This window comes from Tamandua tetradactyla, chromosome 5, assembly GCF_023851605.1.
Source record: "Tamandua tetradactyla isolate mTamTet1 chromosome 5, mTamTet1.pri, whole genome shotgun sequence".
NCBI classification, from domain to species: Eukaryota; Metazoa; Chordata; class Mammalia; order Pilosa; family Myrmecophagidae; genus Tamandua; species Tamandua tetradactyla.
In genome coordinates, this window is record NC_135331.1 from 136282317 (window position 1) to 136354405 (window position 72089).

The 72089-nt window shown below is 38.1% G+C and overlaps 1 non-coding gene and 1 pseudogene across 1 annotated transcript; both read left to right on the forward strand.

The window, feature by feature from the left end:
• The first annotated feature begins 30519 nt into the window (after positions 1-30519).
• LOC143685329 (U6 spliceosomal RNA) lies at positions 30520-30626 on the forward strand. Its single transcript, XR_013176575.1, has one exon. It is a non-coding gene; the product is annotated as a U6 spliceosomal RNA (small nuclear RNA).
• Positions 30627-65860: 35234 nt separating this feature from the next.
• LOC143682767 (parafibromin-like) lies at positions 65861-67817 on the forward strand (annotated as a pseudogene).
• The last annotated feature ends 4272 nt before the right edge of the window (positions 67818-72089 follow it).

Sequence of the window (72089 nt, forward strand, 5' to 3'; positions counted from 1 at the left end):
CCCAAGGGGTTACTGAGAGGGCTGAGCAGACCCACAGCCTGCATTTTCTTATGCTCACATTTTGATCAATGCCTTTTGTATCATCTTGAGTACACAGAGTTGATGATCATAAAATAAGTATGCAGAGTTGCTTTACAAATAGCTCAACTGTCTTTGCACTATGCTATCTACCTTCTATTCTTTTTGTGGATCATGGCATATTTCTGAGTGTGTAGGACCGAGTTGTGAGGGTGTCCATGCTCATGGAACAATCATTTATGCTGTGAGATTCACCACTCATTTGGGGCCTGTAGTAGTTAAGTTCAGGTGTCAACTTGTCCAGGTGATGGTGCCCAATTGTTCTGTTGCTGTGGACCTAAATCATCAGCATGTAAATTCTGTCTATGGCTGATTCTATCTGAAGTTGGCTAAGGGAAGTGCCTTCCTCAATGAGTGAGGCTTAAAAGGAGAGGTCAGAAGAGAAAGAAATGGCTCAGTACAGCTCAGCACAGCACAGCAGAACTTAGTTTAGAGCTCAGAGCCAACAGAGACCCAGACCCAGACATTTGGCGATGGAGAAAGAATATATATACCAGGGAAAGCCATTTGAACCCAGAAGCCAGGAGGTAAGGCCAGCAGACGTGCTATCCCATGTGACAGAGGAACCCAGCTGAAAGCCAGCTGCCTTCCCTCCTAGGAACTATAAATCTGTAACTAAATAAATCCCCTTTATAAAAGCCAATCCATCTCTGGTGTATTGCATTCCAGCAGCCTTACCAAACTAAAGCAGGGACTTAATTAATAATCTTGGCCTTATTAGCACTGTGGTACACCTAATAGATACCAATTGCCAGAAGATTTTTAAAATAGAAAACAAATTATAATGATGCAAAAGCTACATATTTATGACCATTTTCCTAGCAGTATTTTAAAAAGCAAAGCCAATAATGACTATAAAAAGCATTGATAATCATTATAAAAATATTTGATTTGAACACTATAACATTTATTGCATTCCAATTTTTCTGCTCAAAAGCAAATGTCTTTTGGGGTGGCCATGGTGGTTCAGCAGGCAGAATTCTCGTCTGCCATGCTGGAGACCCGGGTTCGATTTCTGGTGCCTGCCCATGCAAAAAAAAAAAAGGAAATCTCTCTTTTTAGCAAATCTCTTAATTCCTCTCAAATGAAAATGTTGTTTGGTAAACTGAGAGCCAAGACTATTATTTGGATAATAAAAAGTACTATATATTTTTTATATTATTAAATATTAATTATATATAATATGTTATACATATTATAGACAAAATATTTTCAGATATTATATAAAATGCAGCATAGTTCTATAATAGAAAGCTTAGCAATAGAAGCCCAAGCAGTTTCAAAGAGTGACACATATGATTTAGCATCCCTTAAAATTCTGAATATATTGTGCACTCATGCTTGTGATTGTACTCGTTTTCCCTTAGCTAACTCAGACTCTTCCCCCTTAACCACTGAAGTATGTGCTTTCATGTACTCTTGCTTCTTTCTACTTGAAAGCCAGAATACAATCTCATCAACAGGAAGCACTTAACTCAAAAACCTAAAGAACTCATTTTAATCTGTATCACCATGCAATGTGAGCACCAACACGCTCATCTAAACAAAGGGCTTTGGGAACAATGGGGACAATTCACTGTGTGGACTGTGTTCCGCTCCACTGAGCCAGATACAAGTATCACGGGTGTTACTGAATGCCTGAGTCCCTTTGTGTGAGCTAAATTAGGAGAATAGTACCTCCCAGGGAGCACAGGTGCCAGGCAGGTCCAAACCTCAACACAGGAAGTTGCCCGCCCCAACTCCTGGGAAATTGACAGCAGAAGACTCACACTGGTGGCAGCAATACAGCACTGGGGTACAATAAAAATGGTACTTTCTGAGCACAAGCCTTGCTCAAAGCTGCATTGAGGCAAGTGCTGCAAACGCCAGCCCCAGGCCTGAGCCTGGAGGCTCTCTGGTTACCAATCAAATTTGTGGCTTCATTTACTAATCAGAACACTGTTTGCCGCCTTTATGAATTATAGGTCACATATGCACGTCATGGATAGCCCTTTTTAAATTATGTATGCTAATGTGTGAGGGGGACTGGGAAAATAATTGACCCCAAACTTCAAATTCCATTACTTTCATATTCTCCCTGTCCTTCTCACTCCCAATTACTTCACCAGAGCTTTCAGCAAATTAGTGACCTTCCAAACTGCAGTTAATGTTCATATTTTGACCTCGTCCCATGAATCACAAATATTCTTAATTGCATCTAGAATGGTGAATCCTTTCCAAGAAGGTTTTCAATTGACTTTGCCTAGATGCATCAGAGGAATCACTAGCTATGGCAGCTATAGCCTTGTGAAATATGTTCCTTTTTTTCTGTAATGGATCCATTTATTTGTGCTTCCATTTTTTCAAACTTTTTTATTGTATAATATAACATATACACAAAACAAAGGAATAAAAAAGCAATAGTTTTCAAAGCGCTCTTCAAAAAGTGGTTACAGGGCAGATCCCAGAGTTTGTCATGGGCTACCATATGATCCTTTCATAGATTTCCTTCTAGCTGCTCCAGAATATAGGAGGCTAAAGAGCTTAAGTACTTATCATCACAGTCGACTTTTTTCCTTCTTTTTTTGTGAACAATAACATATATACAAAAAAGCTATGCATTTCCAAGCACAGCACCACTTAGTTGTGGAACATATTTCAGATTTTAGCATGGGTTACAATTTCACAATTTTAGGTTTTTACTTCTACCTGCTCTAGAATACTGGAGACTGAAAGAGATATCAATTTAATGATTCAGCGTTCATATTCATTTAAGTAGTACCTTCTATGTATAATTCCACCATCACCTTTGATCTTTCCATACCTCTCTTTGGGCTACATCAATGCCAAATTTTTCATATTGGAAGTGTCTGCCACTAATATGGGGTAGGGAGATGGAACTATTTGATGTTCTGGAGAGGCTAGGCTAGGTTTCAGGACTTATCTGGACCAGGGATTCATCTGGAGATTGCAGGTTTCTGGAAAGTTACTCTAGTGCCTGGAACCCTTACAGAATCTTATATATTGACCTAGGTGTTCTTTAGTATTGGTTGAAATGATCCTGGTTGGGGGTTGGCAGATTATGATAGGTAGCAAGGTCTACCTGAAGCTTGCATAAGAACAACTTCCAAAGTAGCCTCTCGACTCTATTTGAACTCTCTCTGCCACTGCTACTTTATTAATTACACTTCTTTTCCCCAATTTGGTCAGGATGTAATTGTTGATCCTATGTTGCCAGGTCTGGATTAATCCCTGTGAGTCCTATCCCATGTCACCAGGGAGACTTTCACCCCTAGATGTCATGTCCCACATAGGGGGGAGGGCAATGATTTCACTTGCAGAGTTGGGCTCAGAGAGATTGAGGCCACATCTGAGCAACAACAGAGGTCCTCCAGAAGTAACTTTTAGGCATGTCTATAGGTAGTCTAAGCTTCTATACTACCTACATAAGCTTCGCAAGAGTAAGTCTCATGATCGAGGGCATGTCCTATTGGATCAAGTGCATGGCCTATTAGAAATGTATTTCTTAACTCATAAAACTTAAGGTGGAAATTATTCCTTGCTCTATGGGCTGCAACAGGGACGTTGGGTTAGCAGGCATAAAAGCAACATAAATATCATTGTACATCTCCATCAGAGCTCTCCAGTGACTGTCTGCTTTGTCAACGAGCAGAAATATTTTGAAGGGAACCTTTTTTCTGAGCAGTACCTTTCAACAATGAACTTAAAATATTCAGTAAACCATGTTGAAACAGATGTGCTGTCATCCAGGCTTTGTTGTTCCATTTATAGAGCACAGACAGGGTAGATTTAGCATTATGCTGAAGGACCGTTTACCAGAATGGTAAATGAGCACTGACTTCAACTTAAAATCACAAGTTACATTAGCTCCTAACAAAAGAGTCAGCCTGTCATTTGAAGATTTGAAGCCAGGAATTGACTTCTTGTCTCTAGCTATGAGAGTCCTACATGGCATCTTCTTCCAACAGAAGGCAGTTTCACCTACATTGAAAATCTGTTGTTTAGTGTAGCCACTGTCATCAATTATCTTAGCTAGATCTTCTGCATAATTTGCTGACATGTCTACACCAGCACGTGCTGAGACCAGCTCAGCACGAGGGGCCAAGGAAGGCACCACGAATCTGAGAAATAGAGACACTCACATAGAAGAGTCTTTTAAGATGAGAATAGGGGATTCATGTCTCAAAGGACAAGAGCCCTGAATGCTTGCTCAGCACTGTATTTATTTTCTCAGTACAGCAAGAAGTGCACAGAAATAACTTTCTGTTTGTATTTATTTTTTAACAGTACATGCAGACAGAGAGAGTGCCTGTTCCTTCGTTATCAGGGTAATGATTAAGTAACAAAGAGCATGTGCTGGCTTTATCTTTACTGGAATGATAGACAAGCGGATGTTTCTCAGATTTGGCTAACTTTAGTGTTCTAAAATTAACACCCCATCATAACCCACAGGTCTCAGTGTTCTGAGTCTGCAAATGTTTTGAAAAACTGCTGCTTTGGCTTCTCTTATTTTTCCCTTCAAGCACTTGCTGCTTCTTCTTGCACTTTTATGTTATGGAAATGGTGTCTTTCCTTATACCTTTTGAACCAACCTCTGCTAGCTTCATACACTTCTTCTGCAGCATCCTTACCTCTCTAAGCCTTTATAGAATTGAATAGAGTTAGGGCTTTACTCTGGATTAAGCCTTGGTTTAAGGGAATATTGTGCTGGTTTGATCTATCCAGACCACTTAAACTTTATTCATATCAGCAATAAAGCTGTTTTGCTTTCTTCTCATTCATGTGTTCACAGGAGCAGCACTTTTAATTTCCTTCAAGACCTTTTACTTTGCACTCACCACCTGGCTAACCGTTTGGCGCAAGAAGCATAGATTTTGCGCTATCTCAGCTTTCATCTTGTTTCCCTCACTAACTTAATCATTTATAGCTTTTAATTTAAAGTCAGAGATGTGTGACTCTTCCTTACAATGGAATGCTTAAAGACCATTATAGGGTTATTAACTGGCCTAGGTTCAATATTATTGTGTCTCAGGGACTAGGGAGGCCTGCAGAGAGGGATAAAGAGGGGAACAGCTAGTCATTGGAGCAGTCAGAACACACACATTTATCAGTCAAGTCCACTGACATATGAATATGGTTCACCCCCAAATCATTACAATAGTAACATAAAACATCACTGATCACATAACCACAATAGATATAATAATAATGACAAAAGTTTGCAATATTGTGAGAATTACCAAATGTGACACAGAGACATGAAGCAAGCACATGCTGTTGGAAAAATGGCGCCAATAATCTTGCTTGATGCAAGGTTGCCACAAAACTTCAATTTATAAAATATGCAATATCTTCAAAACAAAATAAAATAAGGTAGGTCTGTAGTTCAGAAGAAAACCAGGGTTCTCATTTCTCAAAATATATTTCCCCATGTGCCTCTAGGTTAGATTTGACCAGTGAGAGCACCACCATGAGATGTAGTAGACAGTAAAGGAGAAGTCATTTTTCTTTAATGACAGGGCAAATGGCCAGCTAAGATCTTGGCTTCTAGGTGAACCTGTTCCCTCCCCTCCCCCTCTCTCCCCTACTATAGGTGTAGCAGATCAGCAGTAACAATTTCTCTTAAAATCACTGTGCATATAGATTCCCTAAAAGCGTCCTTCTGACCTTTAATTACCTAGCCCTTACAATGATTGTGTAAGCCTCAAATCCTCTATCAACTCACTGAAAACATACTAGAATGGCCTCTGTTTTTTTGAATAAACACTGACTGCTGCAGGGGCATCACTTCATCATGCCCCTGTTTCCTTCCAATTGAAACTGATAGAGGAATTAGCCAGTGAGAAAGTATTTATTGAATGCACATAACATTTATTGAAGTGCATTGGGTACAAGTAGACATAAATATAAAAATTAAAAAGAGATGCAATAAATGGCCTTACAAACATGAAAATATCTATGCAAACGCAATAATTCAGGGTGTGTCAGAGGAAGGCTGTATCAGATAATCTGTTGAATGCAAGAAAATTGCATGGGTATGGTTCCTTTCTTTCCAAAACTGTCCTCCAAGGCAAATGCTCAGCCCATGGAAGGGGGCCTGCCTGATAGAACTGCAATGTGGCAAGGAAGAGGCAGATGCAAATATGACCTCAGTTGTGTATTATTTTTGCTCTTGTCCTGTCATTTCTCACTGGCATCTCCCACAGGCAGACCTAGCTGGAAGTCAGAGGCAGGGAACTGAGGATACAACCTGGAAAGGGCAGACACCCCAACCCCTCCCAACACAGAGCTGAGCAGAGAAGGATCCTTAATGTATCTGTGAGGCAAAGGGGATTAACTAGCACAATGATGCAGCTAATGTTTGCTTTATTCATGTTCAAAAATATTTACCTAAAATAATTCACAAACTTGTTTGAGCTGTCAATAAAATCTAATACAATGCTGTTTTAGTTTGTTCAATCTGCCAGAATGCAATATACCAGAAATGGAATGGCTTTTAAAAAGAGAATTTGTTAAATTGCAAGTTTACAGATCTAAGGCTATAAAAATGTCCAAACAAAGGCATCTAGAGAAAGATAGCCTTGGTTTAAGAAAGGCCACTGGGCCCAGAACACTGCTGTCAGCTGGGAAGGCATGTGGCTGGCATCTGCTGGGGTCTCTGGCTCCTCCTTTCAAACATCTTCCCCAGGGGCATTGTTTTCTCTTCATCTTCAAAGGTCTCTGGCTGTTGGTTCTGTATGGACTGAAGCTTTTCCCAAAATGGTTCCCTCTTAAAGGGCTCCAATAAACAATCCCACCTTGAATAAGCAGAGACACATTTCCATGAAAACCACCTAATCAAAAGGTACCACACACAACTGGGTGGGTGACATCTCCATGGAAACAATAAAAAGGATCCCACCTAGCAGTATTGAATGAGGATTAAAGAACATGGCTTTTCTGGGGATACACAACAGTTTCAACTAGTACAAATGAGAAACAGAGCAAAAATAAGAACTGAATATATAAAGCAGTGGTTCTCAAAGTGTAGTCTGGGACCTCTGGGACCCTAACACCTTTTAAGTCCTGTGAGCTTAACTTATAATAATACTTAGATGTTATTTGCCCTTTTACTCATATTTTCTCACGAGCAAACAGTGGAGTTTTCCAGAGGCTTCATGATGAGTGATGATGTTATTTTTCTTTGTGCATTACTGTGTTTAAAAAATTCTTCAATTTTCATTTCTAACATAGTAAATGATATGTATTACACACAAGTCTGTAACTCAGGGATGATAAAAAAAAATTTCCCTCTATAAAGATTAAATGATGCTCCACTATATGCCCATGATGCAGAAGTAATACCTGTGGAATTAATTAGAAGGTCTGACCCACCAACAAGTGGAAGGTCACTACCTGGGAAGATTATTTACAATGCCTCTCAAGACATAAAGTCTTGAGGACTTTATGGTCTATTCAGTCTGCTCTCAAAAATACTGACTGAAGAGGATGTTGAAGACAATAAAAATGATGAAGATGAAACCCCCCCTGAAAAGATCAAAATCCTAAATCTGAATAGCTGTCTTCATTAATACTTTGAAACCAGCAAGGGATGGGACACAGGATGGTCCTTCAGATGGGTGAGGGGAGGGGACAGTGTAGAAGGAGGAGCTGCCAGGTTAGGGCTGGCTTGGAAGGAAGGCTGAGGGCCTCAGAATCAGAGGTCACCCATTTTAAATGTTTCCAGGGGAGCAGCTAATTTTTGTTAGAAATAATTTGCTGATTGCAAAAGTGGGCATTTTCCCAGTTGGAAACATAAAATTCTCTTTTTGACTTTCTTAATATCTTGCAATTTAAACCAGTCTGTGTGCATTTTTTAAATGCTTCAATGCAATAAAGAAAAATCAATACACAGATACTTATCAAATATTAATAGAGCTAATAAGGAAACAGAGAACTTGAATAACATGGTAAATGAACTAGACCTAATAGACATTTACAGTACCCAAAATAGCAGGATATTACATTCTACTCAAGTGCACATGGGTCATTCTCCAACAGATCACATGTTGGGCCACAAAACAAGTCTCAATAAATTTAAAAGATTGAAATTATACAAATTGCTTTCTCTGATCATAATGGAATGAAGCTGGAAATTAATAACAAGTGGAGAATTGTAAAATTCACAAATATATGGAAGTTAAGCAATAAATGAGTCAAAGAAGAAATTGCAAAAGAGATCAGTAAATATATCTTGAGACAAAGGAAAATGAAAACACAACATATCAAAACGTATGGAATGCAGCAAAGGTAATGCTGAGAAGGAAATATATAGCATTAAAGTCTTACATTAAAAAAGAAGAACGAACTGTATTCAAAGACTTAACTGCATTCCTGGAGGAACTAGAAAAAAAAAGAGCAAACTAATCCTAAAGCAAGCAGAAGGAAAGAAATAACAAAGATTAGAAGAGAAATAAATGAAACTGAGCATAAAAAGACAATAGAGAGAATTAACAAAACCAAAAGTTGGTTCTCTGAGAGGATCAATAAATTTCACAAACCCTTTTTAGACTGACAAAGAAAAAACAGAGAAGATGCAAATAAATAAAATCAGAAATGAGAGGGGAGACACTATTACTTACCCCACAGAAATAAAAAGGATCACAAGAGTACACTATGAACAATTGTATACTAACAAATTACACAACTTAGATGACATGGACAAATTCTTAGAAACACATGAATAACGTACACTGACTCTAGAAAAAATAGAAGAGTGCAGCAGATTAATTACAAATAAAGAGATAGAATCATTCATCAAAAGCCTTCCAACAAAGAAAAACCTAAAACGAGGTTTCACAGGTGAATTCTACCAATTATTCCAGAAGAATTAATACCAATCCTGCTCAAACTCTTCCACAAAATTGAAGAATACTACAATAATTCATTCTATGAAACCAGCATTGCCCTAATAGCAAAGCCAGATAAAGATACAACAAGAAAATAAAATTGTTTATCAGTCTTTCTAATAACTCTAGATGCAAAAATCCTCAACAAAATACTAGCAAATTGAGTGCAATAGTACATTAAAATAATTATACACCATAATCAAGCAGGTTTTATCCCAAGAATGCAAGGGTGGTTCAACACAAGAAAATCAATTAATGTAATATACCACATTAACAAATTGGAGGAGAAAAACCACATGATCATCTCAATTGATGCAGAAAAGCCATTTGACAAAACTCAGCATCCTTTCTTGATAAAAACACTTAGAATACAAGGAATAGAAGGAAACATCCTCAACAAAATAAAGAGCACATATGAAAAACCTACAGCTAATATCATACTCAATGGTGAAAGATGAAAACTTTCCCTCTAAGATTGGGGACAAGACAAGGATGCCCATGTTTTCACTGTTATTCACCATTGTGCTAGAAGTTCTTGCTAGAGAAGTTAGGCAAGAAAAAGAGATAAATTGGAAAGGAAGAAGCAAAACTTTCACTATTTGCAGATGACATGGTCCTATATATAGAATGTCCTGAAAAATCTACAATAAAGCTACTAGAGCTAATAAATGATGTCAGCAAAATGGCAAGATACCATATACCAGAGCAACACACAAGAATCAGTAGTGTTTCTATACTCAGTGAGCAATCTGAGAAGGAAATTAAGAAAAAAATTCCGTTTACAATAACAACTAAAAGAATCAAGTATCTAGGAATAAATTAAACCAAGGATGTAAAGGCTTGATATATGGAAGACTATAAAATATTGCTAAAATAAATCAAAGACCTAAGTAAATGGAAGATCAGTGTGTATTTATCATTGTTAAGATGTCAGTTTCCACCCAAATTGATTTACAGATTCAATGCAATCTCAATCAAAATTCCAACAGTCTACTTTGCAGAAATGGAAAAGCCAATTATCAAATTTATTTGGAAGGGTAAGGAATCTCAAATAGCCAAAAACATCTTGAAAAAGAAGAACACAGTTGGAGGACTCACACTTTCTGACTTTAAAGCATATTACAAAGTTACAGTGGGCAAAACAGTATGATACTGGCATAAAAATAGGCATATTGACCAATGATATTAAATTGAGAGTTCATATATAGATCCTCACATCTATGTCCAATTGATATTTGACAAGGCTGCCAAGTCAACTCAACTGGGACAGAATAGTATGTTTAACAAATACTGCTGTGTGAACTGAACATCCATATTCACAAAGAATTAAAGGGGACCCCTATCTCACATCTTATACAAAAATGAACTCAAAATGGATCAAAGACTGAAATATAAGAACCCAGACCATATAAATTCTAGAAAAAAATGTAGGGAAGAATTTTCAAGATGTTGTGGTAGCTAAAGTTTTCTTAGACTTTACACCCAAAGCACAAGCAACAAAAGAAAAAAATAGATAAATGGGACCTCCTCAAAATTAAAAACTTTTTACTACAAGGACATTGTCAAGAAAAGTGAAAAGGCAGCCTAGCAATGGGGAAAAATATTTAGAAGCCATATATCTGATAAGGACTTAATATCCAGAATATATACAGAAATCCTATAGCTTAACAATCAGCAAACAACCTAATTTAAAAATGAACAAAAGACTTGATTAGATACTTCCAAAGAGGAAATATAAATGGCCAAAAATCATATGAAAAGATGCTCAACTATGCTAGCTATTAGGGAAAGGCAAATGAAAACCTCAATGAGATATCATTTCATACCTACTAGAATGGCCACTATTAAAAACACAAAAACGCTTGGACAGGATGTGGAGAAATAGGAACACTCATTCACTGCTATCTTGCATTCACTGAATGTAAAATGGTGCAGCCACTCTCAAAGACAGTTTGGTAGCTCCTCAGGAAGCTAAGTATACAGTTGCCATATGATCTGGCAATCCTGCTATTAGGTATATACTCAGAAGAACTGAAAGCAGGGATGCAAGTGGACATTTGCATACCAATGTTCATGTGGCATTATAATTTCCAAAATATGTAAGTAACCCAAGCAACCCAAGTGCCTATCAACTGATCAACAGATAAACAAAATGTGGTATATATGCACAGTTGGAATGTTATTCAGCTATATGGAGGAATGAAGTACTGATGATTGAAGTAACATGGATGCAGCTGGAGGACATGTTGAATGAAATAAGCCAGATACAAAAGGACAAATATTGTATGATCTCACTGATATAAACTAATTATAACACTCAAACTCAAAGAATTAGAATCTAGAATATACGTTACCAGGAGATAGAATGGGGAAGAGAATGGGGAGCTCATTCTTAAATTGTGAAAAATTTCTAATTAGGTTGATCATAAATGTTTGGAAATGGATAGTAAGGACAGTAGCACATTATTGTGAGTGTAATTAACAGCACTGAATTATGTGAATGAACGTGGCTGAAATGGGAAGTTTTGGTTGTGTGTGTCACTGAAGGAAAGCTAGAGGATGAAACATGGGACTGTATGACACAGTGAGCCCTGTTGTAGATCATCTCTGGTTAATAGTACAAATATAAGAATGCTTTTTCAGGAATTAGAAAAAATATACATCACTATTTCAGGTGTAAATAATAAGGTTATATATAGGAAAATATATACCTAATGCAAATATGAACTATAATTAACAATAATACTTTCATATTCTTTCATCAGTTCTAACAAAGCCACCACACCATTGCAAAGTGTTTACGATAGAGAAGTATATGGTCATGCTGCATTTTTACATGACTTTTATGTAAATCTACAACTTTTCTAATTAAAAAAATAATTTAAAAAATATATTATGCCAAGTAAAAGAAATCAAATACTATATATGGTATGATTCTATTTGTATATAATGTATATATAATAAATCTATGGAGACAGAATTACATTAATTGTTATATAGAGATGAGAAAGGATAGAGGGCTTGAGAGATGATAAAGGGTATGGGATTTTTCTTTTCGGAGTAATGAAAATGTTATAAAATTGATTGTGGTGATGAATGCACAACTCTGTGATTATATTAAAAGCCATTGATTGTTCACTTCAGATGGATTGCATGCTATGTGAAAATATCTTAATAAAACTGCTTTAAAAGTATATTAACTTTCTGGTGCCTGCCCATGCAAAAAAAAAAATATATATATATATATATATAAAAAATAGGGTTATTTATTATTTATTAACAAATTCAGTTACAAGGTGAAACCAAACCTTGATAAAGATTTTTAAATTTTTAATAAATTCAATTAATAACAACAGTTATTCTTTAAAATCTGAATTCATAGATATATTGCCATGATATCTTTAAAGATATTGATATTAATTGATTGTCTATTTTATTATTAATATAATATATACAATGCAATAATAATAATGGGGATATAGTACAATTTTTAAAAGAAATAAATCAAAACTTGTTTTCCTAATTCTTTCATGAAAGTTGAAGATTAATCTGTTTTCCTCTGAGCCCCACATGACATGTTCATTTCCCTCCATATATATAAAAAATTTCTAAAAGCAACCCTGAAATATGCCAGCAGCCATGAGGCTAAAGACAGGTGAGCCAGTTATAATAAGGTAGCTACAATAATTAAATTACTGTTCTGCTGTCCCTGGAGCTGTAATCTGAATGGATGAAAGCTTAATTTTTCCATCAACAAAGTCAATTTCATCCAATCTGTTCTTCAGAATGCCACATGCATTTTTAAAAACCTTCATCACAATAATTTTGGATAGTAAATTTATGGACAACTACGTCCATTCAAAATATATTTGAAGTCATCAGGCACAGTGAGCAGAAGAGGCATAAAGTTCTCTAGCAACTTAGAGTAAATACCAGCTGAACTGTCCTCATCATGGCTTACCTGTTCAACCTACCAAGGAAAGAAAGTTAGTATTAATTGGTATGCTCAACTGCTTTCTCAAAGGAAAGGCACTTACAGCAATTAAGACAGTTGCAGGAAACAGCTCTGTATTGAAAAGCTGACAGCAGGTCTTGGGCACAGTACATAAAATGAGTGGCTGAGGATTTTAATGGATAGAGGCTTGGAGATTAAATGGACAATTAATGTAAAACAGATGATTTCCCTTGGATATGACAGTTTTTTGAAAGGTGATTTACCTGCTGCTCAAACAAATGCCGGCAAGTGAAGGGAAAAGAGGAACACGGCTGTTTTCTTCTTGATTATGTTAAAAAACCAAGTCAGGGATTTAACAGTTCATTGCAGCTGATGGTGAAATCTCCCCCTCTGTTGCCTACTGACATCCAGGATGATCACAGGCTGTCCTTCCTTATGCCATTTTCAGCAGAGGTGCCCTGGGGGCTCTACACGATTTACAGGGGAAAAGGAGAAAGGGGATTTTATGGTGTTTCAGTCTAGCTTTTAATATAATACAAGCCAGCCCCCAAATAAGACTTATAGTAAATACATATTGAAGCGTTTTTTAGAAATTTTAGAACGTGATTTGATTTCCATTTTAATTGTGCTCCCTGATGCGAGATGGCCGGTGTCCTTCAAGTTTGAGCTTTAAAAGCAGACAGGCTCCTCTTGATGTTTTGGAGACCAAAGAATATACTTAAATCAATTGTTTGGAAAGATAAATCCATTTCCTACTGAAACAATGCTAAACATGACATTGAAGTTTCCACACGATCCCCCAAAGCCCATTTAACCTAGAATGAGACGGATCAGGCATCAGCTGGGCTCTGGGTTCCAGGGCAGGGACTGGATGGCAATGCAGGAAAGAGTAAGAGGGAGAAGGAATTGCTTGGTTTTTTCCTCTTTCTTAGTGGGATTGGATGAGCTATAATTTTGAAATACAACAAGTTAATTCTTGACAATTTTCTATCTCCTAGTACCCCCAGAAATGAGTGCTTTTATGTAGTTTTAGTGGTTGGGAATTGTACCCCAACCCCCATCCCCTCGTCTCTCCAAATGTATCCTCCCTCATTCTTTGCTCATTCTTCTCTAATTTTTGTTCCATTTGCCCAGAACAGTGCATCTCTACTACAAGTCACAGAAAAGCAACCTGCTTGGATGATGGCCTGAATACTGCCGAAGGACTTAACATGTTTTTTAAAAGCTACTTCTAAACTCACATGCATCTCCAAAAGGTAAAATTTCAGTGAGAAAAAGCCAAGTGAAAAATTCAGGTAGTTGAGCAATTCCACTTCTAAGTATCTAACTCATATGCAGAAATGTACAATGGTATTAGTTACAATGGTGAAAAGAAGCCATCATGTGAAAGTCAACAGGAAAATGCCCAAATAAAATGTAGTACTGTACATTCATACTGGGTTCTATTATGCATGAGCTGTATGTGTTCATTAGAAAATGAGAGAAGACACCGCTTTCTCAAAGCCAGCCTGGGTTTCAGTGCCCATCTGCCCCCAGGCAGGGCACGCATGGGTGGGCGTGATCCTCAGAGCTGTGTGCAGAAGCCCTGCTCCTCCCTCCCCTGTGAACGCAGCGCTGTGGACTGGGCAGAACTTGGTTTCCTGGGTGTCTGTGCCAGATATGATCAGGACAGAGGAGGGAAGTGCGGTGGCAGCCACAAATGCTCATATATTTGGATAGTGTGCTATAAGCCAAAAATTTGGGTAGTGGGTGTGGAGTTTACTCAGTGTTGAGTACAAGTTTATTTTCTTGAAATAAAATTAAATTTGTCGGGTGGGCCACGGTGGTTCAGCAGGCAGAGTTCTTGCCTGCCATGCCGGAGACTGGGGTTCAATTCCTGGTGCCTGCCCATGCAAAGAAAAAAAAAAAGATTAAATCTGACTGCCACCCCCTATACTATAACTAAAAAGTTAGGACTTAATAAATGATTACGATTACTGAATCATTATATAGATGTTTCTTTTCACTTTCTAGTATCTTGCAATAGATAGAGGGAAATAGCTGAAATTTCTGATCTGTAATCCAGCTGCCTTGATCTCTGATAATGTCTGTATAACTATATAGCCTTTATCTTGTGATTGTAAAAACCTTGTGACTGACCCCACTTGTACCCCCTTATCCTGTTTTTCAACATCATAATACTAAAAAAATCACACTCATCCCAATATTAAGGAAGCATGTAATCAATCTGTACATGCCCTGCAATTAGATCATCTCTGATCTCACCATCTTGAACCATTGTGCTCATTATCCTAAAACCTGCCTATCTTTTGATACTATAAAACTAACTATCAGAGTTATTACAGTTCAGGGAGACAGACTTTTAGGTTGCTAGGCTGTCTCTTCACACTTTGAAACTCCACTGTCTCTGGAATTGGTCATTAAGTGCTTCAGACAGAGAGACCCACTGCTTTTGATCAGTATTAGTACATATTGTATTGGCAAAAAGTTCAGTTTCATTTATTTGTCGCCTTTCATCCTGGCTGGGCTTACATAAAAATCTGCAAGTTTTACCTGGTGCCCCCCGAATTAACATGTCTTAGTAGCATGGGTGCTGTGGACCAGTTCGCTGCAAGGATTCACCCAGGGAACATTGGCTCAACTTGTGCTGGGCAGCGTCCTCCATCTGACACCCAGGCCTCTCCCTGGGGACTGCAAAGGAATGGAACACTGACTCTTAATAAATTCAGGATCTACAGACCTTCGTGTTTTTCCTGGACTCACAATATGCACAGTCCCCAGAATAACTCTCTCAGTGAGTTCAGGCATCAGGCTCCAGGCTCTGAAAGAGAGGAGTGGCTTTCAGGTTATAGGAAGAGAAGTTACTTTAATGCAGTAGTTCTCAGAATCAGCAGCATTAGTATTAACTAAGGACTTAGGGTTAGCAATACCAATTCTCTGGCTGCACCCCAGACTTGCTGGATCAGAAATTCAGCAAGCCGTGTTCTAACAAGCCCTCCAGGCCCTTAAAATAACTTGGGCTTTCTGTTCTGACCTCACAACAAATCACCAAGAGTAGAGGAGCTCCTAGTCCTGGCCATTTCCTTTAAATGGGGGAGGGAAAATAGGGAAATGAAAACAAAACATCTCTAATTCGTTCAAATCTTTCCACAGCAGCAAAATAATGAATAAACATGTTAGTTAATTATCCCTCCACTTTTACAAGGCACTTGGTAAAGTAGAGTCAGGATTAATAAAGGATGAAGAAAGCCTGATCCATTTGATCCACACATCACGAACAAACTCTCCCACACCTTCCAGGTTTAAGCATTCAAGAGGCTTTATCCTGAAAACTGAGCATGCTGAGAAGAAAAGGTCATGTATTCCACAAGGCTATTCCACATCGCCAGGGAATGAAGAAATGTGTGAACAGCTTTAGAATTTCAATTGGACCTCCTTTTGCAAGAATTTTTACACTGACTAAGTTAGAACTAGCATATAACTACTTCCTTATAGTAAAGAATTCCCTAATAACACATACAGTGTACCCCTCAAATATATTTTACTAGATAAATACTAATTTTTATCACATCATCTTATTTCAACTTTGTTATAAAGTTTGATTCATGCAACAGGGGAGAGTTATGATTTTAGTTCTTAAACCCAATTAAATGTCACCATTTCCCCATTCATCCTCCTGCTGCTCCAGATAATCCTATCACATTTCAGACCTGAAAATTTTCTGAGCTGCTTCTTCTTTTCCAAGCCATTTTAAGAACCTGACATTAAAACATAATTACAGGACTGAAAAATACTTTTGAAGCCAGTTCAGTGTGACTTTTTTAATGGTGAGCTTTTGGAATTGCATGCCTCAGGACAATTTTCTGAGCTGTGTATAACATCTCTGCGGGTCCATTAGTCACCTTGTGGAATTACATGAACTCTTTCAGGCCCCCTAGGGGTAGCTATAACTTAGCAATAAATGAATGGATTATACTTTATTCAGTCATATTTTAAACAGTGTATATTAATGAGTAAGGCTTGTGAGCAGTTTTTTGCTTCTGAGATTATGGCTATTACTATAAAATACAATATTCACTTTTATAGAATAAAAAAAGATTTTTTTGACCAAATGGAGAATTGGCCTACAAGTTTTACTTGCGGAAATCCAGGCCACGGAGGTGCCTTGATCAACATCACACAACCTTGTTTCAATGCAACAGGAATTAGGTTTATAGTTCTTCTCACCCCTTCCACATTTTCCTTCAACTACCAAATTGCCAATTCTTAATTTCCTACTGGCTAAAAGATAGCCCATGGTTGGCTTCCAGCACATTACTGTCACCTAGTGGTGACAGTGGTCATTGTGGCTTAAACAATGACTGGACTCAAGGGTCAGAAAGGAAATGGAATGAGAATTAATTCACCTTTAAAATTTATTGAGAGTCTGCTACTTACCTGCTTTATCTATATTTTATTTAATTCTCACAACACTATGAACTATTCTTCCAGTTGCTGTGACTGGTTTAGGGAGAGCCAAAAAGACCCACCACACTTTTGCTAGGACAGTTGAGGGAAAGGCACATGCTATTCACACAGATATTGGTAAAAATGATACAAGCCTGGAAGCTGTTCAAGCTCTGAAAAGTGGAACAGAGAATCAAGTCAACACAGTGACAGGGAAAGCTAAGGGATGAGAGAAACTGAACCCGGTGACATCCCTCATTCCTCAATTCTAGCTTTGTTGGAAACCAGTTCTACCCCTAGGCATTCAGTTATGGCAACCAATGGGTTGTCTGTATCTAAATATTAAGCCTAAAATGGGTTGTCTGTATCTAAAAATTCCTGACTAATACCAAGGGCTTGTTCTTTCCAAGGGTCTTTTCCATTTCTCGTTTTTTCCTTCTTTGAACTGTCAACCAATTAATATTGTGTTGTGCCTATGATTAAAGGCATGGGTCTATTTTCTAATGTGTATTAAGTAAAAATATCACTAGGAGATATTTAAATATAAGTTTTAAAAGATGATTCTATTGAAGTCAGGAGTATGTGTAGTCAGGTTGGGGCCTATTGGAAAGGCTCCTAAATTGTAAGCTCTTACAGCAATCACACATATTCAGTAGTTGTTATTTCTAAATCCTGAGATACTGAGCTATTTGAGCATAACCCATTCATTCCCTGAAACTTTGGGAATGTATATGACACCTAAGACTCAAGTAAGAGCACTGAAGCTATGAAAATTAACATTATCCCATACAACAACTGCTTAAAAAGTTGAGAAAGTGATCAGACTTGGAGTATAGATGTGAATGAAGTTGATTTGGACAGGACTATGGTAAATCAGAATACAGAGTAAAGGATGATTTGGTTCATATTTAAAAATTCAACTTCTGTGTGAGGCCAAAGGTAGGGATGTTTATTTGGTGCAAAATTTATATTTGGGTGGTGCATTATTTAATTTAACTTGTGTTCTAGTTTGCTACCTGCTGGAATGCACTATAACAGAAATAGAATGGCTTTTAAAAGGAGGAATTTATTAAGTTGCAAATTTACAGTTCTAAGGCCGTGAAAATGACACAATTAAAGCAAGTTTATAAAAATGTCCAAATTAAGGCACTAACAAAAGGTTACCTTCATTCAAGAAAGGCTGATGAAGTTCAGGGTTTCCCTCTCAACTGGAAGGACACATGGCGAATGTGGCGACATCTGCTAGCCCTCTCTCCAGGCTTCTTGTTTCATGAAGCTCCACTGGAGGTGTTTTCCTTCATCTCCAAAGGTCTCTGGCTGCCTGGGTTCTTGTGGCTCTGTTGCTCCTTCATGCTCTTGTTTCTCTGTCTCTCTCCAAAAATGCTTCCTCCTTTGAAGGATTCCAGTAAACTAATCAAGACTCCTCAGAATGGATGGAGTCACGTCTCCATCTAATCAAAACGTTAATACCTACAGTTGGGTGTGTTATGTCTCCATGGAGATAATCTAATCAAAGGATTACAATCCACATTATTGAATAGGGATTAAAAGAAACTGTTGCCCCCACAAGATTGGATCACAGTTAAAACATAGCTTTTCTAGGGTACATAATCCTTTCAAACTAACACATTCCACACTCTTGGACCCTAAAAAAGGCATGTTTTTCCCATATGCAAAATACATTCATTCCATCACAATATCAGAAATCCTTGAACCATTTCAGTAACAATACATATATAATACAAGGTTAAAACCAGTACAAAGTCTCATCAAAGTCACCTTCAGCTTTGGGCATGGACAATCCTAAGGTAAAATCTCCTCTGGCTCTGGGACCATGAATCCTGGCTGTGGGAGAAACAGCATCATACAGTGGATGCTGATCCAGAGCAAACACAGCTTCCTGGGGAAGATCGCCCCAGCCCTGCAAGGTAGTGCCACCTAGTTGTCATTGCAATTGAGTTTTCAAGAGACCATTCCACTATTCTATCAACCAGCTGCCTCTGGATTATGGGGAGCATGGTAAGACCTATTATCATAAACTAACAGGTTGACTCCAATTGCAGCTGTTGTTCTGGATGTGATGTCACTGCTTGAGCAAATCAACACATCCCCTGGCACCTGGTATGTAGCTATTGATCTGGCAAATGCTTTTTTTCTCAATGGCTATTAGTAAGGACCGCCAGAAACAGTTTGCTTTCACAGACAAAGTCAACAATATGTTTTCACTGTCCTACCTCATGGGTATATCAATTCTCCAGCCTTATGTCATAATTTTGTCCATGGGGAACTGGACCGTTTCTCTCTCCCACAAGACATCACATTGGTCCATTATATTTATGATATCATGTTGATTGGATCTAGTGAGCAAGAAGCAGCAACTACTCTAGACTTATTGGTAAGGCATTTGCATGTCAGGGGATGGGAAATAAATCCAACAAAAATACAGGGGCCTTCTACCTTAGTGAAATTTCTAGGTGTCCGGTGGTGTGGGGCATGTTGAGATATCCCTTCTAAGGTGAAGGATAAGTTGCTGCATCTGGCCCTTCTATGACCGAAAAAGAGATACAATGCCTAGTTAGTCTCTTTGGATTTGGGCAACAACATATTCCTCATTTGCATGTGTTACTCCAGTCCATTTATCAAGTGACCAGAAAAGCAGCTAATTTTGTATGGGGACTTGAACAAGAGGAGACTCTGCAAAAGATCCAGGCTGCTGTGCAAATTTCTCTGCCACTTGCAGAAGTGGCACCACTTCCAGCACCACTTGGGATCCAGCAGATCCAACAGTGCTGGAAGTGTCAGTGGCAAATAGAGATGCTGTCTGGGGCCTTTGGCAGGCCCCTATAGGAGAATCACAATGCAGACCCTTAGGATTTTGAAGCAAAGTCTTACCATCTGCTGCAGATAACTACTCTCCTTTTGAGAAACAGCTTTTGACCTGCTACTGGGCCTTAATAGAGACTGACCACTTAACCATAGGCCACCAAGTTACCATGATACCTGAGTTGCCTATCATGAGCTGGGTGTTGTCTGACCCACCAAGTCATAAAGTTGGGCATGCACGGTAGCACTGCATCATAAAATGGAAATGGTGCACATGAAATAGGGTCAGAGCAGGTCCTGAAGTCGCAAGTAAGTTACATGAGGAAGTGGCCCAAATGCCCATGGTCTTCCCTCCTGCCACATTACCTTCTCATTCCCAGACCAGAGCTATGGCCTCTTAGGGATTCCTTTCAGTGAGTTGATTGAGGAAGAAAAAAGTTGAGCCTGGTTTACAGATGGTTCTGCATGATATGCAGGTACCATCCACAAGTGGAGAGCTGCAGCACCATAACCCCTTTCTGGGATGTCCCTGAAGGACACGGTGAAGTGAAATCCTCCCAGTGGGCAGAACGTTGAGCAGTGCACCTGGTTGTTCATTTTGCTTGGAAGGAGAACTGGCCAGAGGTGTGTTTGTATACTGACTCATAGGCTATTGCTAATGGTTTGGCTGGATGGTCAGGACTTAGAAAGAGCGTGATTGGAAGATTGGTGACAAAGAGGTCGGGGAACAGGTATTGTGGACAGACCTTTCTGAGTGGGCTAAAAATATGAAGATATTTGTGTCCTATATGAATGTGCACCAGAAGGTGACTTCAGCAGAGGAAGGTTTTTTTTTTTAATAATTTTTTATTAATTAAAAAAAATTACAAGAAACTCAAGCATCCTTAATATATGCTCATTCTGCTCTACATATATAATCAGTAATTCACAGTATCATCACATAGTTGCATATTCATCATCATGATCATTTCTTAGAACATTTGCTTCAATTCAGGAAAAGAAATAAAAAGACAACAGAAAAAGAAAAAAAGAATTTTACATACCATACCCCTTACCCCTCCTTTCATTGATCACTAGCATTTCAAACTGAATTTATTTTAACATTTGTTCCCCCTATTATTTATTTTTATTCCGTATGTTCTACTCGTCTGTTGACAAGGTAGATAAAAGGAGCATCAGACACAAGGTTTTCACAATCACACAGTCACATTGTGAAAGCTATATCATTATCAATCACTATAAAGAAATACGGCTACCGGAACACAGCTCTACATTTTCAGGCAGTTCCCTCCAGCCTCTCCATTACATCTTGGATAACAAGGTGATATCTACTTAATGCGTAAGTATAACCTCCAGGATAACCTCTCGACTCTGTTTGGAATCTCACAGCCATTGACACTTTGTCTCATTTCACTCTTCCCCTTTTTGGTTGAGAAGGTTTCCTCAATCCCTCGATGCTGGGTCTCAGCTCATTCAAGAGTTTTTCTCAATCCCTTGATGTTGAGTCTCAGCTCATTCTAGGTTTTCTGTCCCACTTTGCCAGGAAGGTCCACACCCCTGGGAGTCATGTCCCACATAGACAGTGGGAGAGCGGTGAGTTCGCTTGTTGTATTGGCTGGAGACAGAGGCCACATCTGAGCAACAAAAGAGGTTCTCTTGGGGGTGACTCTTAGGCCTAATTTTAAGTAGGCTTGACCTATCCTTTGTGGGGTTAAGTTTCATGTGAACAAACCCCAAGACTGGGGGCTCAGCCTATAACTTTTGTTGTCAGCACTGCTTGTGAGAATATCAATAATTCAACTTGGGGAGGTTGAATTTTCCCCCGTTCTCACCATTCCCCGAAGGGGACTTTGCAAATACTTTTCCACTCACTGATCAAATCATTCTGGGATTCATCGGAACATCACTCTGGGCAAACCAATAAAATCTAATGTCCTACCCAAGGTTCCATGTACTTATGTTGTTCAACCAACTATCTACATAAGTTATATTAGGCAGAAGAAGGTTTTTAATGATCAAATGGATAAGATGACCTGTTCTGTGAATACCAGTCAGCCTCTTTCCCCAGCCACTCCTGTCATTGCCCTATGGGCTCATGAACAAAGTGGTCATGGAATGAGTAGTGGAAGAAGGTAGTGATAAATATGAAATACAACCATGTGATCAGTTACAGAAATGAAGACCGTAATGGTATGAATATTTCTTCCTTGCTTTATAATTAGCATCTATGTATTTTTACCTATGTCAAATATTTCCGTTTTCCTCTTTATGTTATCCTCTTTATCATATGACATAAACTGCTTTGTTCATGCATTTAAATCATAGGTTATCAAGTTTAAGAGTGAATATTACCCAAGGACTTGCACCCTATTCTGGAGGGACTTAGTGTGCTTCTGGTGGGGGTGCCCGGTTGTCTAGTTGGGCAAGTGCTGGCCTATCTTTGGCTGTGAGAACATTTCATGGACTTAAATCATGTCCACATTGGCTGCATCCACAGCTGAATCCATTTGCAATCAGCTAAGGGGAGTGTTTTCTACAATGAGTGATGTTTAATCTAATCATCAGAATCCTTTTAATGAGGATTTAGAAAAGACAGTCATTCTTTTCTTCTTCAGCCAGCCAGCCTCTCCTGAGAGTTCACTGCAGATCTTCATTGGAGCTGCCAGCTCGTGGCCTGTCCTAAAGATCTTGGATTCTTACATCCCCACGTGAGACACGTTTATAAATTTTGTATTTACAGATATCTCCTGCTGATCCTGTTTCTCTAGAGAACCCTAGCTACTACTTGTATTATCAGCTTATTTTGAACATCATAATTATATGGAATCTTTAATAGAGCATAAGATGTTGTTGGTTTGTCCAGGTTAGTGTGATGTCCCGGTATATCCCAGAGTAATTTGGGCAGAGAATAAAAAAGAATTTGCAAATCCCCTTGGGAACTGGGGAGAAAGAAGGAAATATTCAACTTCCCCATCTGGGGAATTCCTGATATTCTCACAAGCAGTGGGGACAACCAATTCAATAGGCCAAGCCCTTTATTTTAGGTTTCACCCCTATGAAACTTATTTATGCAAAGGATAGGCTATTGCTAATGGTTTTCTTAATATTAGGCCTACTTAATATTAGGCCTAAGAGTTACCTCCAGAGAACCTCTTTTGTTGCTCAAATGTGGCCTCTCTCTCTCTAAGCCAACTTGGTAGGGAACTCACTGCCCCACCTCCTACATGGGACATGACTCCTAGACATATAAATATCCCTGGAAGTATGAGAGAGAACTCCAGGGATGAGCTGGGACCCAGCATCATGGGATTGAGAAAGCCTTTTGATCAAAAAAGTGAAGAGAGAAATGCGACACAATAAAGTTCGGTGGCTGAGAGAGTTCAGAGTCAAGAGGTTATCCTGGAGGTTATTTTTATGCATGATATAAATATCCTTTTTTAGTTTATGGTGTATTGGAGAGGCTGGAGGAAAGTACCTGAAACTGCTGAACTGTGTTCCAGTAGCCTTGACTCTTGAAGATGATTGTATAACAACTAGCTTTTACAGTGTGACTGTGTGATTGTGAAAGCCTTGTGCCTAATGATCCTTTTATCCAGGGTATGGACAGTATAACAATAAGGATTAAAAAAATAAATAAATAGTGGGGAGAGATAAAGAGTTAACAGTTGAGTAGATTGAAATATATGTAAATATCCCTGGCAATATGAGAGAGAACTCCAGGGATGAGCTGGGACCTGGCATCATGGGATTAAGACTTCTTGACTAAAAAAGGTGAAGAGAGAAGTGTGACACAATAAAGTTTCAGTGACTGAGATATTTCAGAGTCAAGAGGTTAGCCTGGAGGTTATTTTTATGCATGGTCAAGGAAAGGGAGGCCTAAGGACGTGAGATGTGTGGATTTTTTATTTTTTCTTTTCATTTATTTTTCTGGAGTAATGCAAACATTCTAAAAATGATCATGATGATGAATACGCTACTATGTGATATTGTTAGCCATTGATTGTATACCATGTATGGACCGTATGTGTGTGAAGATTTCTCAATAAAAATATTTAAAGAAGAAAAAGATGATTCTACATAAATTTTAAAAACACAGAAGATATCTTTGGAAATCTTTGGTTCTTCATCTTGATATTTAGGATATTTACTCAGGAGTAATCTGGATGCACACAATCTAAAATAATTAGATCATTCAAAAAGGCAGGAAATGAATAGAGCGTCAGGCCTTGTGAAGGAGACTAGCTATTGGTTTAGGATTCAGGTGTCTTTATGAGGTGGAGGAGCTCAGAGCTCTTGTAAAATGACACATAATCCCTTGAGAATGGCAAGCACTTATTCAAGGCAAGATCAAGACATATTAATGTTCTGGAAAAGATAATGCTATAAATCAATATTTTCAAAAAGTATTTGTGTTTTTGGATTGTGGGAAGAACCTAATATCTTTTCTTATAAATTATACATGTCTTTCTTAATGTTTAGAATAAGAAATTTATTATGTGCAAATTTCTAAACAAGACAACTTTTTTGGAGATAAATCTTTTATACTTTTGATTATGAACTAAATAACTTGATCCTAGAAAATAGTTTTTTTTTTTTTAATATTACTGAATGATTACCAACTTTTAGAAAATGCTAGTTGGCATGAAAGTTGGAGACCTGGCTGATGGCTGTCCAAATAAATGTTCAAATACCTGTCACAAAACTACCCAAGAGAGATGGTTTGGCTGTTGCAAAGTGAGTTTTTTGTTTTTTGCTTTTTACTATTTGAGGCCCCCACCTCAATAGGAGAAAACATTTTGTAAGTAATGTATAGAGCCAAGTGCTGGTTTGAAATTGTTGTGTATCCCAGAAAAGCCATGTTCTTTGATCTTGATTTAATATTGTTGGGTAAGATCTTTTTGATTAAATGGCTTCCATGGAGATGTGACCGACCCAATTGGTGGTGGGTTGTTTAGATTAAATGGTTTCCACGGAGTTGTGTTTCTATCCATTCAAGGTGGGTCACTTATTGGAGCCCTTTAAGAGGAAGGCATTTTGGAAAAAGCTTCAGAGCTGACAGAGACAAAGGCATTTGGAGATGCCGAAAGAAAATATGCCCAGGGAAAATATTTGACATGAGAAACCAGGAGAGAAAGCTAGCAGACACAGCCATGTACCTTCCCAGCTGACAGAGAAACCCTGACCGTCATCGGCCCTTTCTTGAGTCAAAGTATATTTCTCTGGATGCCTTGGTTTGGACATTTTTATGGCCTTAGAAATGTAAACTTGTAACTTAATAAATTCTCTTTGTAAAAGCCAACCCATTCCTGGTATATTGCATTTCCAGCAGCATTAACAAACTAAAACAAGCCATGAACAGAAATTGGTGTTAACTTGTACTCTTATTATTGATATATTTCAGAGGTATTGTAAAACTCTTTTAAAGATTGTTGTCATCCAGGACAGCTCAGCTTACTCTTCCCTGCAAAAGTGTCTCATCTCCAATGTATCCAATTTAGCACTAGAGCACAGTTTTTCACATTGTTTTCCAGGAGTCCGAGAGCTGAAGTGAGGGCCAATTGGGGGTTCCATTTATTATCACCACAACTCATTCCTTTCTTCAGCTCCTCCTTTTCAACATAGCGCCTAGGCCCTGAGCTCTTTATATATTGCGGCTCCTTGAAAGATTTTCTTTCACTCATTTGACAATTGTTTATTGAAAAGCAACTCTCTTCCAAGTACTATGTGATTTTCCCCTGAACAAGAACATCGCATAGTTAGTGGAGGAATAAACAGTATACAAATGAACAACAGAATAAGCAAAACAATACCAGTGGAAAGCAGAACAAAGAAAATAAAGTGATAGTATGATAGAGTGTGGCCAGGCATTGTTAGAAAAAGTGGTGATGAAAAGTTTCAATAAGAAAGTGATGTTTGTGTGATGTATTTAAGCCATTAGAAGACTAAACAGAGGTGGGATGTGAACTTTTTTTCGCTTTTGCTTTTATTGGCTTAGTGGAAGGAGAGGAAAGTGAAAGCAGGAGGGCCAATGGAGAGCAAATGGTATCAACTTGACAAGAAATCATGGTGGCTAGGATTAAAATGATAGGTGGAGATGGAAAGCAGTGGCATATATTGGGGTATATATTGGAGGTTTGGTTACAACAGAAGAAGTTAGGAAAGGAATTGAGGAAGACTCTTAGTTTCATGTGGAGAGAAATATGTGTGTGTGGAGTGTAGAAACAAAGAATTTTGTTTTGGATAATTCTGATTGAAAATAGCTAATATACAGCTTTTAAAAATGGGAATTTAATAAGGTACAAGTTTACAGTTCTAAGGCTGTGAAAATGTCCCAATTAAAGCAAGTCTATAAAAATGTCCAAATTAAGGCACCAACAAGAGATTACCTTCACTCAAGGAAGACAGATGAAGTTCAAGGTTTCTCTCTCAACTGGAAAGGCACATGGCAAACATGGCAGTATCTGTTAGCTTTCTCTCCAGGCTTCTTGTTTCATAAAGCTTCCCCAGAGGCATTCATCTCCAAAGGTCTCCGGATGCATGGGCTCTCTCGTCTCTCATGCCCATGGCTCCCATCATTCTGAAGCTTTCTCCAAAATACTTCCTCTTTTAAAGGAATGGGTGTAGTCACAACTCCATCTAATAAAATGTTAATATTCACAATTGGGTAAGTCACATCTCCGTGGAGGTAATGTAATCAAGTTTCCAATCTAAAGTACTGAATAGAGATTAAAAGAAAGCTGTCTCCACATGATGGATCAGGATAAATAAATGGCTTTTCTAAGGTACATAATCCTTTCAAGCCAGCATAACTAACTGCACAGTAAATTGGGATGTATGAAACCACTTGGAGCAAATCCTGGCAGGTCATATAAATATTGGTTTAATATGTTCAAACAAGGAATTTATAGATACAGAAGCAGCTATTTTGATGCTAAGTATTACTGAGAATTTGAACTGAACATACTCCAAATATTAACATCATTTCAACATCATTTCACTCCCATTGTATAAAATTATGTAAAACATTTTCACAGAATGAGATACAGTAAAGTTCGTATTTTTCCACTTCTTTCTTGGAAATATCACCAGGGGATTGTTAAATAATGCTACTAATACATGATATATTATTATGTAACTAATACATGGTATATTATTATGTAACTATTTATAACCATGTTTTACAAGAATGTTTGATATGAGGATACTCTATATTGAACCTACAAAGCTGCACACATAGTATGATCACATTTTTTTTCAAGAAAATATTATATATAAACACAGAAAACATAATGGGAAGACAATCTTACAATATTTGCTATGATATCAAAGGTCATTTTATTTTTTCTATACTGTTCTGCATTCTTTTTTTTTAGATTTTCTATAACGGTTATATTACATTATAAAATAAAAAAAGGTATCTCTAATTCTGATTTCTACAATTTAACACTGTCTTCATCATGCAGCCAAGAACTATTCAAACTTTTGCTGTTCTCTTTGAGGGACTCCATGTGTTGGATTTGTCTTCCCTTTCACAGATGATTTAACCCAACGAACATCCCAGAGAAATTTCTCATGCAGCATGTCTCTTTTATTCGGAGGGGCCACAGAAGGTAAGAGACTAGCTACTCAGACAGACTTTGAGCACAGATTCTATGTGGAACTTTGAGGTTCCACTTGATGGTAGTACCTGGTACCATTACAAAGTGTAATACCAGACAGAGCACTCAAAAGTGATAGCATCAAGCTGTCATTTAGAGACAGAACTAGAGCCTTAACTCTGCTTTTTCTTCCATAGTCCCAGATGTTATCTTAGGATCCAGGACAGGATCCAGGGTAAAAAGAGTAGGTAGGCCTGAATTTCATCAACTATTTCCCCTCACACTCATTTTCCTACCCTTTGGGACAAAATGATCCTCTTTTGGAGCTTTCTCCTGGGCTCTGGGCTGACACTTCTGGTTGGGTAATGAATATCAGCATTTGTCCTGACTTTAGTAATTCTGGAGGGATGAGAGAATTCACAATGTGGTCATTAATAGCCTCAGCTCCTGGATATATTCAACCTATGCTGCTAAAGTGTATGAAACAACTGTGATTGCTCTGGGGAAGCTGAGAGGAGTAGAACTCTACCAAAATCTCAACCAGGAAGAAGACAGCTCCCCAGTAACATAGGGTATGTGATAGATTTTTAACTCTGTGTGGGAGAACTTCTATAAACTCCTATAATGATCTGCAACTGACCCAAGTTTCTTCTAAGTTAAAGGTTGATCTCTAAAATTTTTTCTTTTCTTGTTTTTCATTTTCAGGTGTTTTTTTTTTTGGACCTTGATATTTAATTATGAGATTTTAGAATTGTCCTAAAAAGAAAATATCTGTCATACTTCAAATCATAATACAATAATGCTACTTGCTTCATTAAGCCTAGGACATTTTCATCTTACAGCAAACCGACTGGAGAACAACTAACAGATACGCTATGTGTGTGGTCTCTGAAAGGATAATAAACAATGGTTTCTACACTTGATGCATCATCGATCATGCTGGACCTAAGAAGAGTGAAAAAGGGGGTAGGATTGGGAATTGCTGAAGGAGTGGTTTAAAGGATTGTCCAAGCAAAAATATTTTTTAAAAAGGAGGGTCATTGACAGTTTTACTGAAGACGTGAGTTTGGGAACTGGCAAACCATGTTTTGTTTCTGTGTGAGACATGCTCTGGGAAGAAGTGAGATATTTTGTTGAGAAGTTGCAGGATAGTATGAAAAGTAAACTTTCTTTTATAGGACAAAAGGCTACCATTTAATGTGAAATCCTCATGGGGCTATTTGAAATTGAGCGATTCAGCCAGTAATATTTACTCCATTTGAATTCATTTTAGGTTTATTGATTCCTTCATCTGGGAAACAAACAATCAAGAAGAAACACGGTGCAGCTATAGAGGGAGTAACATGCTCTTAAGTTTTTCCTGTAAATGACAGGTAAGGATAAGGTCTAAATTGCTCCCATTCAAATATCCTGCTGGGCTGTTCCTTATGTAAAAAATTACTTATCTTCCATCTCCTTTTCCTGTCTCTCACTGAGAAAGCCCAGCGACTAGCAATAAGGAAAATTGTACTAAGCAATTCGAAAAATTTTTTTTCCCAGGAGACTAGCTAAATGAAAATATGTTGGATTTGTAATCAGCATGAGAGGAGAATGATGTTCCTACTTTCTGGGAGCTCTTTTTTCCAACTATGCAGACCTGGAATGCCAGCACTTGCTAGAAACCGACGGCTGTAAGGGAGCACAGCTGTGATTAATGATTCACCAGTGCCCCAGGTATATGAAACAAGAAGTCCACTTGCATTTCCCTTTACAAAACAAAAATTTTCTGGCAATAAGTTGTGCCTTCAATCTTGATTTTTTTTTTCTCTAGACTAATCTTGTTCATTAGTCAAGCAGAGCCATTATTCTAAACCCCAGAAGCTTAATATACTACAAAAGATCCCAGAATCCGTGAGGAGGGGTTGATTTGTGGCTGTGATGGGGAAAAGAAGGATGGCTTTTTGTTTCCTTTATCTCTTCCAAAGCTTGCAGTTTAAAACACAGTTAAAATTCATCATTTAAAACTTTCAATTTCCTGAGCTAGTAGTACCAGATTGTCTTTCAAATAGCTGCTGACGTGCCAGGAGCCATGCTCGGGAGAAACTGTAGAGCAAGGCAAATGTTTCCATTTATGAGTGGCTAGGAGCTCACAGGAGAATAGAACAAGCTAACACAGGGCATGTGGGAAACCTGTCCTGGCTGAAGCATAAAGGACTTTTAAAATTTTTCAATCACATTTTCTTGGCTGACTTATACCTCACAGCGTGTTATCATGTTAGATTCACTTTCTCCTAAATTTTAATTTTATCCCTTTGCCCTAGAGACAATTTCTTGTAGTATAAGAAATTTGTAATAACCAAGGAGCTGTTAAACTTAAATTCAATCATTTTAAAAAGCACTGAATTTGGCAACATGTATGAACAGCTTTGAATATTTAGATATCTCTTGATCCAATAATTCTTCTAATCCTAAGAAAAGAATCCTTTCTATCCTAAGAAAATAATCAAACATAAAGTTAAATAAGTTAATGTGTGTATCAAGATGTTTATCACAGCATTTTATATAATAGGAAAAAGGAGAAACAACCGTTTTCCAAAAACAGAGAAATTTTACAATAAAATTTGAAACATTCTTATAATGGATTATTAAGCCCCCAATAAAAATAACATTTTAGAAGTTATTGGAGAAAAGTTTATTTTTCATATAAACTGTAAAAATCCAGATTGTAAAACTGTACATTAAAAATTTAACTGTGCTTGCTTCAGCAGCACATATACTCAAATTGGAACAAAACAGAGAAGATTAGCACAGCCACTGTGCAAGGATGACACGCACATTCATGAAGTGTTCCATATCTAAAACTGAAAAAAAATTTAACTGTATGCTAACTTTGGTATATTTGTAATATATTTGCAAATAAATATAATAAATATATTTGCAAATAGTATGTATGTATTTACAAAAAAAATCAAGGGAATACACCAAAATGTTAAACATGATTATTTCTGAGTGATTGAATTCTGAATAATGTTTTTATATTCTTTTTGGCCACTATTTTCTAAGTTTTCTTTTTATCACAATCAGGAAAAGGCTTTAAAATAAAATTAGAACAGAGAGTACTATTATAGACTACGAAGGCTTTTGTACATAGTTATCATGTGCCTTATCCATTCTATTATTGAATAAGATGATGTAGAGGTTTTTCATCCTTTTGGTTTTCTAAGAAAACTAAACTCTTTCCTAGTTTTCAGGTCTCCTAGTATAGTTTTCAAATATCTCACCTGGGAAGGAATTTAAGAACAATGTATCTCTATCCCTAGATTTGAATGGTCCAACAAAGAAACATATTACTGGGGTTAAATTAATTAATTTAAGGCACATAAAAAAGCATTGCATTTATAGTGATGCTTGAGCATTATTTCTCATTAAACTCCACGAGAGCAAGAACTCTCTCTTTTACTCATTATTATATCCCCACACCTAGCACAGTTCAAGGCATACAGTTGATTCTTATTAAAGGTGTGTTGATTGAATAGTTGAATCAAATTATAGGACCTTTGCTGGTGTGAATCACAGCATTAAATGTATGACTTTGGAGGCCCAAATGTGAATTGTTAGTCTTATATATATTTAGAGTCCTATAATTACAGGGCACTAAAATTTATCTTTCTGAATTCTGAAACTACTTTAAATCTGTTCTCATTTAATTAAATAATCCTAGAAGATTCTAGTTTGTATCAGTTTGCTCTCCATACAGATTCGTACTCAATTAAATTCAGTTTATTTTCACTAAATTACAATGGTGTATGTATTTGAAAATATGATTATTATAATTGAAACCTTGTTTTCAGTTACTTGATTATTTCAAGGGGACTTATAATAAAGAAAAATGACATCAAACAGCAAAATCAACACTTCAGAGTCATAAGGTATTTTAGTAATCAGCACATATTTCTCTTTTGAGGGCAAGATTAATCAAAGCCAAATTTTCGTGTTAAGTTTTCTGAAAAGTCTTACATATGCTCTAATCTTCTTCACTGGAGAATGCAATCATATTAACTTTTCCTTCACAATTCAAGCCGTGGGGCCCAGGATATTTGAAGAAATAAACAGTCTGCTAAGATGGCTGCCAAAAGAACTTCCATGTCAATATGGTTCAGCTTATATAACCAGGACTCAGCATATGTTATGTAATCTTTTGGCATGTTGCCACCTTTGTGTAACAATTGTATAAAAACCCATAGCTATGTAGGAGGGGAATGATTATAGCCTGGCCACTCTACCAGTGGCTCCTCATGCTTTCTTTTCAGTTCCAGGCTGGAACCACTGAGCCTTGAGTTGGGACCTGACATTTGACATAGTCAGCAGGATACAGAGAGTGGCCCCTCCATTCCAGAGGACGAAGGACCAGATGGGATGTGCCCCCCCCCCCCACAGGTTTATGGTATCCCATAGCAGCTGTCTTGCTGCTTTGGTCTGCTCTGGAGGTTTGGGATCATGTGGGTCCCAAGCGGCAGGTGATTGCTAAGGCTTTGAAGGACCTTGAAGCCAAACTCCTAGTTCCCCAGTGCAGTACCATGGGGAAAGTGTCTTGGTTTTTAACCATACTGCGAGAACAGCATAAGGAAGCTTTGGCAGTGCAAGCACATGTCCAGACACTGCAGCAATGGCAAGAATAATTGGAAACCTGGGTCCAAGCCCTGGAAGAGGAAGCAGCAGTGCTGGGGCCGCCTGGCACAGAGGGAGTCAGGAGTGAGTCAGTGCTGTCCCGGGCAGGTACTCCCCCATTAGTTCATGCCTGTCCCATTGTAAAACAACAGGTCGAGCACAACCAGCCCTTAGCTCCAGGGGGTAGACCAGTAGGCCCACCACAGGGCCACCATCAGACAACATACATGGCATATACTCCAGAGGGAGTCCAGGATCTTGTGAAACAGGTATGGCAAAAACCTGGTGAAACCTTCCTGGCATGGCTGTTATACCCATGGGACAATAGGGTCAACAGCCTGGAAATCGCAGAAAGAAAGATGGTGCAGCTAGGCTCCATAACTACCCATCCATCCTATGACAATGTATACAAAGAAGCTGACGATTAGCACAAGGTAATCATTCATTGATCAACTGGCTGATGAGTCTGGCCTGACGGGTCTGGTAAAATGCAGGAGAACTCCCAGAGATTGTAAGTAAATGGACTATGTATATGGACTTAGTTCAAATCATCCAGGAAATAGGGATATGGTGGACAATGTTCCAGGTCTGGAATAGAACCCCTGATGATGAGCTATTCACCACCCATATGAAGGAGATGATTTTGGCCATGGCACCTCCTGGTACTTTTGGTGCCTTGACTGTGATTCTGGCCCCCTATGTGGACCACAGTGATTACTGTGGACTTAATAATTGAGTCACCTCTCCTCTACAAGCTGCAGTACCACCAATGACTGATATAGTATACCAGTTGACTATTTCCTTGGGAAGTGTTCTAGTTTGCTAACTGCTGGAATGCAATATACCACAATCAGAATGCCTTTTAAAAGGGGGAATTTAATAAGTTCCTAGTTTACAGTTCTAAGGCCGAGAAAATGTCCAATTAAAACAAGTCCGTAGAAATGTCCAATCAAAGGCATCCAGGGAAAGATATCTTGGTTCAAGAAGGCCGATGACATTCAGGGTTTCTCTCTCATGTGAGAAGGCACATGGCAAACACAGTCACAGTTTCTCTCTTGGCTGGAAGGACATATGGCCAAAACAATGTCATTTGCTAGCTTTCTCTCCTGGCTTCCAGTCTCATGAAGCTCCCCAGGGGGCATTTTCCTTCTTCATCTCCAAAGGTCACTGGCTGGTTCTCCCTGCTTTTCACGGCTTCTCATGGTTATATCATTCTTCTTTGCTCTTTCTGAATCTCTCTCATTCTCCAAAACGTTTCCTCTTTTATAGGATTTCAGTAAACTAATCAAGTCCTACCCAAATGGGTGGAGTCACATCTCCAGGTAGATGATCTAATCAAAGTTTCAAACATACAATATTGAATAGGGATTAGAAGAAGTGGCTGCCTTTACAAAATGGGATTAGGATTAAAACATGGCTTTTCTAGGGTACATACATCCTCTCAAACTGGCACCACTGTGTGGTGGACTTGGCAAATGTGTTCTTTTCCATTGACCTTGGAAAGCTAGAACCAATTTGTTTTCACATGGAAAGGGCAGCAATATCTACATAATCCTATCATTTGCCACAGGTTGGTGGTTTAGGATGATATTATGTTAACCTCTGACTCTCTTACAGATCTAGAGGAAGCTGTGGATGGCCTGCACCATGCAGTTGACACCTGGGGATGGGTAATCAGTGAGGCCAAGGTCCAAGGCCTTGGATTGCCTGTCAAGTTCTTGGAAGTTATCTGGTTGGATAAGACTAAAGTGATCCCAGAAGTGGTAATAGATAAGGTCCCAAGCATATCCAAGACTGACCTCTGTAAAGAAGCTACAAGCTTTTGAAGGCCTCTTGGGGTACTGAAGTTTGGGGTTTGTCTCCCATCTGGCCCAGATTTTACACCCTCTCTATGCTCTGGTCAAGAAAGTCACCCCTGGGATTGGGAGGATCATCAGAAAATGCTTTTTCTCCAGCAGAAAGGGCAATAGCTACAGGTGGTGGATAAGGTGTTTCCTTTCCAGCTAGATGTGACAGCCCATGAAGTAGGCTTTGGTTGGGGATTTTGGCAGTATCAGGGTAAATGCAAAGTTCCCATAGGACTTGGGTCCATTATAGAAGGGAACAAGGGTGAGATACTCCCAACTGAGTGGCAGTTAGCTGCTGTCTATGCTGCTCTGCAAGTGAGTGAGTCCATTATGGGCCTGTAGTGGAAGGAAAGCACCCCTATACCAGTGGATACTTGGCACACAGAAGGGTCTAGTGGTTAGGATTCAAGCTTTGAAAATATTAAGTGCCCAATATGGAAGACCAGCATAAATTGCAAGTGATAGGGGCTCTCATTTTACTGGGCTTATGGTCCAGGATTGAGCCAAAAGTCTGGATATACAGTGGACACTGCATGTCCCATATAGACTGCAACCTACAGAAATGATTGAAAGGTACAATGGCCTCCTGAAAGAAAACCTTTGGGTTTTAGCTCTGGGAGAGCCAATGTTGAAGGGGTGGGTATTCAATTGACTACTGCTGTTCAGTTTTTAAGTGAAAAGCCTCGTGCACAGGCTTTTCCTTTTAGACTTGGTAGTAAGGAAATGAGCATTGGCCAAGCACATACAAGTGGAAGGAATCAATGTGTTGGAAAGACCGTGTATGTGGGAAGGGGGTTTATTATTACCAGCCGCCCCCCTGCCCCGTGTTTTGCAACCACGATGAATGGATGCAATAGACCTGGCCATGAAAAATACTAACAGAAGCCCTTTCCTGGGAGGTATGTCTTTTGCCTTGGGGTGATGGGATAACCCATGGTTTGCAGGTACAAACTTGGATTGTGAGGTGGCCAGCTCCTGTACATCTGCCCCTTCCTGATGATGGGAAAGTTTCTTTTCTTCAAGGAACTTATGTCCTGCATTTCTGGCCTATATGCATGAGGGGTATAGAGTTTCATCCTGATCGTGCTAGCATGGCCTGAGGGGACCTGGTTTGATTCTCACACCCAGAGCAGAAAATGCTGGCTGCCACTATCCTTTTGCAGGATGAGAAGGTGGCCTGCATTCTGCCTGGTAACAAGATGTGCCTATAATGGTTTCTATAGCTTTGTTATTTCTTTGACAAGGCATCATGGGACCATACCCATGCAAGGGTCCACAATATCTCTCATTACTGGATATGTATAGAACTTCCAGCAGATGTGGCCAATGGACTCCCATTGCAGATAGTACCTGCTACTGAACAGAACTGGACCTGGCTAGAACAGACTTATCACGGCTCCCCAACCTGGGAAGAAGTACGGTGAGCAGTATTGCTCTACCATAACACGGACAATTCTCTTCCCCCCACCCTCTTTGGGTATGCTATCTAAAATGGCTTGGGATGGCTTACAGCTGAACATGTAGGTTTGAGGGGAAAGGTACTACAAAAGCAGCCTCACAGAGACCCCCAGCGAGTAGCTGGATAGACCCCCAAGTCTTTTTGTATTCTTACCATAATGTCTACAGCCCCTAGAAGAATGGTGAGATGGTCACCCATATAAAGGGATAAAGCCAACTTATCAGCTTCCCAGAGGTTATATGTGGGTTTGTGGATGATATGGATGGACCTACCTACCTGCTAATTGGATGGGTTGGTGCATGTGGGGACGACCCTATATAAAAGGGTGAATACTCACCTCCCTTCCAGAAACACCCCACAATAGGGATGTGGTATATCACTGTTGGCACTGTAAGAAACGAGCTGCCTGATGGTCTTACCCTTTAGCTCTTTTCTTCCCAAGGACTGGAACCAGTAAGGTAGAATTAGGCATTGAGGCTCTAGCTAAATGTACAGCTCGTGCCTTTAATCAGACAAAATGGGCTTTAATTTTAATGATGGCTGAGACCACCCAAATGAGAAAGGTTCTTTTACAGAATAGAATAGCCCTAGACCTTCTAACAGTTGCTCAAGGAGGAACTTGGGCAGTTTTACATGTTGAATGTTGTATATATGTTCCTGACAATCAAGATTCTGACAATCAAGATTCTGTTAAGGGTGCTTTACATGAAATGGATGGAGAGGTACAAGCTATCTAAGCCCTCTCACAAGACCTTTTGCAATGCTGGTGGATGACTATGACCAGGACTTGGCGATGGGTGACAGTCACCTTAGCTTGTCAGGCCAGGTGTTTGGTAGTCTTTTGTTGTTCCCTCTATTGTTCTTGTGGTCTGTGGGCCCAAGGTGCTCTGTGGGGTAAGGTATCCCCAAAACGCGGGCCATGTAAGGGGTAGAGTATGGGGCCCAGGGTATTTGAAGATGTAAACAACCTGCTAAAATGGGTCCCTAAAGAACTCCCAGGGGAGAATGATTCAGCATATGTTTATGAACTGTTTTGGCATGTTGCCACTTTTGCGTAACAATGGTATAAAAACTCATGGTTGTGTAGCTTGGGGCATGGAGGAGAATGATTAAAGCCTGACCACTCTACCAACGGCTCCATGTGCTTTCTCCTCGCTACTGGGCCGGAACTGAACCTTGAGCTGGGACCTGACACGAGCTCACCATTTATTTTTATACTTTCTATTTAGAAATAAAAATATCTTTGCTACTTAGAAATACAATTATTTACTACTTAGAAATGTCCTTGCTACTGAGAAATTTCCTTGCTACTTACAAATACAGTCAGCTTTTGATTTTTTCTTTCTCTGATGTTAAGGTGTGTGCTATCACTTTTACTGTCTCTAGGCTTGTCCCCAACAATTACATTTACTATACTATTTCTAATTTTCTTTGGACTTGGGCACATAAAGTTCTTAAGAATTGTATATTAATAAAATTCAGCCAGATTCTGATTAAAAGCCTAAGTGATCTAGTGCAGAGGCTTGGAAAATATTCTTTTGAAAACTCAGAGGCTCTTTGTTGTTTTTAAACTTCTAAATTGGAAGCTGTGGATTAATATTTCTGGAGTTCTAAACTTCTGAGATGTTTTAGCTAGTTATTATTGTCACAGAACAATGCCATCGAATGTTATTTAGCTGTTATGACCAGAACTGTAGGCTTCTCAAACTGGGGTACTATACTTACACCCCTAAATATGCATGGAAACTTTCTAGGGCATGTGTAAGCCTGAATGGCTTCAAGAAACTGGTTTCTAGGTTCTCACCTCCCAAATGTATTATTTCATAAAACTAAACTGTCTAAAATTGAATATGCATTGCAAGTCCCCTTTAAAAATGGCTATAATTTTCTGACTGCCCTGCATTCCTATCTGCTACATACACTTAAGGCACCATCGAATTTGCTGGGTGATACAGCCAGACACCAGACACTGTAGATATAGCCTCACATAGACTGTTTGATCAGCTCTCACATGGTATAAGTTCAAATATCTCTAATTAACCCATCTACATCTCTCTCTCTCTCTCTCTCTCTCTCTCTCTCTCCTAGTATTTATAATTCTGCAGTTCAACCCTAACTGATATAGAATTTGGTACCAGAAACGGTTCCAGAGGAAAAGAGCCTTAAGAATGAGTTTTGAGCTGTCTGTAATTATTTCACCAATCTAATTATATTTAAAGGGATTAATGGTCCTACTTCCAAAGGTAAAAGGGTCATTGGCATGTCATGACCCATAGTAGTAAAACAGTTTGTCATATATTGATACATGTAATCAAATAGCTATGGAAGGTGAGGTTTTGGGTCACCAATTATTGCTGCCATAGAGCATTTTAATGGAATAATATAGTGATGTTGGCTGATTACTTCTGATTGTGCTGGAGAAATTGGTAAAAGTAAATGAAGAACTTGGGGTATTAAATTCTGATTTCTGTATAAAGGACATGGAAGCTTCTGTAAACACCCTAAAAGAAACTCTTACATCCTGTAGCCAAAGGACCAAATTTCTGAAAAACAAGATCAAATTCCAATCTATGAATTACAACACAAATTGAATTCCCAGTCTTACAGAATCACTTGTGTCCCTTGTGTTATATTAAGGCATATATTGGGAAGAATTGGGACCCTAGTTATTTGAGATGAGGACATATTGAAAAATTCTGATGAATCTGGGAACTTTGAAACCCTAATTCTGCTCAGTTTTCTTTGCCAGTAGTAGCAGCCCTCCTTCCCCATTTTGTGGAACTAGTGTCAAAAACTATAAAAAAAAGTCTGAGATTTTACCCTATTTGAAACTCACTTAATCTGCCATTTCATGAATGCTAGCAGAAAACATGAAACTCTTGGGTAAGAGATAAATGATTGCTTATCTATCACTCACAGCAATGATAGTAACCTGAGTATGAGCATGTTTTTACCAGTTCTCTGAACCTCAATTCCCACCAGGCAACATGAAGAGGACCAGATGATACATTTACATGCAGTGGTTGCATTACAGGAGGGGGACTCTGAGTTTAGGAAACTAGAATATTTTATAATGAGCAGTAAGCATGCCTGTTATTTTTCTGTAGGGTAACACTATCTCTCTCTCTGAAGACTGTCACTATACAAACATCTGTGAAAAGATAGTCCAGAAAAAGGAAAGCCAGTGCCTCACTCACAAGACATACAGAAATATGAGAGAAAATAGAGATTTATTCCCCAACAGTTAATCCCCCCTTGCTGGATGAGCCTGTAGTAGTATCCTGTGAGGTACTTGCTTTTCAAGGAACTGATGATTATTTTCAGGGACCTATTTCATAACCTCTCATAGCTTCCAAACCTATAACTAGACTTAAGTCTGAAGATGTACAAAGGATGAGCAACAAATTATGACACATCAAAAGGTATAAGACACACCAATATAATTGCATAATTGTGCCAGTTTATATCAACAGAAATCTGGGAAATGTGGACATAGATACAAAGAATGTGGGATCAGGGTAGGAGAAAAAAATATTTATATGGACTGTCGAAGCAGAGACACTGGATTCAATATACTAGCTCCAGGGTCTGGACATATCTACTACAATTTACTTGGTTGACTGACTGAAAGCTTGGTCAAAAGATGACCTACATGAAATGAAGTGAAATTTTTTTAAGTTCCTTATAGTTTAGGAAGATATCCAGGAGCTTTGGAAGTTTAGAAAGCTGGATTTCTAAATCTAGAAACCTGCTCACTAATGTCCCAAATATTTCCAATGTTGGGATCCAGAAAATAGTTTCTCATCAAAATGGGAAAAACATAATCATAAGGGAAGTTCAGTATTCTTATAAAGCTTAGTAGTAGCATTCTCTGTAAACAAGAAATGGTAGTGAGAACTATTGTCATTAAACTTGGATCCCCGAATTCAATGGGTAAAAGGGATTTTGGAGTGTCAGGGTGAAAGAGGTGACACTTTTTTGCCAAAAACAAGGTAGTCCTTATTAATATACTAGAAGGCAGAGTCAAAGCAATGCTCACAATATAAATCTAAGTCACAGAAATATTATACCTTGGCTCATTGATCACAGTGGTCCTAAAACTGAAATGGATGGGCAGCCTACCCAAATCTTAGCTTATATAAATGCAAAAGCTCTAGGTTTCGTAAACAGAAGTCTTACTTGAAGCAACACAATAAAGGATCATGGTCCCCCAGACAAATTGAATCATTTCACAGACTCAAAGCCCCTTGAATGAAGTGGAAGCCAGATCCTCTTTGAAGAAGGAAACTGTCACACAACCCAAAATGCATACCGTACATCTTCCTCCCAGCTGTTCCCAAAGAAGCCTGTGGCCATTTACTAGGATGACTGTGCATTAGGGAAGGGGAAATGATCAGACCCTTTGGGAGCTGAGACTCAAGATACCACTGTGGCGCATCAGTCAGTATAGAGGTCAATTTATCATTTTGGCTGAGATCCAATTCACAGTGGACTTAGTGTGTCCTCAAACCCATCTTATAGATATTTCCCTTGTTCTGGAATATATAATTGGAAACAGCAAGCTGCAAAATTTCCACATTGGTTCTCTGAGTCATGGAATAGGGGCTATTATGACAGAAAGAGCAAAGAGGAAGCCACCAGAACTGCTCTAACTACCAAAATGGTAAAATATAAGTAATGTTGCTTACTGAAAAAATTACAGAGAGTGGTGTCAACAGCCAGGGCTTGAAAAATGGTTATTTCCACAACATTCCCATTCAACTTACTATTTAGCTTGTGCAAAACACAAATGAACTCAGAAAATAGCACTGCATTATAATAATCAGTGGTGACGCCAATTGCAGTTGCTGTTGGAGTGGATCAGCACATCCTCTGGCACTTAGTAGACTGGGTGAGCTATATGAAATTAAAACAAAACAAAAAAAACCCAACAAAACAAAAGGATCTCTCTGAACTTGTTTCCCCTCTACTCTAGCTTAGTTTTTCTCCCAGGCAAAATTTGAGCGCACACAGACTTGCTCTATAGTGATATTATTATCATCTCAAATACACCTCTAACTTGGAAATAATGCCGCGAAGAACTGAGAGGAATGTAAATACTGTGTACTCTCTGTAGAGCTGTTGAAGCAAAAGCTCTTTGCTTAAAAATAGAGCTCTAGGAAGTATGTCTGCCATCTGTAGTCCAGATGTCAGTAACTGTGGCGATGAATTAAACATTTAGAAATAAAATCTAATGGTTGTTTCTGTTTTCAAAGATATGGCAACTAAAATATTGTTTCATTACTCAATGCAAAAAATAGTTAGAATTTGCTTACCTCTGTCATGTATTGGTAACTTAACAGACCTATAGAGGAAGACAGAATGATTGATTGTATGTTCTGTAAAATTGTCTTGGCACAATTTCTGTACAGGCCATGGGGCATGCATAATATGCTAAGACACAGGGACAATGCCAAAAGTTTGAAAGCATTATTATCATCATCATCACTATTTACTCTCTAAAGAAGAATTATGTTGCAATATAAGTTGATCATTTCATATGTTCATATTTCATATAGGTTGCCACTCACATGCATGATATACCTGTCAATTAGTTCAGAATGAATACCCTCATTCCTTACTCCATGAAAAGATATTTATCAAACTGGGTATGATTCTTCACTAAGTGAGATATAAAGAAAACTGAATAGGTTTTGATTCCTGAGCCCTGCTCATCAAGAGTAGGCAATCTAAAATGTCCAGTGTAAATGGACATATAAAGGGAAAGGATAATGAAAGTCTTCAATATATTCACAAGATAATTCACACAAGTAAGACCTCATGAAGTGTTCTGATGTAAAGAGAAAAGGAAAATCAAGTTTGGTGTGGCATGGTAGGAAGCCACGGGGATGGGATTAGTGGCGGTGGAATCATCACATTTCACACAAATATCAAGAGACAGTTCTGATATGAGCTAGGATTTCAAAGGTGTCTGGATCATAGGAGGAAGGTTATGCAATCAAGAAGGCGAGAAGGAGGCATAAAACAAACAAAATACAGTTGGACAGAAAACAAGTGATTGAAATCAACCTGCATTGCGGAGGTGTGAGGTATAGAAATGACTGATGCTGCCAAATACAAAAATATTCAGTTGAAGCAGGCTATTCATCTGCAACTCAAGATTCTCAATAAATTGCTCCAGATCTTGAAGAGCTAAAGGCTATTCTGACTTTCTTTCTGTTCTATCCTTTCTTACAAACCTTTGTACTTCTCTGTCTTTAACCAAATAAACTAGTTGTTTCAATCTAACAGCAAACATCCCTGGTTGAGAACGCTAGGAAGTAAGTTGAAGTAATTCTGCCTATAGTATCAGCTGAATGGGAAGGTTTGGGTACTAAATGCTGGTTGAAAAGAAGAGTCCTATTTTGTGGTGTGTTGGAGACAGCTCCTACTGCCTCATGAGAGACATTATTAATTTTTTAGGTATTTTGCAAGCCAGTTGTTACACACAGCCATTATTGAAAATTAAAATATATAAACTTACAATTAAATTATAATAAAAACAAAAGTAATAAATATTCAAAAGCCTTCGCTTCTAATTAATTCACTACACTTTACTGTTATCTGTGCCCTTGAAATAATTTTCTTATATTGTATCTGTAAGGTGGAATATTCTATTGTTGTGAGCTATCTTGCATCTCTTCTCAATGTTGCATCCATGACAACATCTTGGTAGCTTGAAATCAGCCTGGTCAATAAACATTTATCAACACCTCCTAGCTACAACATGCCATCTCCAATACTCAGCCTGATCTTTACATCACAGCTGATTTCAGAGGCAAAATAAAAACCAATTAGAAAATAGGCATAAGAAATCTATGTATCTAGAAAAGAAGTATCCAAGCTAACACTTCTCTGATCTTGCTGTCTATAACTTGTGACCATTCAACCATTTGTTCAGTGATGTTCAGGGAGCACTTTCAATCACCATGCTAGACTCTCTGGAAGTGAAGTATAAAATGAGGTATCTACCCTTAAGAAGTCCATGACTGAATACATCCCCCAAGGAGTGCATGGGTGATTACAGTAGAGACTGATACAGGAGGGAAGCACAAGTTGCATGGAAGCATAGAGAAGGGAAACCTAAGTGTTAAGGCAGTTGTGGAACTAGCACCATAAACATCACAACACTGTGCTGGACAAAGTAGTTTATAGGAGAATCTTACAGGAAGATAGCTTTAAAGTGCACACGGTCCCTTTATTACACACAGAGAAGCATGTGCCTTGGGAGAGGGACCTCCACTCCTTTGCAGCTGGACAAAGTTGTAAGGGAGCAGGTAACACCTGCCAAGGGGATAACAATGGGACTAGGAAGGCTTTACAGTCTGCAGAATGGTCTTACTATTGAGAATAGCACCCCGGAAATGGAAATGGAAGCTTGCCCATTCTAGCTGTGTAGTCCTTCCTGCTGAGCAGCTCACTGCTGGGCTACTATTCCTACTCATTCACACAGACAAAGGGAAGGGAGGGTGTGTGGTTTATACGAAGAAGCAGCCCGATCTGAGTCTCAAAGGAGGTAAGATGGAAGGAAGAACAAGACAAAAAAGCCACACCTATTGATATCAACCCTGACATCTTGGGGAATTGTGGATTATATCCTCAAGCTGGTAGTTTAATTAATTAATAAATTCCCATCCAAATTCCCATCCAAAAGAAAGTGGTTTCTGGGATGTTAAGAAAGTGGTTTCTGGGCTGTTTAGCAAGAGTGGAGACCGGATGGGCAGCATTGCCTCTTAGGTGCTAAGATTTTCAGTTGGTCCCTGAGACTGGGCCTGGGGCTTTGAAATGGTGATTAAATTCTCATCCAATTCCTGGACAAATATATATATTTTTTACATGGGCAGGCACTGGGAATCAAACCCAGATCTCCGGCATGGCAGGCGAAAACTCTGCCTGTTGAACCACCGTGGCCCATGCCAAATACTTCTAATATCAGGCAATTGAGAAGTAAATTGAAATGACATTATTAGAAATAAGTCCTATGTATAATAATTTGTCATCTCTTTTCCCGAAAGAAAAGATTTCATCATCTGTATTCATTACTTTTGAAACCGCCAAACTGAATCCTGTACTTCTTCATGTTGAATTGAAGCTTATACTTATCAAAATGCTGACAAGTTGAGTTATTGGCTATTTTCAGGGTCTATGCAAAGAATTCTCATTAATAACATCCACAGTGTGCATTGATAGAAGAGAATTATTTAGAGCTATCAAGTCTGTTATTACAACTTATCCTGTATGCCCTGAAAAAGACTTTTTTTTGACTTATGGGGAACAGCAACAACAAAAAGATATTTGCAGGGAATTGACAAATGACAAAATACGATTGGTGATAATAGAGGAAAAAGTGTAGTAATGTAATTCTACAATAACTCAGTTAAAATCTATCACTCTTGCATTTTTGTTTTTCAGCAAGATTCACCATGCTCATCTCACAGCAAATAAGGAAAAGTCAGATGAAGACATTTGTTTTTAATGATGATTTATAAAATAGGCTTAAAAATCACTACTAAGAAGAAAAATTGACAATCTCCTCTATTTCATACTAAAAATATTACAAACTACCAGCTTGAAGATATAATCCACAACTCTTGAGCTTTCCTTTCCCTGCTGCAGTGATCCAGGAGGCTTCCAGATAATGTGTCTATGTATTGCAGGAGAGCCATGCAAGGCAGATCAGACCCACAGGAATGAGAAAGGCAGATTTACTGTGACTGTCACTGAAGTACTGGGATGCTTGTTACTATGGCAGAGCCTATTTTATCCTTGCTGCTACACTTGAGAGGTTTCTTATTGGAGCCATAGGTCAGTCTGTGGTAGATGTCAGTGAGAATGGAGTCTCCTGAAAAGGAGTGGGTGCTCCCAGAGTCACTGATCTTGGAAAATGATTAGACCTGGGGTAACAATAAGAGTTTCTGTAAGCACTCAGGGAGAGAGAAAATTTATCTTCTCTTTGGAGCCAAAGATCTAAAGCAAGGAGATTCCTAGAGCATTTCTGGTGTTGAGGTAAGGGTAAGGGTTGGTAAGTGTAACAGGGGCACAGGCTCCATCTGGTTAGGTGAGGAGTAGTAAGCCAAGAGATAGTAGAACAGGCTTCCAGTTTCCTAAAGTCTTGTCAAAGGGACAGCTTTGTTTCAGCTGTGCTATGGGAAATTAGGGAAGGCCCTGCCTTTGCTCCCTGCATACCAATAAAGGAGAGAGCAGTGCCCCTATCCACAGAAGTCACCAGCAAAGACCCATGAGGCCCAACTGAGTGTCTTCCACACACAGAGCAGGGGGTGGGAAAAAAGATACTATGAAGCAGCACTGTAATTGATTTAGCATAGTTTTTTCCTGTTTTAAGCATGAGTAAAACTAAGATGCTGAGCACCAGAAATACTCTTGTCACTGGCGTACATTCCCAATCTCAGCAAGCTGCAATTGCATCGTGAAATTGGAAATTTCCAACAAGAGACTCTTCAGAGGAAACATGTCATTTGATCTGCCTTGTTATTATCAGCTCCTGCACCGTAACAGTAAGGATGTTATATTATGCTGTAGTTGACAAACAGCCCCAAAATTTCAGTGTCATTGAAAAACTAGGTTTTATGTCTGTTTTATGTTACATGCCTAGTGCAGGCCTGCTGGGGCCTCTGCTTAAAGTTATTCTCCTTCCAGAACTAAGGCTGATGGCACAGCCACGTTCTGAAACGTGGCCAGTTACTGTGGCAGGGGAAAAGAGAACATGGCAGAGCCTATGCTGGCTCTAGAAGCTTCCATCCAGAGCTGATGTATGTGATGTGCTTACATTTGAAAACCAAAGCAAGTTCCATGCACAGGATATTTGTCTCTGGTCTAATGACTTCCACACACATTACATGTTTCCCATCAAATCCCCTTGAGTCCATTATTACAACTTGCTGAAGAGTATGTTGTTTTAGTTGAGCAAACTGTAGTCAAATTTAAAATGTACTGAACAGGCTATTTGCTTTCCTGACAAGAGAAAACTCTTGGAAAGAAGATTAGTTCGCAGGTAGAAAAGATGAAAAAGAGAGACAAAAGATGATAAAATAGAGGATGGATGATGAGGGAATTATAAGAAAATAAGAGAAATGATGGAGAGAAGGAAAATCATGACAATATTGCCCATCCTGAATATCTTTGTTACAACTTTTCTGCTCCTCTGATTCTCCATTGTTCTCCTGTTCATTTCTCTTGGTCCAGACAAATTAGCAGCACAAAGTCCCCTAGGAAAGAGGGAACAGTTGGGAAGAACAGAAATTAAAGACATATGAGTCCAGGCTGTGGAAGAAGGGTAACTGGGGGGAAAAAACTAGTAACAATGAGGGAAGGAAAATGAAAACCACCCATGGAGTGTCTAAAATATGAATGCTCCTTAAGCTGGGGAAGATGCTGCAGCAAAACAAAACTGCTAGTCTGTTATTCTAGTCCTTGAAATATCAGATTTTTTCCTTGCTGCACTTTGCCTGATAATTTTTGCAAAGTTCACACTCTTGAGATTTTTATGTCTTCCAGGGAAGAAGGTTGTTCATAATTTATTATGTCAGAATTGTCTTGGGTTTGTGTTGTGGCCGGAGGGTTGGCTTACATTTAAAGTGGGTCTAACAGGTCAAGCTCCTGAGTTTGGCCTCTTTCTGCCCATCTTTAGACACACTCAATCTTACCAGTTCCACATGGCCCTTGGCTTTGGAGAATTTGTTGAATCTGCTGAGTTGAGATAGTGTAACTGTTTCAGAGAAAACCTTACTCTAACCCATGAGAAATCACTTAAGATGGTTAAAGAAAAAAATCTTTGCAACTCAACAAGCCTAGTGCTAAAAATATTTTAATGTAACCAGAACTGCTTTCAGTTGCACTTTGCTAGTGGAGACTATCAGGCATTTCTGTAAATGTTAGGCTGTCTTCTCACATAAAAACTATGAAATTGTTTAATTGAAATCCACTGTGAGAGAGCTTCTGAATCATCAAAGAAGGGATGCTGTATGCTTGGAAAAGTAACAAGCTTCTCTTCAAGGTGCTGTTTAGACATTTAAATGGCAGTAGTTGTTGTTTGACTCATTATAGCATCTGTTACTTTATCTTTTTTTTTTTTAAGATTTAATTGTGTAACTATTTAAAAATGTATGGGACACCCGGGAAGATGGCCAACTAGAAAAGCTTGCGATTAGCCCTGCTCCACAGAAAAATTAGAGAAGGGGCAGGAGGGCAACTGAGGTGGCAATTCGGGAGTGCGGCTAACCTGGGAGAGCCTTCTGCACCAATGCAGCAGTCCTGGTTGCAGAGGCCAAGGAACTGAGAGGCAGAAAGCCGGACCCTGGCGTGGAGGCATGGAGCCATGGAGCCCGCAGGTGTGCATGGATGGGAGCGCGGGAATAGGAAGTAAGTCAGGACATGTTCTTTGGCTACCCTCCACAGCTCAGCCCCTTGACTGTACCCACCACACACCCCGTATACCTCACACACCTGAACCCTGTCACCCACTCCCATTCCCTGCACTCCAGGCACCCCCACTGCACCAGACCCCACTGCACGTACCTGCCCCACCCCCCACCCCAAGTGGAGCCCAACCCACCTCTCCTGCACTCCTCTTGAGCACTACCTCCCCCTCCCTGTTCTTGCAGGCTGTTGCCAGTGCATAAAGGCTGCAGGTACTAACCTCCATACCTAGGCTACCCGTGCCCCCCACCCCCAGCCCATAGTGTTGCACAGGCTCACTCCACCTTCCCTGAGCTCAGCGCATCCATTTACAGCACTCCCAGGCCAATACATGCGCTCGGGCCATCAGTCACAACATTCAGCTCTGGGAAACACTCTACAGCAGTCCTAGAACCGCACATGTGCACAGCCTTCAGCTTCACTTCCCAGCTCAGAGAAAGTGCCGTGCACACATATGTCTTCGATCTACAAAGGCTTAATGCTGACCTGCTGCCAAAGCCATATGCATGCACACAAAGGGCCCCATGCCTTAGACCAGCGCATACCAAGGTTATGCCCCCCAGAGTGGTGTACCCGCACGGCTACATCCTCCCTGGCTGCTGGGTGCCCACATTCACAAGCTTCAGTGTAATGTCCCCAACCTGTACCCATACATGCCCTGAAACAAATCACCACATTACGTGCTGACCCCGTACCCTGCTGCCTGCTGCACAACCATCCCACAAACACAAGGCCTTAGACTACTGAAAGAAATCAACTCTCAAAGTAAATCAATCAAGATATTTACATGCAACGAAGACAGCAGAAGATCCCTAAGCATATCACAATGCAGACAGATATAGCCTTGCTTAATGACCAAATTAAAACACCAGAGAAGACACAAGACATTGTAACAACTAATCAAAGATGTTCATATAACTCTACTTAGGAAAATAAGTGGGATAGCAAATGACATAAAGGAGATAGGAAGACAATAGAAGAACACAAAGAGGAATTTGTAAGAATAAATAGAAAAAAAGCAGAAATCATGGAGATTAAAGACTCTGTTGATGAAATAAAAAACATATTATTGTTGGCCAAATAAAAAACATATTAGAGGCACCCAATACCAGATTTGAAGAGACAGAAGAAAGAATAAGTGATATAGAGGACAAGATAATTGACTTCAAAGACTCAAAACAGCAAATGGTAAAAAAGATTGAAAAAATTGAATAGGCACTCAGGGAAATGAAAGATAAAACACAGCACACAAATACAAGAATCATTGGTGTCCCAGAAGGAGAAGAGAGGAGTAAAGGACTAAGAAGAGTAGTTGAGGACATAATGGGGGAAAATTTCCCAACCCTCATAAAGGACATAAATACACAAGTCAAAGAAACCCAAAGAACTCCAAATAGAATAAATCCAAATTGGCCTTTCCCAAGTCACGTACTAATCAGTCTGTCAAATGTTGAAGAGAAGCAGAAAATCCTGAAAGTCGCAAAAGAAAAACAATCTACTACATACAAGGAAAATAAAATAAGATTGAATTCAATAATAAATAAAGATTATTTAATAATCTTAATAAAAAATTATTAAAAAAATAAATAATGAATAAAATAAGACTACTCAACAAGCACCCTGGAGACAAGAAGGCAGTGATATGATATATTTAAGATCCTGAAAGAGAAAGACTTCCAGCCAAGAATTCTGTACCCAGCCTAATTGTCCTTCAAAACTGAGGGAGAGATTAAAGTTTTCACAGAAAAAGAAGTCCTGAAAAAATTTGTCAGCAAGAGACTGGCCCTACAAGAAATACTAAAAAGAGTTCTGCCAACTGAAAAAAAAGACAGGAGAGGAAGGTCTGGAGGAGGGCACAGAATTGCAGAATACCAATAAGGATAATTTAAAGAATACAAAGAGAAAGAGAGAAAAGAATATATAGATTTGACAAATAAAATTAAAAAGATAAGATGGTGGAATCAAGAAACGTCTTCTCAGTAATAACTTTTTTTTTTTATTTGCAGGGAGAAATGGTGCCTGATACCTCTATGTTGACAGTATTCTGATTAAGAAAAAAAGAAGTTATTTATGCCTTGCAAATGGCTCACTGAGTAGTCACTTCAACTCTTACATCACTTTTGTATAGTTAATGTTCTGCTGATTAAAAAAAAAAACAGTAAGTCTGCTTAAATACTGTATCTCCCTGTAAGCTGTGGGACAGCAGAATCACTTATGCACTGCCGTATTTCTTGATCATTGTACAGAAGTTTGATGAAGTGTTTTGTATGTAACATTCTTATTTAAGATTATTTAACCTTAAACTGTTAATTTTATAAAATTTGGTTTAATCTGCACTATGTTAATGAAGGGAGAAAGCAGCAAGGTCGGAAATGACTTAGCCTGCAAGAATTAGTCTGAGGAGCAGGGTGGGGAAATTGTAAGAATTGGATGTTTCTAGTACACAGTTGTGTGGCTTTACCATTTTTTTTTTTTTTTAGCAAATGCGTTTTTTTTTATTAATTAAAGAAAAAAAGAAATTAACATTTTAGAAATCATTCCATTCTACATATGCAATCAGTAATTCTTAACATCATCATATAGATGCATGATCATCATTTCTTAGTACATTTGCATCGATTTAGGAAAAGAACTAGCAAAACAACAGAAAAAGATATAGAATGTTAATATGGAGAAAAAAATAAAAAAATAATAATAGTAAAAAAAAGACACAAACAAACAAACAAACAGACAAAAAAAAAAAACCTATAGCTCAGATGCAGCTTCATTCAGTGTTTTAACATGATTACTTTACAATTAGGTATTATTGTGCTGTCCATTTTTGAGTTTTTGTATCTAGTCCTGTTGCACAGTCTGTATCCCTTCAGCTCCAATTACCCATTATCTTACCCTGTTTCTAAGTCCTGTTGGTCTCTGTTACCAATGACATATTCCAAGTTTATTCTCGAATGTCGGTTCACATCAGTGGGACCATACAGTATTTGTCCTTTAGTTTTTGGCTAGACTCACTCAGCATAATGGTCTCTAGGTCCATCCATGTTATTACATGCTTCATAAGTTTATTCTGTCTTAAAGCTGCATAATATTCCATCGTATGTACCACAGTTTGTTTAGCCACTCGTCTGTTGATGGACATTTTGGCTGTTTCCATCTCTTTGCAATTGTAAATAACGCTGCTATAAACATTGGTGTGCAAATGTCTGTTTGTGTCTTTGCCCTTAATCCTTTGAGTAGATTCCCAGCAATGGTATTGCTGGGTCGTATGGCAATTCTATATTCAGTTTTTTGAGGAACCGCCAAACTGCCTTCCATAGTGGTTGCACCATTTGACATTCCCACCAATAGTGGATAAGTGTGCCTCTTTCTCCGCATCCTCTCCAGCACTTGTCATTTTCTGTTTTGTTGATAATGGCCATTCTGGTGGGTGTGAGATGATATCTCATTGTGGTTTTGATTTGCATTTCTCTAATGGCCAGGGACATTGAGCATCTCTTCATGTGCCTTTTGGCCATTTGTATTTCCTCTGCTGAGAGGTGTCTGTTCAAGTCTTTTTCCCATTTTGTAATTGGGTTGGCTGTCTTTTTGTTGTTGAGTTGGACAATCTCTTTATAAATTCTGGATACTAGACCTTTATCTGATATGTCGTTTCCAAATATTGTCTCCCATTGTGTAGGCTGTCTTTCTACTTTCTTGATGAAGTTCTTTGATGCACAAAAGTGTTTAATTTTGAGGAGCTCCCATTTATTTATTTCTTTCTTCAGTGCTCTTGCTTTAGGTTTAAGGTCCATAAAACTGCCTCCAATTGTAAATTTCATAAGATATCTCCCTACATTTTCCTCTAACTGTTTTATGGTCTTAGACCTAACGTTTAGATCTTTGATCCATTTTGAGTTAACTTTTCTATAGGGTGTGAGATACGGGTCTTCTTTCATTCTTTTGCATATGGATATCCAGTTCTCTAGGCACCATTTATTGAAGAGACTGTTCTGTCCCAGGTGAGTTGGCTTGACTGCCTTATCAAAGATCAAATGTCCATAGATGAGAGGGTCTATATCTGAGCACTCTATTCAATTCCATTGGTCGATATATCTATCTTTATGCCAATACCATGCTGTTTTGACCACTGTGGCTTCATAATATGCCTTAAAGTCCAGCAGCGCGAGACCTCCAGCTTTGTTTTTTTTCCTCAAGATACTTTTAGCAATTCGGGGCACCCTACCCTTCCAGATAAATTTGCTTATTGGTTTTTCTATTTCTGAAAAATAAGTTGTTGGGATTTTGATTGGTATTGCATTGAATCTGTAAATCAATTTAGGTAGGATTGACATTTTAACTATATTTAGTCTTCCAATCCATGAACACGGTATGCCCTTCCATCTATTTAGGTCTTCTGTGATTTCTTTTAACAGTTTTTTGTAGTTTTCTTTGTATAGGTTTTTTGTCTCTTTAGTTAGATTTATTCCTAGGTATTTTATTCTTTTAGTTGCAATTGTAAATGGGATTCGTTTCTTGATTTCCCCCTCAGCTTGTTCATTACTAGTGTATAGAAATGCTACAGATTTTTGAATGTTGCTCTTGTAACCTGCTACTTTGCTGTACTCATTTATTAGCTCTAGTAGTTTTGTTGTGGATTTTTCCGGGTTTTCAACGTATAGTATCATATCGTCTGCAAACAGTGATAGTTTTACTTCTTCCTTTCCAATTTTGATGCCTTGTATTTCTTTTTCTTGTCTAATTGCTCTGGCTAGAACCTCCAACACGATGTTGAATAATAGTGGTGATAATGGACATTCTTGTCTTGTTCCTGATCTTAGGGGAAAAGTTTTCCATTTTTCCCCATTGAGGATGATATTAGCTGTGGGTTTTTCATATATTCCCTCTATCATTTTAAGGAATTTCCCTTGTATTCCTATCCTTTGAAGTGTTTTCAACAGGAAAGGATGTTGAATCTTGTCAAATGCCTTCTCTGCGTCAATTGGGATGATCATGTGATTTTTCTGCTTTGATTTGTTGATATGGTGTATTACATTAATTGATTTTCTTATGTTGAACCATCCTTGCATACCTGGGATGAATCCTACTTGGTCATGATGTATAATTCTTTTAATGTGTTGTTGGATTTGATTTGCTAGAATTTTGTTGAGGATTTTTGCATCTATATTCATTAGAGAGATTGGTCTGTAGTTTTCTTTTTTTGTAATATCTTTGCCTGGTTTTGGTATGAGGGTGATGTTGGCTTCATAGAATGAATTAGGTAGCTTTCTCTCCACTTCGATTTTTTTGAAGAGTTTGAGGAAAGTTGGTACTAATTCTTTCTGGAATGTTTGATAAAATTCACATGTGAAGCCGTCTGGTCCTGGACTTTTCTTTTTAAGAAGCTTTTGAATGACTGATTCAATTTCTTTACTTGTGATTGGTTTGTTGAGGTCATCTATTTCTTCTTGAGTCAAAGTTGGTTGTTCATGTCTTTCCAGGAACCCGTCCATTTCATCTAAATTGTTGTAGTTATTAGCATAAAGTTGTTCATAGTATCCTGTTATTACCTCTTTTATTTCTGTGAGGTCAGTGGTTATGTCTCCTCTTCCATTTCTGATCTTATTTATTTGCATCCTCTCTCTTCTTCTTTTTGTCAATCTTGATAAGGGCCCATCAATCTTATTGATTTTCTCATAGAACCAACTTCTGGTCTTATTGATTTTCTCTATTGTTTTCATGTTTTCAATTTCATTTATTTCTGCTCTAATCTCTGTTATTTCTTTCCTTTTGCTTGCTTTGGGGTTAATTTGCTGTTCTTTCTCTAGTTCTTCCAAGGGGACAGTTAATTCCTGAATTTTTGCCTTTTCTTCTTTTCTGATGTAGGCATTTAGGGCAATAAATTTCCCTCTTAGCACTGCCTTTGCTGCATCCCATAGGTTTTGATATGCTGTGTTTTTGTTTTCATTCGCCTCGAGGTATTTACTAATTTCTCTTCCAATTTCTTCTTTGACCCACTCATTGTTTAAGAGTGTGTTGTTGAGCCTCCATGTATTTGTGAATTTTCTGGCACTCCATCTATTATTGATTTCCAACTTCATTCCTTTATGATCCGAGAAAGTGTTGTGCATGATTTCAATCTTTTTAAATTTGTTAAGACTTGCTTTGTGACCCAGCATATGGTCTATCTTTGAGAATGATCCATGAGCACTTGAAAAAAAGGTGTATCCTGCTGTTGTGGGATGTAATGCCCTATAAATGTCTGTTAAGTCTAGCTCATTTATAGTAATATCAGATTCTCTATTTCTTTATTGATCCTCTGTCTAGATGTTCTGTCCATTGATGAGAGTGGTGAATTGAAGTCTCCAACTATTATGGTATGTGTGTCTATTTCCCTTTTCAGTGTTTGCAGTGTATTCCTCACGTATTTTGGGGCATTCTGGTTCGGTGCATAAATATTTATGATTGTTATGTCTTCTTGTTTAATTGTTCCTTTTATTAGTAGATAGCGTCCTTCTTTGTCTCTTTTAACTGTTTTACATTTGAAGTCTAATTTGTTGGATATTAGTATAGCTACTCCTGCTCTTTTCTGGTTGTTATTTGCATGAAATATCTTTTCCCAACCTTTCACTTTCAACCTATGTTTATCTTTGGGTCTAAGATGTGTTTCCTGTAGACAGCATATAGAAGTACCCTGTTTTTTAATCCATTCTGCCAGTCTATGTCTTTTGATTGGGGAATTCAGTTCATTAACATTTAGTGTTATTACTGTTTGGATAATATTTTCCTCTACCATTTTGCCTTTTGTATTATATATATCATATCTGATTTTCCTTCTTTCTACACTCTTCTCCATACCTCTCTCTTCTGTCTTTTCATATCTGACTCTAGTGCTCCCTTTTCAGTAATAACTTTGAATGTTAACAGACTAAATTTACCAATGAAAAGATACAGATTGGCAGAACAGATTAAGAAACATAATTCAGCAATATGCTGTTTACAAGAGACTCATCTTAGACCAAGGATACAAATAGATTGGAAGTGAAGGGATGGAAAAAGATTTTCCATGCAATTTGTAACCAAAAGAAAGCAGGAGTAGCTATATTAATATCAGACAAAAATAGACTTTAAATGTGAAGACATCATAAGAGACAAAGAAGGACACCATATACTAATTAAAGGGTCAATTCACCGAGAAGATATAACAATCATAAATGTGTATGCTCCCAATCAAGTAGCTCCAAAGTACCTGAGACAGACATTGGCAAAACTGAAAGGAACAATAGATGTTTCAACAATAATAATAGGAAACTTTAATACACACTCTCTTCTATAGATAGAACAACCAGACAGAAGACCAACAAGGAAATAGAGAAGGTAAATAACTTGATGAATGAATTAGACCTAACAGACATACATAGGCCATTGCACCCCAAAGTATAAGGATATACATTCCTCTCTAGTGCTCATGGAACATTCTCCAGGATAGATCATATGCTCAGACACAAATCAGATCTTTATAAATTTAAAAACATTGAAATGATTCAAAGCACTTTCTCTGATCACAATGGGATGAAGCTGGATCTCAATAACCAACAAAGAATGACAACATTCACAAATATATGGAGATTAAATAACACACTCTTAAACAACTGGTGGGTCACAGAAGAACTTGCTAGAGAAATCAGTAGCTATCTGGAGATGAATAAAAATGAGAATGCAACTTATCAGTACTTATGGTATGTGGCAAAGTCTGTGCTGAGAGGGAAATTTATTGCCTTAAATGCCTATATTAAAAAACAAGAAAGAGCAAAAATTGAGGACTTAAGAGCAAACCTGGAGGAACTTGAGAAAGAAAAGCAAACTAACCCCAAAGCAAATGGGGGAAGAGAAATAACAAAGATTAAAGCAGAGATAAATGAATGGGAGAACAAAAGAACAATAGAAAGAATCAATAAAACCAAAAGCTGGTTCTTTGAGAAAATTAATAAAATCGATGGGCCACTATCAAGGCTGATAAAGATAAAGAGAAACTGCAAATAAACAAAATCAGAAATGAGAAGGGGTATGTTAACACAGACCCTGAAGAAATAAAAGAAATTATAAGAAGATATTATGGAAAGTATATGCCAACAAACTAGACAACTTAGATGAAATGGACAAATTCCTGGAGGCACACAAACAAGCTATACTGACTCAGGAAGAAATAGATCTCAATGAACCAATTACAAGTAAAGAGATTTAATCAGTCATCAAAAATCTTCCCACAAAGAAAAGCCCAGGGCCAGATGGCTTGACAGGGGAATTTTATCAAACATTCCAGAGAGAACTAACACCAATCCTGCTCAAACTTTTCCAAAAAATTGAAGAAAAAGGAACTCTACCTAATTCATTTTATGAAGCTAACATCATTATAATACCAAAACCAGGTAAAGATGTTATAAGAAAGGAAAACTGCAGGCCAATCTCCCTAATGAACATAGATGCAAAAATTCTCAATAAAATATTAGCAAATTGAATCTAACAGCACATTAAAACAGTTATACACCATGACCAAGCGGGGTTTATAACAGGAATGTGAGGATGGTTCAACACAAGAAAATCAATTAATGTAATACAGCACATTAGCAAATCGAAAGGGAAAAATCACATGATTGTCTCGATTGATGCTGAAAAAGCATTTGACAAATTTCAGCATCCTTTTCTGAAGGATAAAAAACACTCCAAAAGATAGGATTCAAAGGTAATTACCTCAACATGATACAGAGTATATATGAAAAACTGATAGCCAGCATCGTACTCAATGGAGAGAGACTGAAAGCCTTCCCCCTAAGATTATGTACAAGGCAAGGATGCCCACTGAAACTACTATTATTCAACATTGTGTTAGAAGTTCTGGCTAGAGCAATCAGGCAGGACAAAGAAATAAAAGGCATCCATATTGGAAAGGAAGAAGTAAAATTCTCATTATTTGCAGATAATATAATTCTATACTTGGAAGATCCTGAGAAATCTACAGCAAAGTTACTTGAGCTAATAAACAAATTCAGCAAGGTGGTGGAATATAAAATCAATGTGCAAAAATTAGTAACACTTCTATACACAAGCAATGAACTAGATAAGGAGTCAGTAAGGAAAAAAATTCCATTCAAAATAGCAATTAAAAGAATCAGATACTTAGGATTGAACTTAACTAGGGATGTAAAGGACTTGTACAAAGACACTACATAACATTGCTAAAAAAAAATCAAAGGAAACTAAATAGGTGGAAAGACATTCCCTGCTCATGAATAGGAATGCTAAATATAGTTAAAATGTCAATTCCCCCCAAACTGATCTATCAATTCAGCACAGTACCAATCAAAATTCCATTACCTACTTTGAAGATTTGGAAAAGCTAACTACCAAATTCATCTGGAGGGGAAAGAGACCCCAAATAGCTAAAAGCATCCTAAAAAAGAAGAACGAATTGGGAGGATTAACACTCTCTGACTTTAAAACCTATTATAAAGCCACAGTGGTCAAAACAGCATGGTACTGGCACAAAGACAGAAGCATTGATCAATGGAATCAAATGGAGAGTGCAGGAAAAGACCACCAAATCTATGTTCAACCAATTTTTAACAAGGCCCCTAAATCCTCTGAACTGGGACAAAATAGTCTTTTCAATAATTGGGCATGGAAGAACTGGATGTCAATAGCCAAGAAAATGAAAGAAGACCCCTATTTTACACCCTACACAAAAATTAACTCAAAATGGATCAAATACCTAAATATAAGAACTAGCACTATAAAGCTCCTAGAAGAAAATGTAGGAAAACATCTTCAAGACCTAGTACTACGAGGTAGCTTCTTAAATTTTATACCCAAAGCACAAGGAACAAAAGAAAAAATAGATAAATGGGAACTCCTCAAAATTAAATGCTTCTGCACCTCAAAAGACTTTGTCAAAAGGGTGAAGAGGCAGCGAACTCAATGGGAGAAAATATTTGAAAATCACATATCAGACAAGGGTTTGATTTCCTGTATATACAAAAAAATCAAACAACTCAGCAACAAAAGAACAAACAATTCAATTACAAAATAGGTTAAAAATATGAATAGGCATTTTTCTGAAGAGCAAATACAGATGGCTCAAAAACACATGAAGAAATGCTCATTTTCACTGACTATAAGGGAAATACAGTTCAAGACTACAATGAGATACCACCTCACACCTATAAAAATGGCTGTTATTAAACAAACAGGAAGCTATACATGTTGGAGAAGATGTGGAGAACCTGGGACACTTATGTACTGCTAGTGGGAATTTGTAACGTTGCAGCCACTATGGAAGACTGCTTGGAGGTTCCTTAGGAAACTAAATATCGAGCTGCCCTATGACTCAGCAATAGCACTACTTTATATATACCCAGAACAGCTGAAAGCAATAATACAAACAGACATTTGCACACCGATGTTCAAAGCAGCATTATTCACAATCGCCCAAAGATGCAGACAAACCAAATGCCCATCAGCAGATGAATGGATCAACAAAATGTGGTATACACATATAATGGAATATTATGCAGCAGTAAGACAAAATGACATCCTGAAGCACATGATAAGATGGATGAGCCTTGAAGACCTAATGCTGAGTGAAATTAGCCAGACCGAAAAAGACAGATACTGTATGATTCCACTTTATGGCCAGCATGAAGGTATAATCAGAGGCTTATAATACAGAATATAGTGGATTTAGAGAAACGTAAAAGCTAAAGATGGATGAACCGTTAGCTAATGAGGTTGAACGCCTCATTAAGGAGTAATGGAATAGATAGGAGCAAAGGTGATTCCCTAGTGGGTCTAGAAGTAATATTATCATATTGAAGATGAACAAGATTGAAATTGAGTTGTATAGACCTACGTGTCCCATTGACTCACACTAGAATTGTGAATGAGTTCTCATAAGAATTACTTTAAAGATATGATTCCTGTATAAAGAGTGTTTAAGTCCAGGGTACAGGGGGAAACTGCTATTGCACACTATGAGCTATGTTCAAAAGGAAACCATCAGCACTACCACAGCAACAGCAGAGGTAAATAATGGGGTGAGGGATAAGAGTTAAGAAGAGGTTTAGATTTCCTATTTGGTGATGGTGTGTTTATTGGGTTTCTGCCTCTTGGGAACAATGAAATTATCTAAAATTGAGACTGTTGATGGACTGTGGAATTTGGGCCCTCTACGTGTTGCTCGATGAATGCAGGTAGCTGAAGGATGCACCGACAGAGAAGTAGGTTGATGAACACAGTGTATAAGTGTCCCAGTTTCTCCACATCTTCTCCAACATGTGTAGTTTCCTGTTTGTTTAATAACAGCCATTTTTATAGGTGTGAGGTGGTATCTCATTGTAGTCTTGAACAGCATTTCCCTTATAGTCAGTGAAAATGAGCATTTCTTCATGTGCTTTTGAGCCATCTGTATTTGCTCTTCAGAAAAATGCCTATTCATATCTTTAACCCATTTTGTAATTGAATTGTTTGTTCTTTTGTTGCTGAGTTGTTTGATTCTTCGTATATACAGGAAATCAAGCCCTTGTCTGATATGTGATTTTCAAATATTTCCTCTTATTGAGTTGGCTGCCTCTTCACCCTTATGAATATACTTATAGTATACTTATGAATGAAGGTTGTGCTGCTACAAAAAGGAGCAATGTCTTGAAGCATGCAACGATGTGAATGAACATGTGGGACACTTGATGAGATTAAATAAGCCAGAAACAAAAAAAACAGCAATGATATGGTCACCTTTAGAAAACGCTTATAAGAAAACAGGGGCCTGGATTGTAAGCTTCCAGAGCAGACACACCAAGTCCAGATGGTGGCTATTATTTCTCGACTTTCAGAGGCTGTTTTATATCTATAACCTGATATTGAGAGATTAGAACGAAGTCAAACACGTTGGGGTTAAAGTAATTCAGAACATAGGGGTAAGGAAGACAGTGTCTATATTTTAAAACCACACATACTCTTTGAGACCAATGGAAGAAATGTTTATTTGATCTGGAACTGAAATTTTCTGTAGTGCATAATCTAATTCAACCTATTTGTATAGCTCATTTGAACTAACGAAGCACAGTATAAGAAAGGTCTTTAAATCCTGTATAGATTATTGAAATGCCTGGAAGCATCCTAGAGTATATTAAGCAGATAATCAAATAGCATTGGGAAAGTTCCCTGCAGAGGGGTTGGGGAGAAAGACTATGGAGCTATTAAACCTTACTGTCAGGGATTCCCCTGATACTGTGTCAAACTTTAGGGACACCCAAACCAATAGGCCATGCCCTTGATCAAGAAGCTGGCTCGTGTGAGGCTTGTGTAGATAGTGGAGAACTTAGACTAGTGACAGGCAGAGGAAAAATGAAGCCAACACATGCAAAGAAGCAAAAGCAAGAGATGGCAAGAATTCATCCAGCACTGAAATCCCTGATTCCAGTGGCACCTGAGATGAGCAGCATCCCTGCCCTCTAAGAGTTGGATGGTTTGCTTGTTCAGCCCTCCCTCCTTGGATTCTATGAGTCAGTACACATTCTTTTTTGTTTCAGGTACTTTGAGTTGGGTTTGCAGCGTGGCAATGAAAGAGTTTTGAAAAACTGTAGCAGCACTGCAAGGAGCAGCTACATACCATGGCAGCCAGTGATTCCAGAAGTGGCTCCACCTTGCACAGTACAGCCACCTAACCAGCCCCTTGACTAGACGAGATAACAACAACCTAGGCACAGAGAGATTTGTGCTTAAGGGGTTAAGAGCAGACATTTCCCCATTTCTGGTATAAATTGCATATAGCCTTATGCAATTTGCTTTACATCTCTGGGCCTCTGTGTTCACATCTATAAATGGAGATTTAACAGTCCTATCTCAGAATTTGTTGAGAGGATTAAATGATGTCATGAAAATAAATTCTTAGGACAGTACAAGACATTATTATTTGGTAAATATTAGCGCCCATTATTATCTTATATTTTCCAATGTCAGAATGGTGCTTGACATACAGTAGGCACTAGTAAATATTGCCCTAACTCTGTGGCTAACATTCTGTGACCTTAGGTAAAGCATTTTATTTTTTTGAACCTTGGTTTCCTTGTCTGTAAATGGTAATAATAACAATCCTTTTGGTAGGTAAATTTGAAAAATAGCATAATGTGTGTGAACAAGTTTCATGACCTCTAAAGCTCTACTTAACTATACAATATGAAAAATTAGAAAGATGCATCTGTTTGCTCTTTTCAAAGACAAATTATTAATATTTGAATACCTAAAAAGAAGTAACAAAAAATTGACTTCTACTATGTGCAATAGGTACCACTTGTCCTCAAAACGGAGCCTTTTCTCTACATTTGTAACAATAAAGTTATATTTTTTTTATTGAAAAAAATGTATGCTTTAAGAATTTTTATTTTTCTTGAATTAGCCCTTGTTTTGGCTTTCTAAACCTGCTGGAATGCAATATACCAGAAATGGATTGGTTTTTACAAAGGGGGTTTATTAAGTTACAAATTTACAGTCCCAAGGCCATGAATAAGTCCAAACTAAGGCATCCAGAGAAAAACACCTTGACTCTAAAGAAAGGTCAGTCATGCCCAGTGTTCCTCTATAACATGGGAAGGCACATGGTGATGTCTAACAGTCCTTCTCTCCTGGCTTCTGGTTTCAAACAGCTCTCTCAGGTCCTGTGGGCCCTTCTGGCATCCCTTGGATCTCTCCTCTGCATCTTCAAACATCTGTGTCTAGGCTCTGCTTTCCATATCAGCTCCGAGCTCTCTCTCTCCATGAGCTCTTTCAAGGACTCCAGTAAACTAAGACCCACCTTGAATAGGCAGGGTCACATCTCCATGGAAATAATCTAATCAAAGGACCCCACCCATAATAAGTGTGCACCACAAGATGGATGCAGACATGCAGAGCACAGCTTTTCTCAGGTATATAACAGTCTCAAACCAGCACAGCTCTCATATAAAAATTTTGCTTTCTTCTAATGAAGACTGTCCAAAAATCATGATACTATACCAAGACCAGCTTAGGAAAGCAGCAATTTTTAAATCACAGATCGAATCATGGTACAATGTTTAAAATATTAACCTGCATACAAGGAAAGGAGCCTCAGATCCAATAATCTGTTTTCTTAGCATGCTATCATGTGGTAAGTAGGAATTTTGAATTATATACTACATAAAACAATACAATTGCTTTGGGACCATTTCAATGAGAGTAGCACAGACTAAAAATCTATGGCTTTTTCTATTAAGCTTGCAGATTAGTTGAAAAAGACACTTAACAGAATAAATTCAAATTAAAAGAATAAAAAACATCAGACAAATTATGAAAATAGAAATGTGGCCTTACAACATCCCGCTTCTCTTTTAATTTAGAAGGTCATCATCCATTATCAGGCATACTCTACCTTCCCTCTCAACCTGAGAATTTGCAGGACAAGATTGACAAAGGTGGAGGGGGTTGACTGACCGCAACCATTTTCAAGCTTGCCCACACACCTGCTCACAGTGATATGGTTCCAAGGCTCTGGCAGACATAATGAACTGTTTTCCAGAAACCCTTTCCCTTGCTCCCTTGCTAACAAAACCTTGACTTTGTTCAGTTATGGTGCCTAGTCCTAGGGGATAATTCATGATTAGTTTCTGTCAGTCACAGAACTATTGTTTTCCTTTGACAGAGATATATTTTCTCAGATATCCTTGTTCTAGGGGTGGTGATGTGACCTAGTTCTGGCTAATGTGACGTGCAGAGAGTTGACTATGGGCTCTGGGAAAGAGTTCCCTCCCAGATAATCAGGGAAAAGCCTATGGGCACACTCCTTTGTCCTCCCCTTCTCTCTTCTTCTTTGAACACTGTTATGTGAGGATATGACGCTTGGAGCTGCTGCAGACCTTTATGTAACTGTGATGGGAAGAAAAGCCAATTAGAGAGACAGATGCAGTGGCTTGGCAATGTTGAATTGGTGACCCACTCCTGAAACTGCCTATCTTCTGTCTTCTTATTGCAGGAGTAATTAAATGACTCTATTGGCTAAATCACTGTTAGATAGTTTTGTTTTCGCTACTTGAAGGGAAAATTACCCTAGCTGATATGAGACTTTCTCTACCCTTCTTCTAATACTTGGTCTAATATGATGCTACTTATTTAGAGCCACAGGGTGTCAGAGCTGAAAGTCACTCTACGTCTTCTCTTGAAAGATGATAAAATAAGAAATTTAGAAGGGATGCTCCTTGTGTAAGATATTGAAGCTTGTATGGTACGAATGCTGATGGGAAAGGGAAGGGGTGCTTCAAACATATGAACTTTGATGTGATCGATTCTATCAAAATCATTTCTTAGGAGTAGGTTTCTCTGTGGGCAATGAATGAGAGTGCCGGGAACCTGAGGCGAAGGAGGTTATCTTTAAGAAGGAGAAATGTACAGAAAAGGGGATCTGGAGACTCCATGATTAATTTCTTCTTCAATTTTTCCTAAAGCGAGATGGGGAATAAATTTATCCACAAATGTCATGTAAGATGGAGGATGCACTTTGTCAAATTGCTTTCCAGAATTGTGCAATGAGCAATTTACCCCAGACAGGCATGAGAGTTCTGGTCTCACCATTCCTGATGCTGCCAGTCTCTACTCGGGACATCAGAGGTGTTGGCCATTGGCGAGGGGGAGGCCTCCGAGTTCATATAATCTCAAGGAAGGGATTTTTTTTCTTTAATCGAGCTAAAGTAAATAATATAAACAGTATCAACAAGCTGTTTCAAAAGCTGCAAATATTTTCTGGACTCTGTCCATCTGATTCTCCTGTGACTATGTAGATGTAATCTGAATGTTTACTTTATTTGTATTGCTTGTTTACAAGATTTTTCTTGGAATTTTGACAATTCCTTTCCTTATCTTCTCCAAGTTTTACAAAACCAAGATTATTTTGATCAGAAGGAGTATATTCTTTTAATTAATTATAAAGCAATGCATATTTATATCCCTGTCTGTCCTCTAATTATACATCACTAGTTCTATGTAACAAAGTTTTTCAAACATAGTAGATGCTCAATAAATACATGTGAAATGTATGAATGATGAAGTTCAGGAAACTTAGAAATACAGAAAAATGAATTTAAAAAACTATTTTCTATACATTTATTTTTAAACTGTCCAATTTTATTCCCAAAATATATTTTCTATATATATTTTAAATTGTTCATTTCCTTACTTATAAGAATGGAAGGCTATTGGGGTTGTTTCCTGTAAATGCCAATTTGGGAGGAAATTTTAACGACATTATTCTTTACTATAACTAGGTTCCTAAGGAACATAAGTAGCTTTTGCAAGTTTACGTACCTGCTGGAAACAAATCTGTGTCCTAATTGCCACTATAAATTTGCTACTCTGCTGTATAGTTCAATCTCAGGCATTTAGCACAGCTTTATAGTTTAACTATAACAACTTAAAAAGTTCTCTCTTGAAATATGTAACCAAAATCAGTAAATAATAAATGTGTCCTTTTATTTGCTATTACATGTGGTGAATGTGAGTCATGAGATTTTTCTTGGCTAAGGTAGCTCACTTGAAGAATAACTTATGTACTAATGTTGCCAAGCTTGTTTCAGGGCCTTTGGAATTGCATATGCAGCTGTGGAGGTATATTAGGAGAGTCTGTCGTTGACACTCCCTGGAAATGTACTCATGAGAAACACAATTTAGCAAATATGGTATTGATGCTCCTGCACTGATTCCAGATTGGGCATACATTCCATTCCTGCAAATCATCTTCTGAAGAGCCTTTGCTTTGGTCAAGCGCTGGGATTTTTACTAAGCCACACTAGGGGAAAATAATTTAGCTAGAACTTAGTTTTAAATTTCATTGGTAAGACCATTATAAAATTTTACTATAACTTTCCACAGGAAGCCACAAAGGGATACAACGGGATCTGAAATCGAATTACAGTCAGTTTCTGATCATGGGTACCTACATTATTTCTATACTGGCTTACCCTGGCCTTTGGAAAAATTGGCCTTGGGAGAAGCTGTGAAATAGGAATAGCTTATCTTAAATTCCAAGCTTACTATCTTAATCACACATTCAGCGAAATTACTAAGTATGTATTTGATGACACATCATTCTAGGCACAGGGGATACACAGACAACAAAGCAGAGTTCCTGTCCTCATGGGTCTTTGTTTAGTAGAAAGACACAATAATTTTTTTTTTTAAATATGGTACTAGGTAAATGATAAATGTTTTATGCAAAATAAATCAGGAAAAGGGATGAGAGCTCTCAAGAGAAAAAGACATATGAGCCGGAAAATGGATGAAATGAATGCATCAGCCTTGTGGCTAACTAGGGGAAGAGTGTTCCAAACAGAGGGAACAGCAAGTGTAAAGATCCTGAGGTAGGCATGAAATTGGCATGTGCGAGGAACTGCAAGGAAGCCAGTGTGACTACAGCAGAGTGAGCAAGAGGTCAAGTATGTAGAATGAAGTTAAGAGAGATAGTAGTTAAGAGAGATCAGGGGCTGGGTCACACAAGGTCTGGGATAGCCCAAGTTAGACTGGTAATAAATGCTGGTGATGAGACTGGAGGATTATTGCAAGAGAATGACAAAATCTAATTTGCCTTTTAAGAGGATCCTGTAGCTGCAGTTTGGGGACAAGACTATGTGGGGGTGGGTTGGAATAAAAAAATGGAAACAGGAGAAACAGTTATGGACTATTACAGGAATCCGGGCCAGAGCCAGTTGACCTGGACTAGAGATAGGATTTCTGAATGACCATGTATTGGGAATGAAAGAGAAAAATTAAGTATAACACTGGCTAAAGGTCTAATCCAGTGAGTAGTACTGTTTATTAAGACAGGAAAGACAAAAGAATTGGATTTGGGTAAGTGCGGATAAGCAATCAAGAGGTCAATTTTAGACATGTTAAGTGTGAAATCTTAGTTGGGAGAATCCCTCTACAGGCAGGTGCTTATTGTAGGCATGTGCTTGGGACACTGCTTGTCTTGATTTACTCGGCCACTTTAACAAAATACCACAAACTGGGTCAATTAGAACAAGAGAAATGTATTGTCTCATAGTTCTGGTGGCTAGAAGTCTGACCAAGGCATCAACAGGGCCATGCTCCCTATGAGACCTATAGGACAGGATCTTTCTTTGCCTCTTGTAGTTCCTGAGGTTTGCTGGCAATCTTTAGCATTCCTTGGCTTGCAGTTGCAGCATTTCAATCTGTCATCACATGACATTATTCCTTTTTCTGTTTGTCTCTGCGCCCAAACTTCCTATTCTTATAAGAACACCAGTCGTACTGGATTAGGGTCCACACGAATTTAGTTTGGCCTCATCTTAACTAATCACATTTTCAAAGACCTTATTTCCAAAAAGGTCACATTCACAGGACCAGAAGTTAGAACTTAAACATAATTGGGGGGTGGGGTGGGGTGGATTCAATTCAACCTACAACTCTTCTCCTATAAAAAAAAAAATCCCCTAGATCTCAAGAAGGAAAGTACTGTTAAAATTGTCATATGTCCTTGGTGGCCTGGGACATGTGGTAATTATTAGCTGCTGTCCCTGCTGCTGTGATAGGTGCTGGCGATTATTAGTGCTGCTTTTGTTGGTTTGCCAAGGCACTGTTGAGGTAAAAGACAGATGGTACGTGTGCTTAACATCTTGCAACAGTACAACATGCAGAAGAGATTGTGGTAAAGAGAGACAAAATGATTGTCAAGGAATTCTAAAACAAAAATGTTGAGACCAATTGTATGGTTTGGAAGCCTGGAATGAAAGTCCAACTGTATCAGTTTGAAACTGTTGTGTACCCTGGAAAAGTCATGTTCTTTAATCTTCATTCAATATTGCCTAGGTGAGAGCTTTTGATTAGGTAGTTTCCATGGAGATGTGTCTCCACTTATTCAAGGTGGAGTTGCTTATTGAAGTCCTTTAAGAGGGAACCAGTTTGGAAAAAAACTTCAGAGCTGACACAGACAGAGACCTTTGGAGAGGCAGAAAGAAAACATCCCCAGAAAGCTATTAAAATGAGAAGCTGGGAGAAAAAGTTAGCAGACATGGTCATGTGCCTTCCCAGCTGACAGAGAAACCCCCAAATCACCAGCTCTTTCTTGAATCAAGGTATTTTTTTCTGGATGCCTTAATTTGGACATTTTTATAGCCTTAGAAGATAAACTTGTAACTAATTATCTTTATAAAAGCCATTCCATTCTGTTATATTGCATTCTGGCAGCATTTAGTAAATCAAAACACCAACCCAGAAAGTACTGCACACTAGATTCTATCTTATTCATATTTAATAATTTGCACTTTGCTCATCCTGTTTAAATCTGTATGCAGCCACTAAGAACATTCCTGGGGTTAGAAGACCTGACTGAAGAAATGTACTTGGATATCCATGGTAAAACATTAACATCACCAAGTACAAACAGAAGTGCCCCTGGGAATAATAGGTCTTCAGCCACCTGCTGAATTTAAAGGAACAACAGATGAAGTTTTAGCAGAAGCAAAGAAAACATGAAATGAGTATGAGGAGTGTATCTGCCTTGATGAAGAGAGGTTGGCTGCTCACCAAGGAGGACCCCAAACCAGGGCTTGGACAACGTGAACAGATTATGGGAAAAATTGCTGTAACCATAGCCAAAAATGTGGCTAAGAAAAGATCTCCAATCAAGATTGATTTATATGATGATATTACTGCCTTTAAACGGAGGTGTTGTGTGGATACTGAAGTAGACCCATGATATTGTCAGCAAAGGGAGAAGATGGAGGACCAGAAGCACAAAAAAGAATGTTTCCATGAATATTTCTGCAATTCTTCAGTCTGTAGATGCAAAAGAAGAAGGGTGTGCTTCTGAACAGCAACCCTAATAGAGCACCTACAGATTGCACAAAAAAGGGTTTCAAAATTGACGTTATGGTACCTATGACTGATGTTATGGTGCCTACGACTGAAAGGGCACTGAAATATGTGACTGAAATATGAGCATCTGCCCACAAGACTCAAACTCCTGCAGCAAGCCAGTACTGAGACCGATTTCCCAGGTAAGACCTCCCCCAAACTGGAAGAAAGGATTTTGGATATTCATTATCATAATTCCAGCAGCAACTACCTCTTCAATATCCATGCTTAATGCAAAAGACCTTCTAAACCAACTGAAATCTGTTTTACCAGATGAAAAGAAGAAATAACACTGCCAATGAAAAAATGAAACTCTAATTCAGAGAAGAAAAGAACAGATGCAGCCAGAGGGCATTGCGATTAGTGTCAGTTTCTTATAGAGTGGTAGACTAGCCCCTTAAATGTATGCCTCAAGACAGGGCCAGGCTTGCGCTGTATTTGTACGTGGTCCTGCATGGCAGTTCAACGTTGCCCATGATTTTTGCTGGATGGCTTACCCATTGGCATATTTGCTAATGTTAAAGACTTTCATTTCAAGTATAATTAGGTTTTCCTGGATCCATATGTTCAGAAATGGGATGTCACAGTATGAGAATTCAGCTATCACAAATGTCATTTGGAGAGATGTGATTTCTTACAGTTCTGGGAAACACTGATAGGTACATGATAAAGCACAATTCCCACTTGAGATTCTGAATTATTTGTTTTCCCCTTTGTCTAGAAATTTGGATTAAGAAGCATGGTATACCTCGATCTGAAGGCCGAAACTCAAGCTTTATGAATTTACCAAGAACTTAAAACTGAAGAAGGTCACAAATTCATCTTTTATAAAATCTTATTTAATGCTTTGTGTTTCAAAGGGATGATGAAACACAAAGTATTTCTTTACAAGCAAATTTTTTTGGCTTTCATCTATATTAAAATATTTGCCTTCTAGTCTGTAATGGAGAATGTATATTTTTATAGAAATCTTTTCTCCATTGGTTAAATTAGCAATAGTACATATTGAATGCTTCTCAACCAGGTAATGTGCCTTGGATACAATTCCTGAATTCATCATCAGTATAAAATAATACACTCAGTATTCACATATATCTTTTATCTTATTGATTTTTTTTAATTAGAAAAGTTGTGGTTTACAGAACAATTACCCATTAAATACAGGATTTCCATATACCACCCTCCTAGAAAAATCTGGCTTGATGTGGAATATTTGTCACAATTGATGCTAGTTCATGTTTATAATCATACTATTAATAAAAGTCCATGGTTTAACTTAGGGTTCACTGTGTAATGTAGTTCAGTATCTTTATTATTATTATTTTATATTACAGTTCTGTATTGTAACTTCTCAGCTTCTTCTGCTGTTCTTCCCTGGATGCCGAGGAGCATTCTCCTGGCTCTCTAGTTTAAAAATAGCTGTTTCAGACAGTTCCTGCCTGTTTAATAGCTGTTTGGTAGGAGAACTCAGTTCTGGAGTTCCCTACTCTGCCATCTTCCCTAGAAGTCCCAGGATCCTATCATTGATTTACAAGGTTCTGATAAACAAAATCCAAAATGATGCTATTTTCTTCCATGAGATTCTTCTTTTCTCGCTCTGCCTCTCCAACTCAAAAGAATTTTGTCTACACAATTGCATAAGCCTGTTTTTCTTTTAGTCTCTTTATCACACTAAAGTTCTTAAAGTTTGTACCAAGTTATCATTCAGCTTTAAGATAGGCTTCAGGCCAGTGATATTCATGTAAAACCTGTTTCCAAAAAGGATTACAGTTCCATAATCCTTCAATCCAATTCTGAAATCCAGAAAGCTCAAAATAAATGTTTTTTTTTTTGTGGCAACATCTGTCCTGAATTGAAACGAAGTTCTTCATAGTCTTCATTCATTGTACTTTATATGACTACTTTTACATTTTCTGTAAAATATTATGTGAGATGCTGTCACATATCCAAATGGGTGAATTATGTTATATGTGGCCTATGTACTTATTACTCTCTAACATTGCAGAAATCGTGAATACTGAAGGGCCTTAGATAAGGAACGTGGACCTGTTTGATTTTTTTTTTTTTTCTTGAATGAGGACAAAAAGATTAATTCAGGACTGGAATTCCTGACCTTATCTACTCAGTGGTTGAGGTGATATTTTGGTTGTGGGCCCCTTCCTGACCATCTACACATTTCCCCATGAATGCAGTGATCCACTCAATAAACGGGTGATATTATCTTTTCTTCTTGCCCATTTCTCTGCCAGCTGAGTTTCTGCTTCGTAGCAGGCACGTGAGACCTTTTCCAAGTCTCTCAGATCTGGGATCCTCTCAGTCCCTAGGCAGCCACTATTGCCTCAGTATGAATCAAATCTCTCCTGGACAGTGGCAGCAGAAGTAGCCCAGAAAAAGACAGTGGTTGGAAGCAGGGCGTGAAGGAGCAACTGTCTATCAACAATAGACAGAGCTACACCAGGGACAATAAGGAAGCGGGAGTAAATGGACCACATGGCCATAGCTGGGGGCTCTTGATTTCAGTACTACAATCCAGGCTGGCAGGTCTTTGATTCTCTTGATAAGTACTTGCCCAATTGTCCACATTGTGTGGGAACAAATAAAAATGGAGCTTCTGTGACAAGTATTAACTTTTTCTCTTTAGGTCATATAATAGATTATTCATTAGCCATAAAAGTTCACATGGAACAAATATTTCCAATATTATTTGTATTTTATTCCCATATGAATTATCACTTTCATTTCTTTTTTGTCTGAAATGACCTAGAGAAAGTAGTGGGGAGGACATCAGTGACCTCCAACCAAGAACTTTTTAAGATGAAAAATTTGCTTTGGTAAAACAATAAAGACTAATTTCAAACAAAAATCCTAACTAATGGTGTGTTACAGATCAGCACCCAGAAGAAACAGATATGACAATTATGTCTTCTTAATTATTTGTATTGTCTCCATTTTCTCTACTTTCCCTTTGTGAACTATTGCTGCTTTTTTCTGCTCTGTTAGCTTTCAACTTTCCCTTGCCCACTGCCTTCCCATAGGGATTTTGGCTCTTGACATCAGCTTCAATGATTGGTCTTGGATATTTGATTGGCAATGAGGAATGGACTAAGTTTCTTTACATCATTGTTTATGCTTTACCTTCTGGTTTTACTTCCAACATCAAACGAAATGAGAGCTTGCTAGTTCTAGAGAAGAAATAGGAGATTTCTTTATCTCTCACAGCAAAGTAATAAATGAGAACCTCTGAAGTGTTGGCTTCAGTTCAGGGTACCACATTTAAAAATGACAAAAGGTTGGTGGCAAGAAAAGCTCTTAGGATGCTTGATGGGTTGCAAAATAAATATCTAAAGGACTTTGCAAACTTTGAAGTCTCTTGTTTCATGCAGTTACCACAATCTAGAATATTGACCCATTTTTCTCCTCATCCTTCAAAATGGAGTAAAAATACTACCTACTTTGTCAAGTTTCCCCTAATTCTCACTCACCACCCTAAGTGAAAATCAGTAGCTAAGACCTCTATGCTTGCACAAAACCTTGTGTCATTGCTGAGTACTTGTTTTACAGTCAGGCCTAACTTGTCCAGTCCCCCAAGCTGGTGTTTCCTCAGGGAAGAGACAATCTCTTATTCATTTTTCCATATTCTAGTACCAATCACAGTGACTTGCACAAAGTACCATTTTATTTATGTGTACTGAACGAAACTAGAGATGTTTGTTTAACCTGGAGAAAATAAGACTTAGGGGGAACATGAGAGCAAATTCAAATATATGAATCTGTCATTTAGAGAAGAGAGAACACAAAAGGCAATATTTGGATCAAAGTTGAAAATTAAAGATAGGGAGATCTTAAAGTGATATTTTATTAACAGAAAGACACCAAACTGGAAGAGACCACTTCAAAAAATCATGAGAAGAAAATAAGGAACCATTCTAAAAATAGAAGGGACATGTTAAAGTGACATAGGAGCCAGTTTGACAGGGCTCACATTGGTCAAACCTCGGGCAGTTTATATATCACCATTAATATTGAGAGTAAAGGAATATAACCCATTGAATAAAAGGAATCCATGAGTTCATAATGATAGAAAAATGACAATAACAACACCAAAAAAACAAGGCCGGAGAGAATAGGAAAAGTTCCTTACAAAAGCATTTCAACTAATAAATGTAGAAAAATCACCACTTTGCAACAATCATAATAATAATCTATTGAGGTAAGAATAATCGGTGGGTGTTAAAACCAATTGAGAAAAGAATTAAAAAGAAAGTATTGGTCCACAAATTATCTATTGATTTCCAAAAGGGAAAGATGTACCTTATGGTAGAGAAATCTGATGGATACAACTCAACCACTCACACATAACATCACCAATACTGGGAAAAACTGACACCCTGATACGATGCTGCAAAGGACAGACAGATACTGGCCAAGCATGCACTATCTAAACAGAAATCTTGGAGAGACAATCAGGGACAAACTGAGGGACATTCTATAGAACAATGGGCCTCAAATCTTCAGAATACCCATAATGTGAAAGACAAAGAAAGGCTGTGAAATGTTCCAATTTGAAGGAAACTAAAGAACCTGGCAACTGAATGCACATGTGATCCTGGATAGGATCTTGCATTGGAAAATAATTGCTCCATAGCACAGTTTGGGGACAATTGGTCTCATTTGAATATGGATTCTATATTAGATAATAATGTATCACAATTTTCATAATTTTGATAATTGCACTAGGGCTGAGAGAAAGTTATTTTAGAAAATACACTAAAAAATTCAGGGTTGGGATCACCTCTCAAATTACTTTCAAATAGTTCAGAAAAAAATATATACATATAAAGAAGAATAGAAATTTAGACACATGTACACACATATACATGGAAATTAGTTGTAATAATAATGCTAGCTTTTTTTTGTAGGTCTGAATTTTTTCCGGAATAAAATGTTTAATTTTAAAAATATCGCGAG